The 72,089-nt window shown below is 36.8% G+C and overlaps 2 protein-coding genes across 9 annotated transcripts; one reads left to right on the top strand and one right to left on the bottom strand.

Annotated features, from left to right (window-relative positions):
• Positions 1 to 11,794: 11,794 nt before the first annotated feature.
• LOC141719653 (bidirectional sugar transporter SWEET6b-like) lies at positions 11,795 to 13,407 on the top strand. Its single transcript, XM_074522035.1, has 6 exons — positions 11,795 to 11,950; positions 12,290 to 12,326; positions 12,416 to 12,635; positions 12,739 to 12,900; positions 12,978 to 13,097; positions 13,171 to 13,407. Exons 1-6 carry the CDS (start codon positions 11,908 to 11,910, stop codon positions 13,303 to 13,305), a joined length of 717 nt encoding a protein of 238 aa, XP_074378136.1. The 5' UTR covers positions 11,795 to 11,907; the 3' UTR covers positions 13,306 to 13,407.
• A 10,533-nt stretch (positions 13,408 to 23,940) lies between these two features.
• On the bottom strand, positions 23,941 to 60,111 carry LOC141662276 (callose synthase 3-like). Of its 8 annotated transcripts, none has more exons than XM_074469211.1 (43): positions 60,032 to 60,111; positions 59,194 to 59,427; positions 58,346 to 58,446; positions 57,455 to 57,576; positions 57,227 to 57,320; positions 56,944 to 57,054; positions 56,729 to 56,845; positions 56,552 to 56,644; positions 56,387 to 56,478; positions 54,675 to 54,801; positions 52,519 to 52,656; positions 52,350 to 52,426; positions 52,150 to 52,243; positions 51,236 to 51,358; positions 50,993 to 51,110; positions 48,955 to 49,289; positions 48,732 to 48,784; positions 48,589 to 48,649; positions 47,774 to 47,855; positions 47,650 to 47,699; positions 47,464 to 47,550; positions 44,102 to 44,242; positions 43,923 to 44,017; positions 43,754 to 43,838; positions 43,516 to 43,676; positions 43,308 to 43,431; positions 43,126 to 43,226; positions 42,931 to 43,060; positions 42,300 to 42,451; positions 30,201 to 30,310; positions 29,840 to 29,965; positions 29,668 to 29,736; positions 29,390 to 29,579; positions 29,162 to 29,315; positions 28,549 to 28,668; positions 28,318 to 28,472; positions 28,117 to 28,200; positions 26,550 to 26,662; positions 26,221 to 26,450; positions 25,315 to 26,112; positions 25,176 to 25,226; positions 24,564 to 24,749; positions 23,941 to 24,406 (listed from the first exon to the last, which is right to left on the bottom strand). In XM_074469211.1, the coding sequence occupies exons 2-43, from the start codon at positions 59,387 to 59,389 to the stop codon at positions 24,161 to 24,163; spliced, it is 5,892 nt and encodes a 1,963-aa protein (XP_074325312.1). In that variant the 5' UTR covers positions 59,390 to 59,427; positions 60,032 to 60,111; the 3' UTR covers positions 23,941 to 24,160. The 8 variants fall into 8 exon arrangements, with proteins under 8 accessions (XP_074325312.1, XP_074325308.1, XP_074325307.1 ...); XM_074469207.1 differs by having other exon boundaries at positions 59,971 to 60,094; XM_074469206.1 differs by having other exon boundaries at positions 59,194 to 59,430; positions 59,971 to 60,081.
• Between the last annotated feature and the right edge of the window lie 11,978 nt (positions 60,112 to 72,089).

The following is a 72,089-nucleotide window of genomic DNA, read 5'->3' as shown; positions in this document are numbered from 1 at the left end:
TGTCTTTCTAGGTGCAATAGGAGGAGTTACATAATTACCATTCTTATTAACACCTACCTTGCCATTCCTTTTTTCCTGGGCTTTTTCTCCTTATTTTTCATGTGTAATTCCTTCAGCTTTTTGTTAAGTTGTTTCTGAGTCATTAAACCAATATTTACTGATCTTGTGTGAACTTGTTCACTCTTATCAGTATTTAAGTTTAATCTAGGTGCTGAGGTTGAACCTGCCTCATTAACTGACTTATTAGCATCAACACTTGAATTAAACTTAATGGGCTTCAATTGAACCTTGTTCAGTTTGACCTTATTATCAATATTTACTGGTTTAGTTTTCTCAGTTTCTTTTCTAATTTTCTTATCAGAATTAGATCTCTTAGCATATCCTAATCCTGATCCCGAACAGCCATTCTCTAAAATTTCCTGAGTTAGTCGAAAGTTATTAACCTCTCTTTTTTTAGCTAACTCCTTTTCTAGATAAGCATGCTTTTCAAACAATTTTTCTTTAACATAGATAACATTATCTCTTTCTTTTTGAATTTCTAGCATAAACAACTCAATTTCTAGGTGATCATTTCTTTTCTTTAATTCGGAGTTTTCATTCTTGATTCTATTATCCTCTAAGGTTTGATCCCTATACCTAACATGCAGAGACTTACGAAACAATCTTAATTCATGGATATCATCAGTATCAAAAGCAAGGGTGGTTTGAGGTATCTTTAGTTCAACATTGTCAGCCTCAATTTCAGCATTTACCATGAGAGCATAGTTGTCCCTATCATCTGAATCTGATGAATCATCCCAGTTTTTCTTCTTTGAGATCAAGACTTGTTTCTTCTCAGCTTTTGGTTTTCTGCATTCAGCTACAAAGTGTCCAATTCCATCACAGTTGTAGCATCTTTCCTTTGACTTGTCATATTTTTCTAACTTTGATTCCTTCCTATCAGTATTTCTTCTGTCATTCCTCTTATCAGAGTTTGAGGAACTAGAACCTTTTATGGAAAACCTTTTCCCTTTTTTAAAGTTCTTTTAGACCATCTTCTTGAAGCTTTTAACCAATATAGCAGCCATGTATTCTATGTCTTCATTGTTGTCATGATCACTATCAGTATTGATTCATTATCAGTAATTGAGCCATCATCAGAGTTTGATGATTCAGTATCTGAATTTGCAATCATAGCTTTTCCTTTGGAGTAACCTTTTCTCCTAGCTTTCTCCTTTGGCTTCTCTTCAACTTTAAGTGCAACTGGTCTAGACTTGGATCCTTTTCTCTTGCCTCTTTTCTCCATCTCTAGTTCATGAGTTTTCAGTATGCCATAGATCTCATCTAGAGGTGTTTCATCAAGTTCAAAATTATCATTTATTGATGTGACCTTATAGTCCCACTTTTCAGGGAGTGCAAGTAGAAAATTCAAGTTTGAGTCCTCTAAATCATATTCCTTATCGACAAGAGATAAGTCATTCAACAGTTTCTGAAATCTGTCCTAGATCTCAGTTAAGGACTCATTATCTCTTAAGTCAAAGTGCTCATATTATTGAGTAAGTATTGTCCTCTTGTTCTTCTTGATAGCATTAGTACCTTGACACTTTACTTCTAAAGCATCCCAAATTTCCTTTATTGTTTTATATCCAATTACCCTATTGGACATAACACTATCATGACTGCTATACAGGATATATCTGACTTTTGCATCCTTCATAATAGATGAAAGATCTTCAGGAGTATAGTCCTTCTTGTCTTATCAACCATCTTTTTTGTTTCTCCTGCTACAGCAACAGCTACATTCATTGGTTTATGAGGACCATCATAAATCCTGCTAAGATATTCAGGATATGTTGCTTCCAAGCACATGGCCATCCTAACTTTCCATATTGGATATTCATGTATCTTCAGGATTGGAACCTTGATGGATTCATACCTACTCATATTACTGCTAATCTGTGAAGTGGCTGGGGGTGGTGGTGGTGGGTTCTGTGGTGCTTCTTTGTCTTCTATTAAAGATTGATTTTCAGATCTTAAACTGTTTATTTGTCAACATCAAACTCGGATACCAATTGTTAAGTCTGTAATCAACTGTAGAGGGGGTGAATATATTTTATGCAAATAATTCGATAAAGCTTTAATAGAATCAACAGTTTTTATATTAACAGATAAAAACTGATTACAAAAGTACTCTCAAAGGATGAACAATTATCCTTGAGAGATGCTAGGTTATGCGAATGATATATCAATGTACACAATGCATAAAGCATAAACCTAATATGTGCTTATATAATGCACAGTTACACAATCAATAAGGAATCCTATTCTATTACAATAAGAAAATCTATAACATATCCATGTTTGATTGCTTCTGAGATAAAGTCATTCACCGCCTTAAATTTCTGATTTCCTTTTCCTCCTCGAATATCTACTGAAGTGACAAATCCTCATGATATCAACTCATGATCATCAAGTACTGATATAAGTACTGATGACGTCACTCTTCAGTAAATACTAATATTAAATCCTGATAAGAACTCTTGATAGTTTCTGTCCTGATATCATCATTTATATCTAACATATCCCTTTTCACTTGTATCCTTCTCATCACTGCTTTATGAATCTCTATCAACATTGTTAACACTGGTAGGTCCCTGTACTTTCTAATACTGCTATTGAACACCTCACAATAATTGTTAACAAATATATCACTACAAGGTGTTGTTCTAAAAGTAGACCTAGTCCATTGTTGTCTAGGTTTTTGATTGAATCACTCATAACACTTGCTAGATACCTTGTAAAATTATATACATAAATGCATAGCTCAGTGACATTGCATATGTATTAATTAGTATAAATAGTTGATAATTGACCATACCTCCTTCATCTTATCCATGTGCGGATTAAACTCTCAGGCAGTGGTTTCCCTTGCTGCCTTCCATAACAAATCTTTTTGTGCATCACTTTTGTGCTCTTTGACCATATTCGGGAAAAGATGCATGACACAGAATCTCTGTTCAGCATTTGGCACAACAGATTCCAAATCATTAATTAATCCATACATAAGACCATTACACGTTAGTGGTAATACAAATAATGGCAGAAATTAACTTTTTAAAATTGAAAGGGAAATACAACTACCTTCTGCCTATCTGAAATAAAAGTCTGTCATTCACAATTTGAATATCCTGGCAAAAGTACTGCAAGAACCAGTTCCAAGCATCTGTATTTTTAGCCTCCACAATTGCCCATGCAATTGGATACATTCCATCATTTGCATCCACTCCAACAGCTGCTAGAAGGTGACCCCTATAGGGCCCTTTGAGGTGACAACCATCCAACCCAATAATTCTTCTACAATGTTTACTAAATTCTTCTTTGAGTGGTCCCAGACAAACATAAAATCTCATAAACCTACCTATGTTTCTGGTTCGGGGTTCTCATTCAGAATCTTAATGGTGGTAAATGGTAGCACTCTTTTCACCTCATGAGCATACTTCCAAACCTGTGTGTACTGCTCCTCATGTGTTCCACTAATTTTCATCAAAGCCCTCCTTTTAGCTCTATAAACAGCATGCTTGCTCACATCACATTTCAAATCATTCACAATTTTCTTATAAAAAGCATTCACATGCCATGTTGGGTTCAACAAATCTTTCCTTAGACATCAATTCACACATTAACATTACCTCATTATCTGAATCTAATACAAAGCATCATATTTCTATATGTGTACTAGTTAATTTATACCATAACTGGGCATATCCACCGATGCATCCTATTTCTTTTAACATGTTCTTAGTGATTTCGATTAAACTTCTTTCATCTGAACTCACATAATCAATATAATCAACTTCACCCCGAACATAAGACCTAGGGTTTTCACTCATTTCACCCCTATGATGAAATTTTATAGTAAAATGCTCAATTTCTGCATATTGACAAACCACATAAAATACTTTACACATTAAATAAGTATGCAAAAACATGTAGTGGGGCATTAAAAAAGTAAAACAGTTCGATTAGGGCAAAATAAACTATAATCTACCACTAACTAATCTTAATATAGTATCAACAAGTACTTCGAAATTCAAAGTAAATTAAACATTTACCCAACTACATTATTTGCATGCAAAGATCAAAGATTTCAGACATACCACTATAATTAGGGCACTCACGAGTAGCGTATACGTGTTCATCTTCTTTCAATCGCTTATTCCAACTCATCTTCACATGATCGGGTCTTGGATTAGGGTTTTGATCGACTATTCTGAAAAGGGGGCAAAGCAACAATACGTTTTGGAGGCAAAATGATGTGTCTATATCTAGTTTTTTTACTTTTTCTTTTAATAATTAAATAAAGAACACTAAACGCTGTTAACGGCGTTAACGATCATTACGCGGAGTCATGCAAATGCTTTAAAAAGATATTTCTAGCCAAACAGTTGCCGAGTTTTTAAAGTCGGCAACATAAGTGCAAAAAAGTTATAGTACAAGCCAACAAAGTGCAAAAAAGTCTTTTTTAAATGTTTTAATGTTTATTTGATTTGTAATTTTTTTAATGTTTGATACGGTTTGTTCCGTTTTTTTTAGAGAGGAGTCCTCACACATCATTTATAAATTTTTTTAATTAATAAAATTATACGATGTAGCGTTATCTTTTAACCAAAAAATTAAAATAAAAGAAGCATTCGAATATGTAATTTGAGTTAATCAAATAGTAGAAATTAATTAAATATGTAATTTGAGAATTAATCGAATATACAGTGTTAAGAATTCAGATATATAATAATGTTGCTAGTTTTGAATTATTCAATCACATTTTGCTTCTTTCTATACTATTCAAATAATCAAATTATGCTTATGTACTATTCAAAGCATATTCATCCCACTCGACCTGCCAAATTCGGTCTGCACGACGCGCACAAGCACGCGAGCTCGCGAATCTCATTGCTGATTACGAGTCTTATTTTCTTTATTCGAGCCCGATCTGGCCCATTTCGTGAATCCTGCGTGCCGGTTCAGTGTTCACGTTTCACGAGCTAAACCCACGGTCAGCCCCGTCCAGCCCGCACGGACCGCCCAACTGGCCAGCACTAAACAGCCATCCATATTCCAAAAGTTATTCTCACTGTCCCACCAGATTCTTTATATACTTTTCAATCATACTTGACACACATTTTAAGGTTAAAATAAAATATAATTTTATAATTTTTTTTAATTTTTTTTGTATAAAAGTTTAAACATTGCATTTTCATTTAAAAGAAAAAAAATATTTAAAACTATTTAGGCAACCATGTTTTAAGGGAGTTTTAAAATACGTGGCGATCCCCGGGGTAGTAATATTTAAACTCATTATAGTTGATTAGATAGTAAAGAATACTAGAATTATATGATCTATAATCTAAATTAAATTATTATTATTATATTTAATAATATAAATATATACATGTAAATATAATTAAATATATTTATATAATTAATTTTATTCGGTTCGGTTCAGTTTATATTCGGTTAAAAAAAATTAAAATCAAACCACAATCATATTATTGGTTTGATTTTTATTCGGTTTAGTTATTAATTGATTCAGCTTTTAATATTACGATTTTTTTGATTTTAGTTTTTGATTCGAATTTCCTCATCACTAACTCTAGTAATTGCATCTAAAAATAATTTTGTAAAAAATCAGTTAAAATAAACTCATGTTTCGTAATCTCAACTTTTTATTGTTTGACCTGTGATTTATGATAAAAAAATATCATATTTTTTGATATTGTTAACTTAAATATCAAACTGGAGATATATGGCTAGTGAGATATCCTTCCGCAAGATTGGGTGTTCGTAACGTAATATCTCGGACTGGATATTTAACTTAATTTTACACTACAAGAAAACAAGTTTAAATACAACTGATTTAAATTCGACCGGGGTTAAATTCGATCGCACTCGGTCGAATCCTTTGGACACGGCTAAATTCGACCGGCTTCGGTCGAATTCAAATGGTCGTATTTAAACGGTCGTATTTACAACCAATTTTAACTGAAAACGGTCGAAATTAAAACGGTCGAAATTAAACCGGTCGAATTTAACCCTTAAATTCGACCAATTTCTTTTTCGGTCGAATTTAGCCATAGTAAAAAAGTGGAGGAAATTTTCCCATAAAGTAATTTATTTGGCACTCCTAAATTCAACCGATTTCGGTCAAATTTTAAATTTAAAAATGGCGGGAAATTTACCCCTACTTTTAAAATTTTCAAAAGAAAGTGAGGGAAATTTCCCGCCATTTTCGAAGTTATATTTCAATAGAATTCGGTTGTATTTAGGATTTTTCAGAATTTTATTTTTTAATAAAAACTTTATTCAATTGTTAGTGAATATTTTGAAATTATGAATATGGGATAAAATTAAAGTTTTCCAAATAAAAAAATTTATTTCTGAAAAAAATAATTTATGCGCTATAAGAATTTTCAAATTTCTTTATTTTTTAGAAAAATAAAATTGATGCTAGTTAGTTGTACTAGTCAAACTGATGTTTGACTTTTAAAATTGCAAACCAAATAAAATTATTTTGATCTAAAAATTTGGTTATATCATTAATATGTATATCTATTGATATTGGTACGGTTGGATCGATGAATACTTTTAAAAAAAATCGAAACACGAATTCGGGACCAAACACTAGGTAGTTGTACTAGTCAAACTGATATTTGACTGTTAAACTGACAAACCAAATAAAATTATTTTGATCTGAAACTTTGGTTATATCATTAATATGTATATCTATTGATATCCGTATGGTTGGATCGATGAATACTTTTTAAAAAAAATCGAAACACCAATTCAGGACCAAACACTAGGTAGTTGTACTAGTTAAACTGACGTTTGACTGTCAAAATGACAAACCAAATAAAATTATTTTGATCTGAAACTTTGGTTATATCATTAATATGTATATCTATTGATATCCGTATGGTTAGATCGATGAATAATTTTTTAAAAAAAATCGAAACACCAATTCAGGACCAAACACGAGGTAGTTGTACTACTCAAACTGATGTTTGACTGTTAAAATGACAAACCAAATAAAATTACTTTGAACTAAAACTTTGGTTATATCATTAATATGTATATCTATTGATATCCGTACAGTTAGATCGATGAATACTTTTAAAAAAAAATCGAAACACCAATTCAGGACCAAACACTAGGTAGTTTTGTTAGTCAAACTGATGTTTGACTTTAAAATGGTAAACCAAATAAAATTATTTTGATCTGAAACTTTGATTATATCACTAATATGTATATCTATTGATATCCGTATGGTTGGATCGATGAATACTTTTTGAAAAAAAATCGAAACACCAATTCAGGATCAAACACTAGGTAGTTGTGTTAGTCAAACTGATGTTTGACTTTCAAAATGGCAAACCAAATAAAATTATTTTGATCCGAAACTTTGGTTATATCATTAATATGTGTACCTATCGACATCCATAAGGTTGGATTGATGAAAAATATTTTTTAAAGATTTTTTAATCATCAAACCTTGAATATTTTCACCAATAAGATATAAAAATTTATACTAAATTTCACTACACACTAATATTGGTGGAATTTATAATAAAATCAGCCAAAATCATACTTAGTTGTACCAATATAAATATCTATTGACATCCGTACGGTTGGATCGATAAAAAATATTTTTTAAAAAATCGAAATACCAATTCAGGACTAAACACTAGTTAGTTGTACCAGTCAAACTGATGCTTGACTTTATTATCGATTGAAAGATATAATTTTATCGATAATTCTATGTATATTTTTAAAAAATAATATTTATGTTTTAATAAAAATTTGATTTTTAAGTTCTCATCAATAGGATACGAATTATACTTAGTTTTATATCAATTTGATTTATCTCGGATAAATGGTTTACATTATTTTTTTTAGCCCGATGCTCAATCATCGACCAAATAAAACTACTTATTTTTAGTTTATTTTTTTAAAAAAAATCTGGATCAATCAGATAATTTTGATTTAGAATGAATAATTAGAATAAATGATTTTGTTTTTGTTAGTCGAATCTTATCCCATGTCACATTATATCAACTAAATCTTAATAATTATATTTAGTTTGCTTAAATTTAATTTAGCCCGAAGTAACAAATTAGAAAAATATAGAATTCGATATGAATTAAAATTTAAATTGGTAGAAGAAGTTGAATTTAATATAAATTATAATGATATAGAGTTCGATATAAAATAGAATTAAAATTGGTAAAATAATAGAGGAAGTTCACTTCAATATCAATTAGAATTGATCGACCGAATAATTAGAATTAGAATAATTAAGTAAGGCTAATTAAGTAATTTCAGAAAGTACCGACCGACAACTACCAAACTTTTAATATTTCGTCTATTATAATATAGTAAAGATAGATTAGTCAAATAATTATACTATTTTAAATTTATAATGAGTTGTTAAAATAAAATATATAAATTTAGAATATTTTAAGAAAAGGATTAAATAATTATACTATTTATGTCGTAGAAATTATAAAGTATTTCAATTTTTGTAACATGAAATTTTGGAAATTAAAAAATTAACACTCCTAAATTCAACCTAATACAATTGAATGTAGTGCCATGTCATGGATCCCCGTCAATTAAATTTGACGGAGCAGATTCAAACACCAAAAACACTGAAACAACAATCCAATGGTTAGAATTTATATTTTAGAAAACATGTTGAATCAAAGCAAAAAGAAATTATAAAACTTTTAGACCAAACCCCCCCACCCCTTCCCTTCCCTTCCCTCCCCTTCCCCCTTCCCTCACTCACGCAGCCCCCTTCCTCCTCTGTGTAATTTATCAAGCTGCTGATTTAGTTTTCATCAATACATCAGTACAACATGTTTGTATAAAACCTTACTAACAAAACACACCTTAAACCCGCGATAAACAAGCCCTTTCTTATGCAACCGGGAGAAAACCCACCAAACGGACTCCACAAACTTCAAATCCATAGTCTTATAATCATTCATAAAATCAATCCAGCGTCCGGAAGCTTCAGAGTGAATACGCTTACGCTTTGCTCTAGTTGCTTTTCGGAACAACTTATGGAAGATGGAAGGAGGTGGAGGTGGTGGTGGACAAGATGACGCTGATATACTTTCATGGGAGGCGGAGACATAATGTTATTTTGCTTCATATATGTTGTCTAATGCATTTTCTTCTTCTTTGCGTGTTTATACAAAGAAGCAAATATCTATGATTGAGCTGTTATTCATGTTGTGGAGCCTTGGTAGACGACTGAGCTGGACCAAGTACACAAATATCTACCGGAATGACCTTGACATTACAAAAGTACCTATGATTGTCCTTGTGCGAACCCACTTCTGCCCGTACTTGGCAACACAATAAGCATCAGTTGTTGCTCTGCCATCTTTTGTTTTCATTGGTGATAGTCCCTGCGCATTAAAAGTCCCCACCTCAAGAATCCCGATAGTGGACTTCCACACCTGTTTTGCAGTCGGTCTAAGATCGCTACTATAATGCGTAGATCCATCCAGAACATGATAACCACCCTCCAAACAGATTCTCAGATGAATCTTACTGGCAAATTTGATCCCCTACTTCTTGTCCCTCTCGGTAATAAAAACAAAACAACACAAGATAATCTTGTGTTATTATCAGTTGTTTGTAACGTTGTTTTGGTCGAGTTTAGAGCTGTCGGAAAGTGGCCTAATACTTGAAGCTCGCCAGAAACTGGAAAATGAATCTGGAAATTTTCCAGTTTTCGGCGAGTTTTTTTTTAAAATCTGATTTTTGGTTTTTCAACTGAATACAGTCGAATTTTGAATCGTATTTTCAATCATATACGGTCGAATTTAACTTTTGGGGGGCTTTTAAATTTTCCAGAAAATTCAAATTTTTGTGCGGGATTTTTAAATTTCAATTGAAAATTTGAATTCGACCACCTTCGGTCGAATTTGGCCGGTCGAATTTAAGCGGTTGTATTTATCCGGTCATAATTAGTCGGTCAAATTTAGTTAAATACGACCGAAGTTCTAAATTCGACTCCCTTTATTACAACCGATTCAAAATCGGTCGAAATTAAGTAAATTCGACTGTGGACGGTCGAATTAAGCTAAATTCGACCGATTTTTTTCAGTCAAATTTAGCCTTTTTCTTGTAGTGTTATTTCATATCTACGTTGAAATACGCTTATGAAAGTGTTTATACGAAATACACTTTCTCATATATATTTAAATACTCCCTCCATTTTGTAATTAAAATTAGGTTAATTTGAACTCATATATGTTTAAAAATAAATTGGAAAGGAAAGAGTATATATTTTTTTCTGCTAATGCACTGAATATGGATTAATATTTATTTTGTATTAGGTGTTCAAAATATTCTTTTATTTTACATATAAAAACACTATTTTCTAAGATCGATAACTTAACCGCCACTCAACTTAGTGGGCTTTATTAAACTGGGATTTTAATACATTATATATAATTTATGAATTTTAATAAATTATATCTGATTTTGATTTTACGCGGATTCTAGATTAATATCGTAGAGTTGATAAAGAATTTTTAGGATTTAAATACAATCCTTCAAAATCTTAATGAGTTATGATGGGATTTCAAAAATCATAAAATACATTGAACATATCCCACAAAATCCCCATCATTTTATTAAGTCCAAAAAAATATGTTAGCATGTGAATATCATCGGATTTTAATGGATTTTAAATAATCTTATTTGAATACCATAAGATTTGTAAGCATAGTTTAAAATCTCGATTGAATACCAACATATTTTGTAGCATAATTTAAAATTTTAGTTGAATATCATAAAATTTTGATACATTTTTTAAAATCTCAATTGAATACACACCTAGATTTCATAAATGAAAAAAAATTCTTTAAAATGTCAGTTCAAGCACGTATGTGTGTTCGAAGATATCTATATTATAAACGGTTATCCTCTGTTTTAATTATTAAAAATAAAAAATATTATATACATGTTAAACTACTAAATTGCTAAATTACGAGATATAGTCTTCGTATATCGCACTCAATTACGACAACTGCTTTTTCCTCATTTTTTATTATAAATCTATAAATATTATATATTTATATAAATATATTAAAGTTATTATATAATTGAATAAACAAAATTTTAAAATTATTTGAATATTAAGGAATGTGTGCATGGTAGGGGATTTAAGTTAGTATCTTAATATGTTGCTTTTGATAAGTACTGATGTTTTATAATTAAAAGGTTATTTTCTCTTTGTCAGGTCGTATTATCGACGGGAGTTATATTCTTAGTTCGATTCAGAATTTGTATAATAAAATATCAGCTTTTCGTAAAAAAAAGATTCTTTTTGTAAACACGCAGGAACATTTCTGTCAATAAAAAACACATACGAACATATATTATAATTTTCTTCTTTACTCTAAACAAACTAATTCAATTTTCTTTTAATAATTATAAAATTAAAATTAAAAAAAAAACATAAAACTATTTTAAAGAAATAAGAATTTTATAAGAAAAAGGCAAGTAATTATTAACTAGTCTTCTATAATTTAGGTCCAGTAATAGGGAGTTGGGAGTGTTGAAACTTGAAAGGGAGGTGTGCAAAGAGATTTACTCTCCTAAAGTTTATCCAGAGTTTAACTGAAACAACAAAATTATCTGAGTTGTAGCACCAGTACGTTAAGGATAACTCACTCAATACTTTTAATGTTATCCAAAGTTGGTTTTATCCAAACTCGATCTTGTAACAAATCCTCCTATATATTCCCTTGATTCTTCTTATAAAATTTTCTACTGAGCTTTTTAGCTAATCAACCATCTTCTCATTTTACAGTATATACTTGTTCCTTCGTTTATAATCTCTCAGCTTTCAAAATGGTGGACGTTATGTTTATACGTACCATTGTTGGTGTAATCGGTCAGTGCTGCATTGCATTTCTAATCAATCCATGTTTACAAGAAATAGAGTCATTTCACATCGCAAAATCATTCGGATTTATTATAAACAGATTAAATTGTTTATATATGTTTTCTTTAGCTATGTATGTAATATTAAAATAAGTTTTGCATGGTGTAGTTGTGTTTGCAGCATGCATTTCATTTTGAATCCTTTCACTGCACAAGAAAATGGTGAATGGACATCATATCATATACACTTGTCTTAACCCGTTATTTATTGATGTTATTATTGTAGAGATTATATATGTTCCATATATCTACAATGGACTCACAATTTCCTTGCTTGTTTTTTGCACAGGGAACGTCATCTCATTTTTCCTGTTTATGTCTCCTGCGTAAGGCTAAATCTATCTATCTCTCCCTTTTACAAACAAAATTTTGTAGGTTTGCAAATACTAAGGGTGTAATAATTGTACGTGTGTAGGCCAACATTTTACAGAATTGTAAAGAAGAAATCAGTGGAAGAGTTCCAACCTTACCCATATTTGGGGACGACGATAAACTGTATGTTCTGGGTGTTATATGGTACCCCGTTGATTCATCCGGGAAGCACCCTGGTTCTCACTATTAATGGAGTCGGCCTTGTTATCGAGTTAACCTATCTCTCTATCTTCCTCATATATGCCAATGACAATAAACAAAGGGTAAGTAGCCCTACATACTCTTGTTAAGTTTCATATAACCTGATATATTCCGTTAACTAATTGAAGAATGAGTAGTGAATTAAGTTACATAATAATATTGCAGAAGCAAGTGGTAGGTATACTATTGTTGGAGGTGGTGGTGATTGCCTTGGTTAGTGGATTGGTGATTGGACTAGTACCTACTATTCAGAAGAGAACTCTTATTATTGGAGTTATTTGCATAGTGTTCAATATCGGCATGTACTTTTCTCCTCTCATGGTCTGGGTAAGTCAATCTAGCTAGGTTATATATAATAATCATTCTTATGATGTCATTAATACATGGTTTGTGTCCGTGGACAGAGAAAAGTGATAAAGACAAAGAGTGTGGAGTACATGCCTTTTTGGCTTTCAGTGGCCAATCTCCTCAACGGAGCTTGCTGGCTCATCTATGGTTTGCTCAGATTTGACATTAACCTTGTGGTAAGTAACACTTACTAAGCAACACATTCATTATATGTGTGTTTCACTTTGACATATCCTCTTGTCGTTGTAGGTTCCGAATGGTCTTGGATTTGGGTCTGGAGTGTTGCAGCTCATACTATATGCTTGTTACTGGGAAAAGACTCCTAAAGGAAGTCATAAGAAAGCACCACATTCTGAGGTGCAGCTCCAAGGAAACATTGTTTAATTATTTACCTTCAAGAGTAGCCTAGCCCAATCAAGTAGTTTTCTGTTTTTGTATGCTTCAAGTTTGTTGGTGTCAATAAATTTTATTAGCCTTTCCCTTTTACTTCCATGGATTATTTGAGATTGGTCATACAAATTCACACTGTAGATTGCAAACATCTTTTCATAACAAAACTAATTTTGAAATTGATAATTTAATGTCATTTTAGATTGCAAAATTAGCCGGATTATTTAAGATTGGTGACACAATTTTATAGAAAACAAATTTTGAAGTTATTATTAAAACTTGGCTTTAAAACTGAATTTCTCACACAATTGCACATAATAAATATTGTGTTGTTGACGACATTACATGCATTTTATTTATATTTATTTACAGTCAAGTCTGAATGACACGACACGTACAATAAAAATTATCTGAATTAATGAAACATGTCCACTTGAGGATTCAAACTTGACTCAAAGTTTTATGTACTGTGTTCAATGTTCATCTCTTTTCCTCATCTTCAATTATTTCTATCTCCTACTCATTTATTAAGCAAACCAGCTTAGGCAAATCAGATACCGGAAATTTACTTTGCGATGCACGGGTCTCGATTAATATTTATATATTTTGAACTTTATTTTGTAAAATTTTATTAAATTTTTATATAAATAATTAAATACTAAATAATAATTATATATTATAATTTCAAGTTCGGTTAAAATAATTTAAATAGTATATCATTGATGAGATCTTATTCATAAATAATATAAATAGTATATATTCTGAAAACTTTTATGTATCTTTATAAATAATATATATGTTTGTTGTTGACGGTATTTGAACCTGAGAACTTATATGTAACTATGAATGATAATATAAATGTTTGTTGTTGACGGGATTCGAACCTGAGAACTTGTGGAGTGTAATTTTTTTAGTATTTGGATTTAACGGCTCTGATTATTTGATGAAGAAGATCCGACGGTCGTGATGAAAAGGGATAACCAAAATGTGAGGTTAACCAAACTACAAATTATACCTCATTCCGGCTATTATAGTATAGTATATGATAACTCCGGTGAGCGGGGCGGCTCCGTCCGACGGCGTTCCTGGACCTTCTGTGCGTGGGTGAGGTGTAGCTGCTGGTTGGGCGCCTGCAAAACAACACCGGAAGGGGAGTTTGGCTCCCACGGCGCCTCCGGTGTAAGAATAAGAACAGGTTTTGGGGAAAATGAAGGTATGTATATTTATGTAATTTAGAGGCTGCTGTGTGTGTGTATGGATGTGTATATGTGATGGCTGCTGTGTGTTTTTGAATGTATGAGAGTGTGTGAGTGTGTAAGAGTGAATATTTTCCAACCCCTAAACCCTTCAGTCTTGGGGGTATATATAGCCCCAAGGTAGGGTTTAGGGGTAGTTACCTCTAAATCCGGGCCGTTGGATCTTGGGAGCGGAGGACGCCTGACTTGGGAGGATTGCTTACACGTGTCCAGGGGAGGACCACCTCCAGAGTGTCCTAACGGCCTTCTGACACGCGTCGTGCTTGTCTAGTATGTTGGTTGTTGATAGCTGTCATAGTCACGTGCCCACGTACCCTTCCTTGGCGGGTTGTGGGATGTGCATGTGTTTGCTGGGACCTCCCTCACGGCGGTTTTGGCCCCGATCCGGATCCGGGTATGCTGGTGGATCCGGATCCGGGCAATAGGATAGATCCGGGCCTGGGCTCTTATACTTGATTGGCCTGGGAGAGGGGGGGTCTTAGCAGGTCAGTTGAGCCTGTATTCCTTTAGTCCAGGTTGACGCCTATCCGGGTCTCTTATAACCTATCATTTGCCCCTCACTCCCTTATGCAGATTTTCTGGATGAGGGAGTAGAGTAGGGTTGCATATTTGGCTTAGGAAAAAACTTTCTGCTCTTGGTTGGCTCCCAATCCGGATCTGGTGTAATGGATACCAATCCGGATTAAGGTAGAATAGTTGATTCAGAAAAATTTCTGCTCCTGGTTGCCCCCCAATCCGGATCTGGTGTACCAGTCCGGATTAAGGTAGAATAGTTGCTTCAGAAAAACTTCTGCTCCTGGTTGCCCCCCAATCCGGATTTGGTGTAATGGATACCAATCCGGATTAAGGTAGAATAGTTGCTTCAGAAAAATTTCTGCTCCTGGTTGCCCTTCAATCCGGATCTGGTGCAATGGATACCAATCTGGATTAAGGTAGAGTAGTTGTTGATTCAAACCTGTATCCGGTTGTCAATGGTCCGGATCATGGCTTTTGGTCCGGATCATGGGCTGTGGAATTTGAAGAGATTTTAACTTGTAACGTCTTTCAGTTTTTTCCCTCCCATAAATTCGAATTTTTAGGCAGTTACGTTCCTTGAAAATAGGCCCTTAATGATGACGGGGTTTAATGCGCACACACACATATATATATATATATATATATATATATATTTGTAACTGCTGCTAGACCCAGTAAGACCCTGCCACGTGGCAGGGGTGGTTCTCCTCTTCGCCTTCTATAAAAGCCGGCTCCCTGTCCATTTCTTTTTCTTTTTTGTTATTCACACCAAAGAATTCCAACAATTTTTCTCTCTTCCTCTTCTTCTCAAGGTCTCTCGAAGCGCTTCATCGGTGGTTAGAGGTTTCCGTCGCTGCGTCGTCGTCTTCTGCCCTCTTTGATTGCAATTTGTAAGTTTATTCTTTTCTTCTTCGATTCACTGTGATTTATCTTCGAGTTATTCCCACTTTTTCCAATTTTGCATGCTTCAATTTCGTGTCTCTATCTTCGAATCCATGGTACCAGTTAGTGTTTTAGTCTTTTTTGTGTTTGATACGACTGTTTGTGTGTAGACCTGTGATTTTTTGCTTGTTTTTGTTTGATTTTGGTTGTGATTTTGGGTTTTTGTGCTCGGTTTTTCTGTGTTTTCTCTATTTGTTCTTCGTGTTCTTGATAGAATATAATTGTGTGTATATGTAAAAAGGGGTGGATTTTGTTGTTTGATTTTTTGGTTAGCTGTTTGTGGGTTAGGGTTTTGATTTTGATCCGGGTTGGGGGTATAGGATCCGGATCTAGGGGAGGTTTATTAGTAGAATTTTATGACGGGTTTTCTAAGCTGTTTTTGGTTGCTTCTGATCCGGGTATGGGTGTTTTTAAGCTTTTGGTTGCTATGGACCCGGATTAAGGTATTTGCCACCAAGATCCGGGTCCATGGGTACTTTGTTTTTTTATTTGTAGTTAACATGATCCGGATCGTTGATGTTTTTCCGGGTTGGACTTGCATTGGTGGTCCGGATCATTAGGTTATGGTAAAACTAACATAACGTACCTGATCCGGACCGCTTAGTAAGACAAATAAAATCTGTAGAGCCCAGGCTAACTGACCTTCATTTTAATAGGTATATGGTCCGGACCAAGGAGCGAGCTAGGAAAGTCTATAACTGTTATCCCAACTTTTCTGACGAGGAGAGTGATCCGGATTCATCTGGTAGAGAACAGATCCGGGGCGAGATGGTGAGGAAAGGGTCCGGGTCTGTGGGGACAATTACTAGCTTCCGGTTCAAGAGGCTTCCGGAGAACTCGGTCATCTTTACGCCAGAGGGCCGCTGGTCTGATATTAAGTATCATTTCGTGAGAAAGCCACCTGGGTTTGAAGATAGCATTTATTATACCCTGGTCAGATACGAGAGGCACGAGGATGGCCACCCGGGTGTTTATGACCAAGGTGCTCTGGAAGCAGCTTTTGCTTCGTTTGGGATCAGCCGGGATCATTACCAGCTGAAGGATTTTTACGCATAAGCTGACCCGGGTGATATGGACAAGGCGATCCGGGCTGCCTTTCAATTAACTCCTGATATCGCTTGGAGGTGGCCCGAGCCCCATGAGAGGATTTTCCATCGTCCCGCGGATGGTTTTGTTCCGGTCTGGCTGGAGCATCTAAGGTCCGGGTGGAGCCCTCGCTGCCATATTTTTCTTAAGCACCTTTGTAAGTATGTCTACAGGATATCCCCTATACAGATAACTCCAAACGGAATCAAGTCTATGACCTGGTTCATAGCTTGCTGTAACAAGGCTGGGCTCATGCCTACCTTCAAGTTGTTCCACCAGATTTTCTATCTTTCTAGGTCGAGCCAGAAGCTTTTTTATGAGCTGAGGTTCCGGGCAGCAGAGTGTGGCTTTGGTCCGGGTAGGTCGAAACCGGTTATGCATCAGACCTCGTTGAAACATTGGAACGGGGAGATATTGATGCTGAAGGGGTACGATCTGGAGTTTCTCCCTTACTTTACAACCGGGGAAGTTAAGATAAAGTTCAACCCGGAGATCTTAGAGGGAGAGGCTGTAGATCAGATTAGGAAATTTTGCGGTAGTCTCGGGTTCCAGCCGACCCGGTATACCTTTATGAACCATAAACTCCTGTTCCAACTCGGCTGTAAGTAGAGCTGTTCACGAACAGAGCTGTTCGCGAACAAGCTCGAGCTCGGCTCGTTAAAGGCTCATTCGGATCGGCTCGTTCGTGAAATCGAGCTCGAGCTCGAACACATGAATGTGTTCGTTAAGCAAAACGAGCTCGAGCCTAGTTTTAGTATGTTCGGCTCGAACTCGGCTCGAACTCGGCTCGTACTCGTTCGACTCGAGCTCGATCGTTAAAAACTCGAAAAATATGATGGTTTTTGAACCCTTAGATCAGATAGATGAACAGGTATACGAAGAAAGCAACTGAAAGAACAGAAATCCACACTCATTTCTGAAAAATCAAAGACAACCCTACCCATCATTCTCATCTTAATCAAATCCATGTATCCAAAAACCTCCATCACATCCGCATACTCCATCCCATCAACTCAAGCCAACTGATGCTAAAAAAGATTATCAAAATCTAGTGACATCAGAAGGTATCTCAATCAAGCAAAAATTGAAATCCAGGACTAGATCAAGTGTTAGGGACTCCGAGGATTCTAAAAATGAAGCTATTAGTACAGTAGTTTCAGCGGAGATGAAGACCCAACCCCATCTTATCTACAAAGTTGCCTAGTAATGAGGTAAGATAACATGAGGATTGAAAATTTAGAATTTAGGAATAAGAATAGTAGAGATGAGAGAGGCTAGAATCTGTTGATAAAAGAATGACGAAGTAATTTAAGTTTAGGTTAGAATTTTGGATATTTGGATTGGGCTTCCATCTAACATGGGCTTGCACATATAAACTGGGCTTGAATTAGTTAGTCTAGGCTAGCAAAATTGTTTTTCTCTTAATTTTTTAACGAGCTGTTCGGTTATAGCTCGGGCTCGGTTCGGCTCATTTTTGTTCGCGAACAAACTCGTGTTCGGCTCGTTAGTTAACGAGCTCGAGCTCGAACATGTTTTTTTGTTCGATAAGCAAGCTCGGCTCGGCTCAGCTCGGCTCAGCTCGGTTCGTCAGAAAAAATAAAAGCCCGGCTCGTTTACCTTAAAACTCGGCTCGGCTCGGTTCGTGAACAGCCCTAGCTGTAAGTTCTTCTTTAACCTGTTCTGTTAGTGATCCGGGTCCCCATCCCTGCTTGGGGATCCGGAATAGGTTCCTTTTCCTTTTAACTTGTAATTGTTGGGAAACTCTGTTTGGTCTTTGATCCGGGTCTCTCTGCTTTTCCTGATGATCCGAATCAACTTATATTTTGCTTTTTTAATTGTAGCTAATTTGCATAAATCATTTTCCCATGATCCGGGCTTACTGCAGTATTTTATTTCCGGATTTTGGTAGTCTTTGCATATATATCAATCTTGTGCTTATAGTTTTCTTTTCCAATTTTTCAGGTTTGCCACATTACAACCCTGCATCCAGAGCGATAATGTCTTCTTCGGCTTATGCAGCAGCTTTCAACTCATTGGGATTGGCATACAAGACAACCAAGGGGGCCCCTTGTACTGGATCCGGATCTGCGGATGTAGAGGGCGGGGCCGAATCTTATGCCCCCCGGAACGTTCCCAGCCCGGGTGATGTTGCTTTGAACGAGGACCCGGACGTCCAAGAGATCTCTGAGGATCCCCTTCGAAGAAAAGGAAGTCCGCCTCGGGAAAGCCTCCCCGCGGAAAAGCTGTTGTTGCTGACCAGGTCGTTTGTGATTCGGAAGGGAAGGGTCCGGACGGGGGTCTCATCAGGATAGGGACAAAGAGCTTGGTTGACCTGGTCGGGTTCATGTCTAGTATTCCTTCCCAAGATGACTATGAGGAGGTGGAAGGATACAGCATGGCTGCATCTCTGAAAAGGGTCACCGGGCAATGGGGACAGGTATCTAACATTTCCATGCCTTTGGTTCCGGATTGCGTCCCCCATTCCCCCTTTTTTTTTGTACTTAGTCGATTTCTTTCTTTTTTCAGCTCGAGAGTGCCATATCTATATGCTCGGACGTTGCCTACACGGAGGTCCGGGAGGCCAACAACCGAACCAATACCGAGAAGATAAGGGCTGATACCTTGCAGGGTGAGTTGGAGGAAGCCCGGGAGAGATTCCGCGTTGTTGAGTCCTGGTTAAGCCAGAAGTTGAAGGAATCTGAGGACCGGGCTGAGGGGCTTGCCAAAGAAGTGGGGAAACTCAAAGTTGAACTTGCTGCCAAGGAAAACTTGAACAAGGAGGCTATCATTGCCGAATTCAAGGCCAGCGATGTTTATGATTTCGAGGTTGCTCAGGTCGGGGTTCCCGAAGTGCGCAGGTCCTGGGTCGTTGCTGAGCGCCACATTAAGACCGACCTTTTGGCTTCCTGGGAGAGCTTCATCCAGGAGTTCCTTGCTGCAAAGGCCGCGGTGGAGCAGGGCCAGGGAGAACCGGAACCCTATGATGGCCCGAGTCCCAGCTTCCTCTAGATCCGGACCAGCTTTGCAAAGCTTCTCGGGCCCAGCCCTTGTAATTTCATTTTCTAGGATTTCCCATTCTCGTACTTTAATTTGAACTATTTGTAATATTTGGATTTGTTCCGGGTTGAAGGCAATCCGGATCCTGCTTTTAAATTCTACTCCCGTTGCCTTGTACTTTCCTTCCATTGTTGAAAATATTTGTTTTTCCATCTGCTTTTTATAGGCAGGCCCCCGATCCGGATGGGCTTTATAACCGGATTGTTCCGGGTATGAAGTCTTATCCGGATTTGAATTCTTGTAACATGATTTTTGCTCTTGGAATTGCTTTCAATCCGGGTATGATACCCACCCGGGTTGAAGTATTGTTTTTTGCTTTATGTACTTAGGAAATATAAGTGCATAATGGTTGTTTCTAACCCGGATTCGAATGCTTATCCGGGTTGATTTTTCTTTGAAATTTGCTTTCAATCCGGGTATAAAACCGTCCCGGTTTGATGTTTGCTTGTTTGCTTTTCAACCCGGATTCGAATTGTTATCCGGGTTGGTGTTTGCTTTTTTGCTTTATGTACTTGGAGGGTTACCTAAGTACATAATGGTTTTTTGCAACCCGGATTTGAATGCTTATCCGGGTTGTTTTTTGCTTTTAACTTTGCTTTCAATCCGGGTATGTCTAATCCGGATTGGTGATTGCTCCATTTACTTAGAAATTTTCTAAGCAAATAGTGGTTGCCTTTGTTTTTTGCTTCCAACCCGGGTATGAGAACGTACCCGGGTTGTTTTTTGCTTCCAAAACTGGTAATTTAAAAGTAATAACTTTCTAAGAAAGGAAAATTCTTTTCATTGATTTGCAAATTTTTTCATACAAAATTCAGGATCATGGATTGGTTGCTTGCCATAGGCTACAAGTTCTGGTTGCTTTTGGTTGCTTTTTCTACTGGTAAAACTTTCTGAGCCTGAGTTCATGCCATGTATTTGGTAATTCAGACTCATCCATGTTCATGAGCTTGTATGTTCCCGGCCTTAGAACTTCCTTGACTTTATACGGGCCTTCCCACTTTGGCATTAGCTTCCCAGTGTTGGTGGGGTCTGAAGCTTCCGTGTCTCGAAGGACCAGGTCTCCAACTTGAAAGTTTTTGACCCGGGACTTCTTGCTGAAGTGCTCTCTTGTTTTCTGCTTATACTTTTTCATTCTTGCCACTGCCTGGTCTCGGACTTCATCAATTAGCTCAATATTCGTTCTCAGCCCCTCCTCATTTGCTATCTCATCAAAGTTGATTGCTCGATGGGAGGGGGATCCTACTTCAATTGGTACCATGGCTTCAGTTCCATAAGCCAGCTTGAAGGGGGTTTCTCCTGTGCTTGTTCTTGGGCTTGTTCAGTATGCCCAGAGTACATTAGGCAATTCTTCTGGCCATTTGGTTTTGCTTTCCCTGAGTCTCTTCTCTATCCCCCTGAGAAGTATTCGATTGGTTACTTCAACTTGGTCATTCCCTTGAGGGTAGGCTACAGATGACTTCTTGTGCCGGATACCCCGTTCTTGAAGGTAGGATTCGAATTCTGAACCAACGAATTGTGGTCCGTTGTCTGAGACTAGTACTCTCGGGATCCCGAATCTCATCAGAATGTTATCCATGAACCTGATGCAATCTTGCTGGTTTATTGTTCTCATTGCTTTTGCTTCTACCCATTTTGTCATATAATCAATTGATACTAGTAAGTACCCGAGGTCTCCTCTGGCCCTGGGGAAGGGTCCCATGATATCAATGCCCCATACAGCAAATGGGATTGGTGACAAGACTGAGGAGGGTAGGACTGGGCTCATTCGGCTGACATTGCTGAATAACTGACATTCCTTGCACTTTTTCACAAATTCTATTGCATCCTGGTGAATAGTTGGCCAGTAGTATCCTTGTCTTATGATTTTGTGAGCTAGGGCCTTCGCGGACATATGATCCCCGCATATTCCTTCATGAATTTCCATAAGACAGTATTGTGCCTTTCCTGGGCCGATGCACTTCAGGATTGGGGAGGAGAAGGTCCGGCGATAGAGTATACCCTCTTCGATGAAGAATTTTGAGGCTTTTGCCTTTAACCTTTGAGCCTTCCCTTTATCCTCTGGGAGTTCTCCCTTTTCCAGGTAATTGATAAATGGAGTCATCCAATTTGGGCTGTTGTCTATTTCCATGACCTCTTCAGATTCTATGTTCGGTTTCTGCAATTCTTCGAAGTAGACGGAGCAATCCAGGTCTGATGAATTTTGAACAAGTTTAGATAGTGCATCAGCTTCTGAATTCTCCTCTCTACAGATTTGGATGACTTGGATTTTTGGTATGGAGGCGAGGTAGCTTTGGACCAGAGCCTGGTACTTGGCTAGAACTGGATCCTTGGCTATGTACTCGCCATTTGTTTGCTTTACCACGATCTGGGAGTCGCTGTAGATTTTAAGATCCTGGATCCTGAGTGTTCTTGCTAGCTTTAATCCTGCAATCAAGGCCTCGTACTCTGCTTGGTTGTTTGTTGCTGAGAAGCCGAAGGAGATTGCTGTTTGGATTGTGAATCCTTCTGGGCTCTTTAAGATGAGCCCGGCTCCTGCTCTTTCATTGGTTGAAGAACCATCAACTTTGAGAGCCCAGGCTCCTATGTCTTGATCAGTGTTTCTTTCAGGATCAACGCTCATGGGCACAGGCTCTTCTTCCGGGAAATTACATTCTATGATGAAATCAGCTAAAGCCTGGGCTTTGATTGCTGTTCTAGGAATGAAACTCAGATTGAACTGACTTAGCTCAACTGCCCAATTTACCAACCTCCCTGAGACATCGGGCTTGTGTATTATCTTCCTTAAGGGTTGGTTAGTTACAACCCGTATCTCCCTTCCCTGGAAGTAGTGTCTGAGCTTTCTGGATGCTGTGACCAAGGCAAAAGCAAACTTTTCTAGCCTCGGGTATCGGGTCTCCGCATCTTTTAGCACTTGGCTCACATAATAAACTGGTTGCTGTTTGCCATTCTCTTCCCTGATCAAGGCTGCCCCAACTGCCAGGGCCCCTGCTGACAGGTAAAGGGATAGGGGCTCCCCGGGTTGAGCTTTGCTGACACCGGAAGGCTGCCCCCTTCCGGTGTTGTTTTGCAGGCGTCCAACCAGCAGCTACACCTCACCCACGCACAGAAGGTCCAGGAACGCCGTCGGACGGAGCCGCCCGCTCACCGGAGTTATCAGTATAGATTACTGCCTTTAATGTGATCCCCGGAGATTCGAATTACATACTAATGACGATGGATGGTACTAGATTACTAGCTACTGATGGACAAACACAAACAAATTACTTGAATCTGCTTATTCATATAATTAAGCTGCACATATATATAAAAACGCTTCTTCAAATCATCGGCTTGCATTCATCAACTTTTTTTGTTCCCCAACTAATAGGGCATTCAAGAACTTATTAACAGCGGTACATCACTTCAAGGCTTGAACATTTAAGCTAATCACAACAAAACGGGTGAAGGACAAATTTAGCCTATTTTTACACAAAATTGACAAAAATAACCAATTTCTGAAAAGTTGGCCAACTTTGGCCGATGGGATACCCAACTGTCAGTGGAGTATCCACTTTATATAAGATACCCAACTGGCAGTGGAGTATCCCATATATGAAATACCCAACTACCAGTGGAATATCTAATACAAATTGGGATACTCAACTGACAGTGGAGTATTCAATCGGCCAAAATTGGCCACTTATTTCAGAATGGCTATTTTTGTTAAATTTTTTCAAAAATCAGCTATTTTTGTCATTTTTTCCAACAAAACAAATGCATCAGCAGCATGCCGTGGAACTAATACAAGTCAAAAGCCCGATACACATTTGTCATGATTTGAATTAAAGAGGCTGTACCTATAATGTAAATAGCCATTTGCAACTATACACTAGCACACTGCAAGAAATATTTACAAATTACTATCATTTATAATGTATATACCTCAGTGCAGAGTACCCGTTTCGTGTTTTAACAAAACCTAGACGTATATTCAGAGTTTGCTGGGGAAACAGTTACTCCTTGTTCCTAGAAGATTTATCCTCCGGTCCCCCAAGAATACGAGATATTTGCAGACCTCTGCTAAATGCCTGGTTGAAGAGCATTCGCGTTTGAAATTCTGAAACAAATGGAAACCAAGCCAGGAATGCAACAGGAGTGAATAGAAGCAAGCCCATGAATATTTCATAGCCGCGAGCAAGTGTCTGAACTGATGCCCATATTCCCATTTTTACAACAAGAGGTTTCAGAGCTTGAGCAATCTAAGTTACAAGAGATAGCCAAAGCAAGAAACGATAAGAAATGTGTTGAAAGGAACTGACTTCAAAAAAAGAAAGAGAAGATCTACGTGTCCATAAAATAGAAATTTAGAAAAGGTTCAAGGTAAATGAAGTCAAACTGTCATGTGGAAGCACTCACCAGGAGCAATCCCCATCCTGATGGCATCAATGCGAGAATGCACACTACGATGTCACGAAATTGCATGTTGACTATCACTACAAGAGTAATCAACACAGCAACAGATATGATGAAGATCACACCATTAATCATTCGAAACACAAGCTGGAAATTAGCACTAAATTTTCGTCTTCCAACAGACACAGCCTGCAAAAAGAATTGAATATGTATCACAGAAAAGTTATCAAACAAATGTAGCAGAAGTGTGATGAAGAACATCAGCATAAATGGGATAGGCTATATGTAAGAATTGTGTTTTTCGAACATATAGGTCTATAGGACGTTTGCGGATCAAAGTGATTATAAACAACACAGAGAAAACACCTCTACATGCTACAGATGATTAATTCTTGTCCTGTAATTTTAGGATCTTTCTACCCAAAATGTTGGCTTTGATTCAAACTTAGGTCAGCTATTAAATGTCCAACATGCATCAAAAGTGCCTTTGAGTATTTCAAACTGGTAGATGTAAGATCTATATTAGCAAATGACATCATTGGAGAACTTCTTCAGACATGAAAATTCACTGTTGTACAAATAGTAATAAAACAAGGAAACGGAAAATGCACTCACCTTTACCACACACAATATTACTAATATCACTATCCATGATAGTCCATAAACCTGTCGAGAAATGAAGTGAATTGTTGAGTAGCTACCCGATTATATAAACTGTTCCAAAAAATTGTTTAGATACCAACAGTAGTAGTACCAGAAAACTTTTTGAGTGTTTTGCAAAGGTCAGATGATATACAAGTCCATACTGATAGATAAAGAAGCGCAACGACAACAGAATCTCTACAATGATGCCACGCACCCCAGAATATTTAAGATGATTCTGTTCCTTCTCCCACCAAGATTCCCAACTTTTCTCATGTGACACACCGATACCTCCCCTGTTTAGCATCCACTTTTTCCAGTCACTCCAGTCTTCAACTATTTTTTGCCACTCAAACCCTGATGGATTGAAGAGAAAGGGAGCAAAGAGCCATGATCCCACCATAAACCATATAGATATAGTAATTAATAAATATGCAAGAACTCCTTCATAGGCTCGACCAAATATATGATAAACAAGAAGTAAAACCATAAGCTCAATTCCCTTGACAAAGTGACTACGAGAGTACAGCCTGTAGTTCTCAGCAAACTTAGCATGAAAAACAACGAAGCCACGACCTGTCCCTCTGTATTCTGCTCCCCCATGAAGCAAGGTTCTACCAAAATAATGGGTTTTTGTTCCAAGAGAAAATGTAAAGAATATTGGTGCCAACTGTAGTTGCATAAGAACGAAATCAGTAAATGCCTTGCTAAATCCATGTTCAAGACCTATTTCCATCACCATAGGTAGTGCCATCAAATACCCAATCTGTACAAAAGACTGAGAAGCAAGAGCTACTTGTAGGGGTTTATTGTCTCGAATTGCTGGTTCCTTACTCATTGCTTCCTCCAGTCCACTGAGAACAAGATAAAGCCGACCATAGAGGAATACATAGACTATAAGGACTGTAATCTGCCAATACAGATGAATGTGATTTAGAAAATGAGAAGAAACTTTGGAGACGTAAAAAAAGTGATTTGTGTTAACTAAAATGAAGTGACATGTGTTACTAATCTATACCAAATTGCTGAAATAAAACCCGATGGTAGTGAAATAGCAAGAAAGCATGCGGAAGAAGTCAAATCGGTGTCCAAGCCTGTAAATATCACGACTCATCGTCTGCTCCCCGTTTCCATTTGCTATTTTTGCTTCAAATTGGGAAATTTGGTTGAGGCCCACATCCCTCCCTTTACCAACTTGAATATACTCATGATGAGTAATGTTCCCACCACGCAGTGTGGAATTGAAACCTGAAAAGTGACGAATATGAATGAGGATCATGCAAGCTGATCTCTATATTTATTATGAGGTTATAGACACAAATTTTCTTAGTAGCATTATGACCATGCCTGCAAATATGTCCTCGCTTAGATTGATGATTGTGGAAGCTTTACTGATACCCCCTCTGGTCAGGTGAAACAGTCTATCAAACACATCAGGATGCCCGTAATGGAACCGAACTCTGAATGAGCACAGGAACAGTTACTGATCTATAGTGGATGAAAGTTTTATGAACAAAATGATAACAAGTAGTTGACTCATACTATCGCACAAAGCTCAAATAACTCTGAAAAGAAAAACATTACAACACTGTGTCGCAACAATTATGGATTATCAAACTCAATATAAAATAATTTACTCGTACACAGATTACTGACCAACAATTTTGTGTTCCCGCAGGCTTATGACCTACAATTACAAGCTTTTTAATATGTTCTCATTTTTCTTTTCTTTTATGGACAAATGATACCATAGGGGTGGTAAGAATCAAACTTGCTCGCACACAGAATATCCAGTCTGGTGTTCTAACAGGCTCATTACCTACGATTACAAACCTTTATAATATTCTCCTCTTTTTTCCCCTTTTTTGGACAAATGATACCATAGAGGTAACAATCGAACTCTAGACCATGGTTGTCATGGCGCCAAGTCGAGGCGAGTCGATGGATCTCCGGCTAGTCGACTAGTCGACTAGTCGTGGACTAGTCGTAGACTAGTCGACCAAAAAAAAAGTCGTGGACTAGTCGTAGACTAGTCGACCAAAAAAAAAGTAATTAAACATAATATAGCATATATATATTTATATATATTATAATTTAGACTTTTAAATTTTAAGTTTCCAACATCTACCAAAATATTGTATTTAGGTCCTTATATTTCATATCCAAGGATGATGATTTGTTACAACTTTGTTATTTATTATAATTTACAGTTTAAACTTAGTCTCACCGGTAAACAACTGATGGAAAACTTACAATTGTATACATACATGAATAAATATATGTATATACACACGCAAATTCGTGTATATATAAATACATACATAATATATGTATACAGTTATAACGTTATATCATATATACTTATACTATTGTACATATATGTATATATATATACATATGAAGAAAAAAGAAAAAGAAGCTTACTGTAAATTAGGGTTGAAGAAGATCTGAAAAGTGGAAAAGGTCTGAAGAGCATCTGTTTGGGCTGTGTTCTTATCATTTGATTAGAAATTAGGGCTGAATTTTCTGTTAAAATGGTTTTCAACCAGATTGCAACCAGATTTGGGTCTTTAGAATGAATTAGTAGATGACCTGGAACGACTTGTCGACCGGACTCGACTGGTCGGCCGAAATATCCAATTTTCTCCAGTCGACAAGTTCAGTCGACTTCTCATTCTCGACTGCTCGACTAGTCGTCAACTAGTCGTCGACTAGTCAAGCGCCGTGATAACCATGCTCTAGACCTCTTCTAGCACAAGGAGTAGATTTGTCACCTCTAGCCTACTGATTTTATGTACCATTGACCATTCTCCTTTACCACCAAAACTCCATACTAGACTTGAACAGATGACAACAATTTTAATGTAATTTGCATATTCTTAATATAAATTTAGACCATCTTATCCGAACATACTTTAAAGGGCTAGCCAAAAGTCTTTGTCCAATTGTTACAAAACTAGTCTCCTGATTCGACATGAACCATGCCAGCGACGAAACACTGCAAAATAAATCAATGCAACCACAAAAGTTTTGATTAAACACCGCAAAATTGTTCAAAATCCGAAGGAGCATAAAACCTAAATACACTAGACATATATAAGATCAATTAAAGCACCTTCCAGTAAATATATGCTCCCTAAATCCCAATATTGTTGGATTCTTGACACCACGCTTTTCCAATTCCTTGGTTCGGTCGTTCTGGAAGTTCTTCCTTGGGAGAAATTCTTCAAGTAAGTTCCTCATCTTAAAGGCTTCTTCCATATAGTTATCCTATATATTTGACACCAGTAAAATTAGTGAGCTAGTTCAAAGAAAAGACATTGCTTTGGTGGCAAGCCTAATATACCTGATTCATATCTATAGTTTGCAAACCCTCTCCCCGAGTAAAAATTATTGCATGGTTTTGATTTTCAGGCTTTCCTTCACCCAAAATAGCAGGCCCCGGAAGTTTTATCCGATATATAACCTGAAGAAAGGATTTTCAAACAAACAAGATTTACCAATTAGTTAAAATATAAACAATGGAGAAGTTAAGGCAGTTATAAGTTTCAATCTAAAAAAGTATTCAAAAACACTGAAGCAACACAAAAGATTTCGAATGTAATTATGTTAAATAGAAATAACTCACACCACTATTAGAAAATTGATGGACGCACAGAAAGGTCTCCGATTGGTAACTCAGCTTCTTGAAAAAAATATCTAAATAAAAATGATTTCTTTTACATCCGTGATTAAAATTTGATACTGCAATCTTAGTTGTACCGTGACAAACAAGAAGAAAGTTCACGAGTTCATTTTTAAAAATCCAGAGCATGATACACAATTCCTGATTCCGAATTGATAGTCAAAAAGTTTAAAATGAAGAACATCATGTGATGAAAAAACATTATGTGTTGAATAGTTATTTCAGTTACTGTGTAAGGTAAACACTTATACCCAAACTGATTTGACTATACTACCTGGTCTAAGTTTTGAGAAGGCTCTGCAGAATCAAGCGACTTTGGTACAGCCTTCACAAGCACTGAATAATAAACTTTGTCAACCATATTCTTCGTTTTTCCCTTGTTTGTCTCTTCAACCTCATCAATGTAAGCAACACGGAGTGAAGGATAGCTGCAAAAAAAATATTAATTCAGGATGCAGCCAGCTATTACAAGAATAATCACACTAGTACAAGAATAGATTACGTTGTCATGAGCCTCAGAATGTCTTGAGCACGTGCATCACGAGACCTTTTCTGAATGCCATACTGCTGGCATGATACAACATAGGTAAACTTCATATCTGCCACAGCTTGACATTGAGCCAATAATGACCTTTCATTTCTTAAATCTTCCTCAGTATTAGATTCCGCAGCCTTATAACCTTTCATTAACTCTGCAAGTACGTTAACGAGCTAGATAAATATAATGGTTTCATCGAAATATAAAAGACTATAAACTGTATGCAAGCCTTCAGTACTTACCATCATGTTTAGCCATATCTAGGAAAGCCTGAAGTTCTAAAGCTTGCCGGTAGTACATCATACCTCGAACTAAATAGCTCACAAAATCAAAATATAGAAATCAAAAACTCATATTAACTATAGTATAACTTCAATGTAAATAAATTCACCAACAGTAAAATAACTCCTCTACCAGTTTTTGTCAGTGTTTGGCCTCTATATGATGCCCATAGGCGAAGTTGATCTTGCATCTCTATACTTTCTTTAAGTTCTTCTTCACTTTTTCGTCCAACACGTTCAAGAAAGTTGGTCCACTCATCTGTATAACATATGCGCATTCCATATAGGTAAGAAAGGACTGAAACCATTTATTCACCAAGTAAATTTTATGAATCAGGTGCAACAACCATTTATGTGGAATAGATTCAGATTTACCATGTCGTTCAGATATAAAACATATGTTTTTGTCATCTTAATGTACATCTTACAAAGATCTGCACGATTACAATCAATTTAAGATGCACAGTACTTGACAGAGACAATTAAGCACTGACCTGGATATATCTTTTGCAAGTAGAAGAGGATGGAAACACCATCTTCATTTGGTTTCTCTAGACTTTTGATGGAGAAAAGAACATCCTCGGTATAATAAGGAGTCAGGGCACTACGATATAGAACAAATGTGTTATCTGTCATTAGCAACCAACCAAACATACCCATTACATCCCACTTGGTCAATAAAGGGTAATCTTTGCTGCTTATGTTTACAGAATATTCCTACTTTTGTCTATGTATTTCAAGTCACGTTTGCAGGAGTTTTATGAATTAGTTTTGACCAGAAATCTTCATAATGTCTTGTCACTAAAAGAGAAAGACGAAATTTATCTACTTCAGTATTTAAAAGATTAACGACCATAGCATTTTACAACTAAACATCCTACAGTTTCCTTGTACAGCCACAACCACAGGTTGAGCTTCGATAATCATATTATGATTAGAATCCAATAAGCTGCCAATTCTTAGCCATGTAGCTGCCAATAATTACCCATATTAAATGGATCTCTAAGCATGCAATTCAGACATGAAACAACCCATGTACGGCTTGACGTTGTGACGAGCATAGAAACTGTTCATAATATTCATTTGGGTGCATTCACCAACATTGCTTCCATAAAATTAACCCATAACTGATTAGTACGGCATTTTAATTCCCGCAAATGCCTGCACATTATCCTTTGCTAGCCACCCACAACAGACTTCACTTGCTTAACATGACACAGCTGACCTTGAGTTTATGAGATATTCTCAATGCTACCCTTTTGGTTTTGTATTTTTTTATATGGTGTAATTTCTTCTTTTTGACTTGTGAATGGTACCCTTGTGTTATGGATTAAAAACTAAGGTATATAACTGCTGTATTTATTACTAAGGAACGTGAGCTTCGAGACTCGATTTGACTGCTCTTGTGTTTCGTGACTCAATCTGCCTTTAACAAGATGCCTACGTACCTTGCTGATTGGCAAGGATCAAGTCAAAAAACGTAGTTCTTAGTGATACTTGCCCTCAGGGCTATGGCGGCGAGGGCTCACCAAGGACGTAGTGACTTTCATATCCTCCAAGGACTAAGTCTAAAACGTAGTTCTGATTTATGGGGTGAGGCCCCTTATATAGATGTTGGGAGTCCTTGAATTGGACTTGGGTTAGGAGACTTGGTGGACAAGTCTCAGAATTAGAATGGAATTTAGAGTCCTAAGAGGTAAGAAGTTGATTCCTTATCCCACCAGGTTTCTTGGAGGCCAATCTACAAGGATTTATTTCTCCACTAGGACTCATCTTATCAGCTGACTTATCCCTTATTAATTAATTACGAATTTAATTGATATTCAGGGTTTTGGGCCTTCTCAAATGGGCCAAGTTGTTGGCCCAATTCTGATATGATTAATGCAATATTAATTACATACCCAGATCTTATTTTCTTCCCTATCATTTGCCCCCCAACTTTCGGGAAACAGTGACTAGGTTTCGCAGAAGTTAAGTTCATTCGTTCCCTTACAGGGTATCGTTTTTGCGTAAAGTGTGGAGCGACCTACACATTTACAACAATTTACTTTTATCCCTATTATTTAGGAATTACCTTAATTTACAGGAATTTTCCCTGAACTCTGGGATTTTTCCTTAATTTTCTGGAATTTTCCCTTAATTCTGGGATTTTTCCTTAATGTTCTGAAATTTTCCCTTAATTTCTGGGATTTTTCCTTAATTTCCAGGAATTTTTCCCTTAATTCTGGGATTTTACCTTAATTTTCAGGAATTTTTCCCTTAATTCTGGTTTTTTTCCTTAATTTTCTGGAATTTTCCCTTAATTTTGGGATTTTCCTTAATTTTCTGGAATTTTCCCTTAATTCTGGGATTTTTCCTTAATTTCTGGATTTTTTCACAGATATATATTTTTTTAATTTTCCGCCCTTTTTCGACCAGGATCCTAGTCGAAAATTCGACCTGGATCCTATTCAAATTTTGGGCCAGCCTCTCATGCCTGGTCGAAGGATTTCGACTAGGATCCACTACCTGGATTTCGACCAGGATCCTAGTCGAACCTTCTAGTCGAACCTTCGATCTGGATCTTGGTCGAAAATATGTCCTTGTTTTGATTCTTGGTCGTAAGGTTTCGACTAGGATTCACGACCTGAATTTCGACCAGGATCCTAGTCGAACCTTCGACTTGGATTGTGACCGAAATTTTTGTCCTTGTTCTCGAAAAATATCGTGCTTGATTCGGGAATTCGACCTCAATCCTGGTCTTATTTACCTGGATTTCGACCTCAATCCTGGTCTTTTTTACCCGTAATTTTCGGGTGTCTGTTCGAAAGAATTCGAATAGAATTCACGACCTCAAATTCGACCTCAATCCTGGTCTTATTTACTCAAATTCGACCTCAATCCTGGTCTTATTTACCTGGATTTCGACATCAATCCTGGTCTTTTTTACCCGTAATTTTCGGGTGTCTGTTCGAAAGAATTCGAATAGAATTCACGACCTCAAATTCGACCTCAATCCTGGTCTTTATTGGGCTTTTTCCTAATTCAATTTTGGATTGGGCCTTGTTTGGGCCTTCTCTTTTTCCAAATCCTAATTGGATTTGGGGCTTTAATTTGTTCCTATGCCTCTTTGTGGCTTTTTATATTTGTGCCCTTTTGTTGATTTTCTTTAGAAAATCCTGGATTTGGGCATTGATATTGGGCTTCTTGGGCCCCTACATTTCCAAATCCTATTTGGATTTGGGCTTTGATTCTTTGAATTTGGACCTTGACTTGGGCCTTTATATTTCCAAATCCATTAAGAATCAAAGAAATCGTTAAGAATCTTCGAGGACATTCCGGAAGGTTCTGGAATGTGGGATTTTTCTTATCATGGTGATTAACATAATCGTCCCTTAAGACTACCGATTTGTGTTTAGCCTCAGCCAGACTTTTCTGATCATTTTCTAGTGAACGTTCTATTCTTCATGAAACTTGTTTTCATGGATGTCCTAGTCTTCACGAAATTTGTTCTCATGGACTCTTTATCCTTTCCGGAACTTGTTCTCATGGACATTTTACTCTTTACGAAACTTATTTCCCTCCGTGAAGGTTCTAGTCGGCCTAATCCTTCCTTTTGGAGGACTATGCGTCACTGACTCTTGGTCGGCCAGAATCTCACCTCCGTGAGCGTCTTACTCTTCATGAAACTTATTTCCCTCCGTAAGGGTTCTAGTTTTCATGAAACTTATTTCCGTGGAAGTTCTTATCTTCACTAGGAGCATCCTTTGGCTCTAGTTCATGGTTTTCCTAGAACCTTCTCTTAGGGGTCATCCCTATTAGTTCTGGACGTCTGTAGACGTTCCTTCGAGGACATCCTAGTCGGCCTAACCCTCCATTTGGAGGAGTCAGCTTCAAGGTCTCTTGGTCGGCCATAGAGACCAAGCCCTTGAAGCCCTGGTCGTCCGTAACCTCAATGTCTAGAGCTTCTTGGCCCTTCGGGATCCTATTTCGTAGAAGTTCTTGAACTTCAATATTCTCAATATCAATTCGTGGATTAGACTTCTCTCTTTTTTATTCGAGGGAGTGCCTTGCCGGATGCGGACCTCATCCAAGGACCCTTTAGATGGTCAAAGATCTTCATGGATGGCTACTCGGCCTCCTCTGGTCGGTCAAGGGGAAACATTTTTGCTTTCTTGGACAACATATCTCGATGGACATCGAACATAAACTATCACGTTCGTGTTCTTGATGGGTCCTCATAATTCAAAGGAACTTTGTTAAAGCTGGCCTAACCCCTCTTATTTTTCCATTGGTCAAGTTTGTTCCAATTAGGTGAACAGCTTCATGAGCGGGGATGTGCGGGGCTCATGCCTTGTATTTGGTACACCTATTTTTTAGAACTTTCAATACTTCACAAATTAAAGGAGGAGACTGGTTGGCTTAAGGCATCCCTTGGAGGCCGGTCTTCTGGAGCCCTTTCCGAGGGATCTCCAGTTGGTCAAAGACTTTCTCTTGAGGCTGATCTGCCTTCTTTGGTAGGCTGGAGTTTGTAATGTAGACTTCAATTGACCATATACATTTCGTGAAGTTAGCTTTCTAATATCTTTTTCTTATTAGGTCAACGCCTACTTCGCAGCTTCTTTCACTAGGAGTGCAAAATGAAGGAGTGAGCACATGGCCTTGGATGCATTGATGAAGAAACTTGAGAGAAAGTTTCAGGACTGGGATTCTAGAGCTCTCTTAGCGTTTATCGACGATCGGAAGACTTATTCAAGATGATGGACACCCATGATGAACTGCGCTCCGTTAATATGTCCATTGGCTCTGTTCATAGCTCTTACCCGGATATGGTAAATTTGCAGGGCTTTCCTAGCCTTTGGGTTGTTTCTGAGGTTGCCATTATTGGCCAATCATCTGATTTTGGACTATAGATTGTCCTTCAGTGTTTAGGCCTTGCATGGCTTTGTTTGCTGTGTGTGGCTTTTATCTATTTGCGGTCCTTTATGGACTTGAACAACTTCAGTGTGTAACCTAATTGTTCATCATGACTTGATTTCTGATCCTTCATGATCTCCTGCATTTGTAGTTTGATTTCATATTCGTCTTTTATTTTTGGTACTTTGGTCCTTCGGGAATTTTATTCATTGGATGCTTGTACACTGGTCGACCTTATTCCTCCATTTACTACTAAGTACCAGGAACATGTCTTTCATGTCCTAAACATATTAAACCTTCAGCTTCGAAACGCGCCAGGAAGGGGCACTTTGTCACTGCTCAGGGTTTTCCGACTTGTAGGATCCTCGTCCTCATGTTTTCTTGACCTTATACGGCCTTTCCCAGTTTGGGATTAACTTTTCTTTCTCTTCAACTCCCGAAGCCTCAATCTTTCTTAAGATCAAGCCTCCTTGGTAAAAGAACCTTTCTTTAACCCTTTTATTAAAATAGAGGGAGGCACTTCGTTGATGGTCTGTATTGCGGGCGCTGGCCTCATCTCTGACCTCGTCAATGGGATCGAGAGCAAACCTCGTGCCTTCTTCATTGGTTTCCGATTCATAATCTTCGATCCTAGGGGATCCATGTGTGATTTCAAGGGGAACCACTATCTCGGCTCTGTATGCCGGCATGAATCGGATTATTTCTCGAGTATTTCTCATCCACCCAAGTATTTCTCGAGTGTTCAACCCTCTTTTTAAGTGCATCCAGGATTATTCAATTTGCCACTTCCGCTTGCCCATTGGCTTGCGGGTGAGCCACAGAGGTGAATCGTAATTCAATTTCATTCTCCTCACGATACTTTTTGAATTCCTCATTGTTGAACTGTGTTCCATTATAGGTGACTAGGATGCGGGGAATTCCATACCGGCACATAATATTTTCCCACAGGGATTGTGCAACCTGCTTAGTTGTGATTTTGGCCAAAGGCTTGGCTTCAATCCACTTAGTAAAATAATCAATGGCTACAATCAGGAACTTCCTTTGTGCCGTGGCCATGGGGAAAGGCCCAAGAATATCAATTCCCCACATAGCAAAGGGGATGGGTGAGTTGATGGAGGTCAGCATCTTGGGGGGTTGTCTAGCGACAGGTGCATGCTTCTGACAGCGGTCACACTTCTTCACATACTCTTTGGCATCAACCATCATTTCTGGCCAATAGAAGCCTAAACGGGTTATCTTGTGAGCTAGTGCTCTGCCCCCCAAGTGTTGCCCACATATACCTTCATGTACTTCTTTAAGAGCCAAGCGTGCCTCATCGGGCCTGAGACACCTTAAGTAAGGAACCACAAAAGATCTTTTATACAAAATTCCATCTATCAAAGATTACCTTAGTGCTCGAACAACCAACTTCCGTGCTTCAGTAGCGTCGTTTGGCAACCAACCGGGTTGAAATTGAGCCTTAATGGGATCTATCCATGACGTCCCCAGGCCTATAGGAGCTACAAGCTTAACATCAATAATGCTCCGTGTCTTCAGAACGCGGAAGTATACACTTCCTGAACTTTCCTCTATCTCAAATGAAGCAAATTTCGATAAAGCATCTGCCTTAGCATTTTCCTCCCTTGGAATGTGCTCATCATGGAATTCATCGAATTGGGTCATCACAGCCCTTACTAGGCGGACATACTTAGCCATCGTATCATCCCTTGCCTCAAACTCTCCCTTTACTTGGGATATGACCAGCTTCGAGTCTCCACAGACCTTTAAATTCTTGACTCTAAGTGTCCCTGCTAGGCCGAGGCCAGCTATCAGAACTTCATATTCTGCCTCATTGTTTGTGGTTGGGAAGTCTAACTCCATGGCATACTCAATCAAGAACCCATCAGGGCTTTGTAAAACCAAACCTGCTCCACTTGAATTTGTTTTTGATGCTCTCTCAAAATAGAGGACCCAATATTCCTTCTCCTTATCATCCTTTTCTTTGTCCCCCTTATCAACTTCCTTGTCTTGAGGTATGGTATCTTCCTGCCCCCCGACTTCTTGGTTGGGTATGGTACATTCCACCACGAAGTCAGTCAATGTCTGGGCTTTTATTGCCGTTCGTGGCTTATACTTAATGTCGAATTCTCCCAGCTCTATTTCCCACTTGATCAACCTTCCACTAGCTTTGGGACTATGAATGATACTTCTCAGGGGTTGGTTTGTTAGCACCTTAATCCTATGAGCCTGGAAGTAAGGACGCAACTTTCTTGAGGCCATTACCAAGGCTAAAGCAAACTTCTCAATAGGTGAATAATTCAACTCAGCTCCACGCAGAATTTTGCTGACATAGTATACGGGTTTCTGGATTTTCAGTTCCTCCTTAACCAACACAGCGCTCAAGGCACTTTCTGAAACGGCCAAGTACAAGCATGAAACCTTATTCAAAGCTGGTTTGGCCAACAACGGGGCCTGGGCCATATATTTCTTCAATTCCGCAAATGCCTTCTGGCTTTCCTTACTCCATACAAAATCCTTAACCTTCTTTAGGGATCTAAAGAAAGGCAGACACTTGTCCCCAGATTTGGAGATAAATCATCCCAACGCAGCAACCCTTCCAGTGAGCTTTTGAACATCTTTGATAGTTTTTTGTGGTTCCATATCTAGAATTGCCCTTATTTTGTCGGGATTGGCCTCGATTCCTCTCTTGGAGACCATCAATCCCAAAAATTTTCCAGACCCTACTCCGAAAGCACATTTCGCAGGATTTAACATCATCTTGTGGTATCTCAGGACCTCAAAAGCTTCCCTCAAATGAGTTATATGGTCAGTCTTCACTAGACTCTTGACTAACATGTCATCAACATAAACTTCCATAGTCTTCCCAATAAGATCCTTGAAAATCTTATTTACCAACCTTTGATAGGTGGCTCGTGCATTCTTGAGACCAAATGCCACAACAAGATAATAAAAAACACCAAAGTCAGTGATGAATGATACCTTTGGGATGTCGTCCTTGTGCATCTTGATCTGATTGTATCCACTGAATCCATCCATGAAGCTTAGCATCTCATGTCTAGCAGTGGCATCTATCAAAGTATCTATCCTTGGCAACGGGAAACAATCTTTAGGGCATGCGTCATTCAGATCAGTGAAGTCCACACACATCCTCCATTTTCCATTGGCCTTCTTCACCATTACAGGATTTGCTAACCATTCTGGAAATTGTATCTCCTCAATGAAACCAGCCTCTAAGAACTTCTCTACTTCTTGTTTTATAGCTTCTTACCTCTCTGGAACAAAACTTCTTTTCTTTTGTTTCATTGTCTTCCGATTTGGATCCACGTTCAGTTTGTGAGTGATTGGTTTCGGGTCTATGCCTGACATATCAGCTGCCGACCATGCAAACACATTGCTATTTTCTTGAAAAACCTCACCAACTTCCCTCTAAGGGGCTCCTCTAGTGTTGCTCCAACGAAAGTCACTTTCTTAGGATCCTCGGGGTCTAAAGGAATCGGAACCAAGTCTTCTGCTGGCTTCCCCCTTTTCTCATCATTCTCTCGGTTATCCAAATCTTCAATAGGTAGAATCTGCCCCCCCCCGACTCCATCTGCCCTCGGTGAGGCCTCATAACAACTTCTAGCTATTTTTTGATCTCCTCTCTCTTCTCCAATCTCATTCCGGGTGGGAAACTTCATAACTGAATGGTAGGAAGAAGGGACTGCCTTAAAGGCATGTATCCCTGTTCTCCCCATGATAGCATTATAAGTTGAACTAGCCTTTACCACCACAAAGTCCAACATCTGTGTTGCTTGCCTTGGTTCTTGGCCTATGGTTGTTCGCAACTTGATTATCCCTTCCACGGGGCATTCTACTCCCGCGAATCCATATATCGGCATATCGGTCGGGGTTAGTTGAGAATCATTATAACCTATCCTTAAAAAGGTGTCATGGAGCAAGATATTCATCGAAGCACCATTATCCACGAGGACTCTCTTGACCGGGCTATTTCCTATTATCGGTGTTATGACCAGCGGGTCGTCATGAGGAAATTTCACACCCTCTAGGTCAAAATCATCAAAAGCCATTGTTACTCCTATCCTGGTCCTCTTCGGGGCTTCTCCCATAATATGCATAACCTCTCTCATATATGCTTTCCTGGAGTTCCTGGATAACCCAGCAGCAGTTGGTCCTCCAAAAATCGTGTTTATCACAGGCCCTCGAGGTCGCGGCCCCTCCAAAAATCGCATTTATCACCGGTCCTCTAGGCTGGGGATTCCGTCCCTGATCGTCTTGGTCCCTCCAATGATCTTCAAAGTTCTTTCTTCCATTGTTATTCCTATCCCCTCCTTCTCCAGTGTTTTTGTTCAATCTTCCTTTTTGAATGAGGAATTCAATTTCATCTTTCAGTTGTCTACACTCATCGGTGTCATGACCAACATCTTTGTGAAATCTGCAATATTTGCTCTTATCTACTTGGCAGGATCTTCCTTGAAGGGTTTACGCCAATGAATGTCTTGGTCTTTATCGATTTCCATCAAGATCTGGCTTCTAGGAGCATTCAGCTTAGCGTATTCAGCGAACTTTTGCCCAGGTCCTCCCTTCTTAGGGGTTGAATCAGGGTTTTGCTCAATTTTAGGATACTTGTCCTTAGCGATATATTCCAGATCAGTTTTCCGCTTCTTGCCTCCAGCGGGCTCGTTGCTTACTACGGTCGTCCTCATGCTCTCCTCCACTTTAATGTACTTCCCGACCCTATCTTGGAGCTGCAACATACTTTCAGGGGGGCGCTTGGCCAAGGACATCTTGAAGAACTCGTCACTAGTTCCCTGTTGTAGTGCTATCATAGTACCTTATCATCAAGGTCCGGGACTTTTAAAGCCTCCTTTGTGAAACGATTCAGGTAGTCTCTCAAGGATTCCTTTGTTCCCTGCACAATGCTCATAAGAGATGCTGAACTTTTCTCATGCACTCTCCCGCTGATGAGCTGCTAAATAAAAGTCTGGCTTAATTCTCTGAACGACCCAATAGAGTTTGGGGGCAAACGACTATACCACCTTTGAGCCATACCCGACAGGGTTTGAGGAAAGGCCCGACACTTAATAGCATCATTCACGGGCTGCAACAGCAGTGCATTAGAGAATGTCCTAACATGATTAGCGGGATCTCCCGTGCCATCATAAGCTTTGATAGTTGGCATCTTGAACTTCCTTGAGATATGGGCATTCATTATTTCTTCAGTGAAGGGCGGAGTAGGATCATCAGGATCTCCAAAGGGAAGAAGATTGCTTGGATCAGCCCTTGGGACAACAGCCCTTCTCTGTATTGGACCATCCAGGTCTATGATAGGAGGAGGATTTCTCCCCCTAGGAGGTAGTGGGGGTCTGGTGGTCTGGTGCGCCTCCAAGTCGCGCCTCAGCCTTCGAATCTCAGCCTCGTGAGCTCTGATCCTTTCCTGCACTTCTTGGGGATTCATCCCTTGGGTGCTTCTAGGATGTTGGCTACCTTCAGCCATCGGCTCTTTGCCATCACGTCTCCTTCTTGAGGCTACTTCGTCATCCGAAGATTCGGAGTCTCTCTCGGTATAAGGACCAGAAAATTCCTGATCCTCAGGGATAGGAGCCAAACCTCGTATGTAGGGGGGCGATCGCCCTCGTGCTTCACTCCGTCCAGCATGTCCACTTCCTCCCACCTCGGGGTAAAGGGGCATCCCATAAGGGGGTTAGTAGTCACAACAGTTGAATACTCGTACCCAATGGGTCGAGAATTCACAAGTGCATGTAATTGTTAAACTTGGAGATTCGTACCTTGAATAGCCGAGGGAATCGTCCCTTGTGGCTGAGGTTCAGTTACCCCTATCTGGGCTTCTCCTTGGGTGACTGCATAAGTTGAATGAGGAACCTCCTCCACGGTTCACGAAATCACTTGGGTTGTCCTCGATGGTGTTCCTTCCTCGAGAGCTCTAATTGTTCTCCGTGTTCTCGCCATGGTTGTTGTGCTTTCCCACAGACGGCGCCAAATGTTATGGATTAAAAACTAAGGTATATAACTGCTGTATTTATTACTAAGGAACGTGAGCTTCGAGGCTCGATTTGACTGCTCTTGTGTTTCGTGACTCAATCTGCCTTTAACAAGATGCCTACGTACCTTGCTGATTGGCAAGGATCAAGTCAAAAAACGTAGTTCTTAGTGATACTTGCCCTCAGGGCTATGGCGGCGAGGGTTCACCAAGGACGTAGTGACTTTCATATCCTCCAAGGACTAAGTCTAAAACGTAGTTCTGATTTGTGGGGTGAGGCCCCTTATATAGATGTTGGGAGTCCTTGAATTGGACTTGGGTTAGGAGACTTGGTGGGCAAGTCTCAGAATTAGAATGGACTTTGGAGTCCTAAGAGATAAGAAGTTGATTCCTTATCCCACCAGGTTTCTTCGAGGCCAATCTACAAAGATTTATTTCTCCACTAGGACTCATCTTATCAGCTGACTTATCCTTTATTAATTAATTACGAATTTAATTGATATTCAGGGTTTTGGGCCTTCTCAAATGGGCCAAGTTGTTGGCCCAATTCTGATACGATTAATGCAATATTAATTACATACCCAGACCTTATTTTCTTCCCTATCACCTTGTATTCTAAGTTTCCTGTATGCCATTCCATTCCGTTACCCCAAACGTTAAAATATAAGTGACCTGATTACACATTTAAATTTCAAATATTCTCCAACTTTTATATAGCATTCATAAAAGGGGCAAACGCTTGACATGCCTTAGACAGTACACATGATTGTCATTCAGGTACGCTGTTATACATGTTTCAGCAGGTTCTATTTCAATGGCAGAAATGACGCTTCGAGCAGTAAGAGTACGTTCCCGAGTTATATCGACCTCCCAAAGGATAACATATCAATTTTTGGCATTTGAGAAGTTAGTCTATGTTTAAAAGTGTCAACTTTTCAGAAGGGCATGTACTTCTCATTGGTTTATTCAATGTATGTCTTAGGGAAGTTCCAAAGGTTTTTTGGATACTGTCTTCGATTGGTGCCTTTTAGGATAAAATTAATGTTTCCGTCATACATAACAATTAAATTCAACGGAACTCTATCTTCGAGTTTAATTATTTATAAATGTGACGCCCCTTTCCGTTTAAATTTATGTTGCCACAAGTTTTCTTTTTTTTTTTTGAAAACTTTAAATTCCCACTCAATTAGTAAATTTGACGACCTATTCCGACACATTATACTCCCGCCAATCCTGCCAATCCTGCCAATCCTGCTAAATTTGAAATTTGGATTTTCCCGCTAAAACACTTATTTTAATGGAGAAAGAGAGAGACTCTCTCCCTCTCTCCCTCCCTCCCTCCCTCCCTCCCTAGATCTCTCTCTCTCTCTCTCTCTCCATCCCTCCCTCCCTCCCGTCAAATTCCTAATCAAATGATACATTTTACGAGAAAATCTCTGATCACTGGTGCGGAATAGTACCTTTAAATATCTGCATCAAGCTTACCTTAAGAAGTTTTATTATCTTCCAAATCTTGATGCAAATATTTAACGGTACTGTTCCACAATAGTGACCAGAGATTTTTAAAACAAAATTTTAAAAGTATCAGGCTATCAGCTAGTATTTTGATATTTAAACCACAAATATCTAGAAATAGCACATCACTGGATGAGAATAAGGATGGCATTCATGCGTAATACACTTCAGTGATAAAAAATACCAGAATGAAACCATATTGCGAACTTTAGGTGCAGTAGGCATGTCCATAAACAACGAATTTGAGAAGAAAGACATGCGCCTTCTAGCTTCTAAATTAGATGGAACATCCATGGCTGATTCCTTCACAGTAAGTAATAGGTGGAGCCTCCTAATCTGCGTATGACATGCATGGTATATGTCAACGGAAACACTTTTTCAAAATAGTAGATATCTTCTGATATGGGTTTTTTTAATATAGTAATAGTACCCTAAAACAAATGAACGGACAAGAATTCAAAAACGAATCATAAGGGTCCTACTGCAGCAACTGGTATAGACATTGTAAGTTTACTATACTGCGCACGATGGATAAATATAGATAAGTTATTAATGTGACCAAAGATGGTTGTTTTTCAAACTTTATACAAAGTTAAAAAGAATACATTGCAACAACTATAATATACATGTAGGCAGAAAACCAAAAGAATATGCTTGCCCCCGTGTCAGGGGATTTTGGTTTTACTTGAAATGGGTGGCTATATGCCATCTTATTTTAACAAACCATCAAATAAAGTTTAATCTAGGAACAGATAAGAAATCAGATATGGGATATAAAAAACATCAAATAAAGTTAAATCGAGGAAGACCCTTACTTTCTCCATCCAAGCTTCTGTTTCTTTGGTAACCGGAAAATTGAGCTCACCGAAAAACTGATGTCGTTTGCTGAGAGGTTTCATTCCCACGTCACCAGGATATGATCCACCATGGCTTGATTCTACCAAACTAGAATTACAAAAAGATTAGGCAACAACAATTTAACTAAGCACGGTAACTGATTCCACATATACCTAGAAATTAATTCCTCCGCTATGATGTCGCTGGTCACGACCTCGAGCATGTTCAGTAACACAATGACGATTTTATCCTTATCATCTTTATTGTTTTCTTTCTATAGAACACAAGAATTTAGTTAACATTATACATATTTGTAATCATAGAAATTGCAAAGTAGAATTTAATAGGTATTTACCAAAAACTCAAGAAGTCCAATGAGTTGATCACAGAGGCTAGGGAGAGCACTGATGTTCAACTTACTCATCACATCATCATTTTCTATATGATGATCAACCTTGGAAAAAATCTCCTCTAGTACTCTAGGATATATTCAGGTCAACAATGATATAAATAAAACAATGCACGTGATACTTTCTGATATATATTAGATAGTAGTAACTTACATTTGTTCGTGCTCCCCCAAAACTAAAAAGTTGATTATATTTTTACATGATGCATAGCACTCGATGACAGCATAGCGCATGTAATTGTCTGTGGTCAACCTTTTTATTAAATCATAGTGTCTTCCACGACTATATTTTGCCATGTCCAAAGCTATGGGAAGCTGCAGAGTGCACGTAAGATAGGTGAATTCAGTTACCAAAAGCTAGTCTATGGAAATTAAGTTGAAAGATAATAAACCTTGCTAGCAAGTAGAAAAGGAGGCCACTGGATGCGGTCTAAATCACGGTTAGACCAATAAGGCATGAGGAGAAGGCTCTTTTCGCTGCACAGCAGACAAGCACAGTTACTAAGAAATACCATCTAGTATATGTTTACTTAAAATACATCATCAAGATTCAAGATATACCTATTACTTATCAAATCCTCGTCCCTGAAAGTAGTAATTATCTGGTTCCACAATTGAGCAAATCGAGATGCCTCCTTGTCTTTATTAGATGGGATCTAAAACAAAACAATCATATTACCACAAATGTAATCTACCTAAAGGAAACGGCAATTTTATGGTACCTTACATACTAACAGTACCTGAAACTCTGGAAATTTGTGAGATAATGTGGACTTCAGTCCTTTTTTGGGTCTTTCCTTGTTCTCCACGGGAATCAAGCAGTTGTTAAATGCTCCAGGTAGAGACTGAAACCGAGATCTTAACATCACTAAACTTCGAATCTGAAACCAAAACAAGAGTAGCTATTTACATATCCTTGGCTAAAAATAAGCAACATAAAAGGCGCATACTTTGGTCCAAAGTAATGCAGAAGCGCCTAAATGATTAAAGGCTACACCCTGTGAACTTATTCTTCTACATACACTACACAGAAGATATAAGATGTAAATAGCCATAACTTTGTGCATATAGGTACATTTAAGGTTGTTCTTATTTTAATATCTTGAACCCATTGTTAAATGTTGACCTGGCTTCTGCCACACTCCATAACTTTCTCTAGCTTTCTGTTTTTTAATACACACATTTACTGTACTGACAGACGAGGATCTAAGTTATTATTTTCTTACATCCACCGATACTTGCATTCCTGAACATGCAACCACTACCACGATAGAGAACAGAACAGTCTGGACGATGATTAGTTCTAAATTCTTACCAACTTTTTATAAATCCATATGCAAGTGTTATGCACTAACCCAATAGATGATAAAACACTCACAATACTACTATACTGAATTAAAGAAACTAACAACTCGATGAAATATTACTCGTAAGTTTGATATCTAAGCTTTCGAGAGGCCCAGTGCCCTCCACAACAAAAGAGAAATAAAACAATAGCAATGATATTCGATGCTCCTAATCTCTGCCCTCGATCCCCTTTTGTTCCTCTCCCTTTTTCCCTTCTCCATTTACTATTTTGTCCTTGGGCTTCTCCTTGTGGACTTCCAGCCATGCAATGTCTCGTTTACCCCTGGACTTATTCTTGCGTACATTATCAACTTATTTTGCTGCTGTGGGTTCGCTACAGCAAGGAGACCCCACTTATCAAAAAGAAAGCTCAAAATTTCAGCTTCCAGAAAATATAATTAATTTAATGTTGTCAATTTACATAATCTAGCATATTAAGCTGCTTAAGGAGAGAAGATTAATAATTCTTAGTTTTAGTTTATGAAAAACAATGAGCGAAACATGATTGAGACTTGAGAGTGAAAAGCCCTACAGCATGCAACTTATACTTAATCCTAAAAAGTAAAATCTAAGGTGCCAAGAAAACTTCATAACAATGCGGTTAGATTTAGTTTGAGCGGGCATTGTCACAAGTGCCTTCAATTTAGACTTATGGAGGGCCGTGCTTGTCCGTGTATATAAATTTGTCAACGGATAAAGACTCCTTTGTTGTAATAGTCAAACTTTGATCATAAATTTATCTGATAAACTAAAAGTCTTGATTTATATGTCAATATAATGTAATCGATAAACAGAACAGATGTCTGCTGAAAATTCAAATTTGCAAGTATTGGAAGAACCAAACCTGCAGCTGGCGACACAACTACAACTTTGTACATTTGAGACCCATCAAATGATAGCTCTATGCTAATATATTAAAATAGTTGTGTTTTGTTGGAATGTACACATCTAGAACTTATCATATGCATATTACCAGTAGGTCAATAAACCAATATATGAAGTCAATTCAGTATAGAAGCCTGATTTTTCAAAAATGCATAAAATAAGACTTTCTCCAGTAGGACATCTTAGAGTAAAGACTTCTTGGGACAACAAACACCATTCAGGAATAATTATGCCATCATGTATCGATCAGAATTCAGAACAAATTTTAAAAGTTTAGGGTAAATGGAACTAGTGTAAAGATATTCTGCAAAAAGAAACATGATAAGCTTTATTAATAGAGCACATTAATTATTTGAAACTTCAAGTGTGCAGAGTGTGGTGTATATGTCCAAGTTAAAGAAGGCCTAAATCTCAAGACATCCGGACAGGAGCCACCAGCTACAAAAGCAACCCCCCAGAAGGATTAGTGGAGAACACAGCTGATCCTACCAGGATATCAACCAAAATTTTCCAACAGTGGCTGTCCCCTTAAAAAAATAAAACCCTAAAACAAAACGATTCAACTAAATGGAACAACCCTACACATGGAAAAAGCCTACTATTGTTCCAAGCTACACCAACAATCATTCACCACCCTTTCATTACCTATATAAGATAGACTTCTGTTTATGCCCAAGAGGCCAAGACATGTACCAGATTTTTTGTTTCCTTCTATAACATTAGGTTCTCAACTAATCCTATAATGATATTCGAGAAAATAAAGAATCTTGATGTAACGTGGAAGCAAGCATCGACCGCAAATTAGTTGGGCTAATGGGTTAGCAAAAGAAGAGTTCTACGATTAGATTTTCTTTTCTTTTTTTGATATTGTAGATCATGTTGAATTCCTTTTTTAACATCATAAAATGAGATGCTACAGACCACTGAGCTAACTAACAGACGAAATGTTTGAGAAGAAACTCGTTAAACATTGAGTCCTAATTCCTGGAAGAAGGAAACTAATTCCTGGAAGAAGGAAACTATATATTTGAATTCTGCATTTGTGCAACACTAATATATAGTATCCTAATAATTATTATATTTTTAATATAAACACAAACAGTGTCTAATAAGTAATAAACATTAGATGTGACGAAGATATGCAAATATGCTTTTATTTCAAAGATTTATATACCAATGAAAATTAAAACATTGAGATAAGGTATATTGATTTCTCAGAAATGATGTCAAAACAGTACGATGAAGTAAGCCTCTTCATGGCAACAAATATACCAAATAATGCTTTTATTTCAAAGATTTATATACTAATGAAAATTATTACATTGATATAAGGTATATTGATTTCTCAGAAATGATGTCAAAACAGTACGATGAAGTAAGCCTCTTCATGGCAACAAATATACCAAATATCAATAATAATATTAAATTAAACTAATGGCGGTGGGAGGACTCAAACCCCAGTCCCTTCCTAAACCGAGCTCTGATACCATGTTAAGTACCCAGCTTATCTCAAACCTTAAGGTGGTAGAGGAAGGCCCCAAAAGGATATTATACCACTTAACAAGAAGTATATGTTTGATTTGGGCAGGAGATTGAGAAAAAGTGGAATGTTGGGAGAAAAAGTAAGAAAAGTGGAGAAAGTGGTGAGGTCAATCAATATTTAACGTATAAAGTTAGTGTAGTGGAAGAAAGGGTGTAGTTAATTTTTATATTATAAAACTTTTACTATTTTTGATAAGTTTTGAAAAATATAGAATTGAATGGGACATCCTAAAAAGGAAAGCATAGAGAAATGAATGGGACAGAGGGAGTACTAGACTAGCATAAGCCAACTCAGATAAATGAAACGAAAAATTTATCTTATACTAACCTCTCCAAGACGGCGAAATGCACCATACATGCCACCGAGAATTGTGGAGAAAATTGCATACCATATCTGAGTGTCCATAAAATAGACCTGAATAAAGTGATAATTGTTGTTATACAGGCTAATATCAAGAGAGTCTTAAAAAGTATAGTAGTGCAGAGTCACTAGAAGGCAAGAAAAATATCTCACAAGAATAATAGGAGCCCAAAGTGATATAACAACACCAATATTGTTTTTAGCTGCAAAGAGAAAGTAATAATAGATAAATCATTTCCCTTGTTATAGTTATAATAAATCAGTCATAAATGATTACCTTGAGGAAAAAATTCATGCCACTGGTAATTTCTAATGTGGACTTTCATAATTGCCTTTGTGGGGCCAACTAGAGGCTTTATCTGCAAGATGAAAGCACTAAAAGATTAAATCAATACAGTTTTAACACATGGCCAAGTGCGCTTCTACAGGCAGTGGAAAACTTGCATCCCTAAAAAAAATTTAAAATTATAAAATCAGTATCACAGGGGCAGTATCTGGAGTACTGAAAAGTTGTGGAGTACAACTATAAACATAACTGGAAGGTAGTAAATGGTTACTACACCAAAATTCAACTGAATAAAGATTAAGACTAAATGTTAAACTAGCATTGGGAGCTCTAATCTATTAGTTATTGTAATAGCTTCACTTGGAATATAGAGAAGCTTAATAATGAAAAATCTTGCACAATGAACGAGGCACTGAATACTGAATTTAAACCTAAAACCTCAACTAAGATGTGAACCCGAGAATTCGAGAAACTAAAGCTCTAATGCTTAGTACAACTATTATTTACTTAATTTCAAAACAATACTGTGCAAAGCAGTGGTAATGGTTGCACTGGTCAACTTGATGTTCGCTGAAGGTAATTTCTTTATTTATCTTTAATTTAATCATACCCTAGGATCAGGATTCCTTTCCGTGTAAATATGGAGAGGTATCTTGTTATGTTTTTGTAAGAAAGGAAAAAGTAATCTCGGCCATATCACGGTCCATTCTAGACAGCAAAAAAAGTAAGTTGCCACATCTATTAGTACATTATAGTAACATACTAATAGATTTAACAAACGATAAGTAAACAGATAGCATGATCACCTCGACGTAGTAACTAAATGTCAACTTTGAGAAAATAAGAAGAACCCAAAACGTAGTATACCTGAAAGGAAGTAATAATTAGAAGGAAGAACAACTGAACATCAGAGACAGAGACTTAATTGAATTTATTACAGCATTCCTACTTGATTAGAGAAAGTGTGCTCTCTTGCATTCCCCTCCCAACATACAGCCGAGTCTACAACAAAATCGGTATATTAGAAACAGTGGAATCTAGTAAAATGTCATGATGATTCTTAATCAAAAAACAAGAGCCTTTAGATAGATTTTCATACGCAATATAATGTTTGATACAGGAGCTACAAAATGTTGTAATAAAAAATATATTGAGGAGATTGTCATATATACCTGAGACCACCACATAATTAGGCTGACAATAATATTATTTGACTTCTCTAGACGCAAGCGGATAAAAGGAAACACGAATAACAATGTGGAGAGCATGTTTGGAGATAGGTATATAAGAACTGCCATTATGAATAAAGAAGGTGAACTCTGCCCATTCCCAAACCAGCTTCTTATGGTTTGTGCCAGTCCAGTGGTATTGCTCCAAGAGTAGGCGTAAGTCACAGGTAATACTATCATCCACATTGCAGCAAACATGGCCTTAAGAATGTACCTTATCTTCACATGCGCTGACATGCTATGTAATGCTTTCCAGCTCATAATAATATCAAGAACAGCTAAGAAAAGAAAAGTAATTGTTTGGTCACTTTAATAGCAAATATTGTTGCAATATACAGAGGCGGACATTTCTTAAAGAGTAGTAAATTTCTTCTGACAATATATTAATCCCAACGAAGTAAGTGATTGGACTGGTCAAGTGTGAATAGCATTTACTATACTGAAGCCTCTACTACTCACTGATACCAACAGGGGTGGGGAGAGCAGTGTGGGAAGGATGGGCAGCATCCCACCCTTGACATTAGAAATGAGTATGGTATTTCATTTATTTTCTAAATGGTAGTGTGGTTCAATAGCAGCTACATACCCTTTGTCTGCTTTGGGTATTGGAAATCTTGCCCAAGCTTCCTCTTTGTTTTAATTTTCAGTTTGCTTCTAATAATATATACCTAAACTGCTAAACATATATCCCTATGTTCATTGGTCGTTTTCTCCGCATTTTTCATTCTACAAGTTTTATTATTAGAACAGTATAATTATGAGTGACAATGTTTGTACCCCTAAGTTGAGTTGTGTATGTGTTGCATGTCTGATAAAATCTATAATAAATAAAGCTGGTATCCGCGATAAAATAGCAATGTTCAATTTGTTGTGTGTTGAGTTGGTATGCTTGATTAACAGATATAAAGTAGTTAGCATTAGTGTATATATATATAGGGAGACTCAAATGAGAACCGATCTTAAAGATATATATATATATTTATGTTTGACTGAAAGAGATGGAAGTTATTCGGACCAATAACAAAATTAAAAAAACCGAAGTCATGAAAACAAAGCATATAGATTTTCTTGCATATAAGCTGTTTTTAAAACCAAGAACTAGGTACGTATAATTTTTAGTGAATAGAAAAAACACTAGAGCTTACACCAAGTTTCTAAATATAAATGTCTACAATGGTCAAAGGAATTTTAATTACTTGTAGTTATACCAACTTACCAAACTACTTTACACCAAGTTCCCTGATAGATGCATACAAGGATCATTTTTTTATATCTTTAATGCTTATATTACAAGCAACTTAAAAAATATATTGACACTTGGCTCAGTTGCATTAGATGACTATAAAGCTTTAAGATGTCATATGGTACTGCATTTGCTAGTAGCGAAGGTTATTGCAAATTGAGTTTCCAGGAAAACACAGAGATTAAGAACCATATGATTCATAAATACCGATATCCATACGGATGCAAAATGCTAGAACTTTTTATCCTGATACAAAATTATTAAAACCCGAATTGCAACTTGAGGATAACTAATCTTGGTGCCAATTATCATGCCCGTAAACAGTAACAATTTATTATATCATGAATCAAAGATATTGTGTGATATGAATATCATAAATCTTGGGGCCAATTATCATGCCCGTAAACAGTACAATTTATTATATCATAAAATCAAAGATATTGTGTGATATGAATATTCATTTTTAACTACTTTGAGCATCATTGTGATACTCGAGAATTAAAAGTGACTTGGTCCGAATGCCCTACAGATACAATCTACATATAAGAAAAGCTAAATTATTAAGAAGAGTCGCAGTCCTACTTCAGAAGAAATAAAGCTGCCACCACGATAGGAGATTTGACAGATAAACTCAAAAAACAGAATTACTGGAAGAACACTAGATACTTTGTCAAGGAGCAAAATGAATGAAAAAATAGAAAATTTATGACAAATGAAAGAATTAAAGGACATCTTCACCTTGAACAAATTTCAATATTGCTGCTGTAATGAACAGGCTCAGCACTTTCTTAAACCCATCATCCACAAATATTGAAGTTGGTTGTCCCGAATCGCTCCAAGCCATTATAATCATTGCCTGTATGAAATTTGATTTCTCAGATGATATATATAAGACATTTGCAACTAAATTCCGTCGAAATTATCGGTCGAAACCTGCAAAGATTTTGAAACGGCCAGATATAAGATATGTACTCAACAAACCTGCAGAGACAATATAAAGAAGCTCCACATTCTGTCGAAACTTCTAAAGATATGCCAAAACGAACGTATCTCAACGAAATTAATTTTTGCCTTCCATCGATCCTTATAAATTTGTCTTTCTGCCTGAAAGCCACCAATGTATCTATAAGAAGGAAACCGCAACCAAACCATAATCCTTTCTAACGATAATATATATATAAAGATATGAAAATATTGTGCATGTTTATAGAAAACAAAAGAAAGCTCCTTGAGTATAGAATGTAGAACCATTAACACACTTTCCTGCTGATGTATAATTTGTCTATCGTATATTCTCTAATCAGTAGAGATTGTGAAATGCATCTGTAAAGTTTTCTCTGTCTTCCACCGCACTGAAATTCATAAATACAAGATCCTACCATCTAATCCTATGCTCTGTCAATTAGAATAATTTATAGCATGGTTTGTTTCACAACTAGAATGTATTGAGCAAACATACAGCATCTGCCACATTAGTATATTTTTTTCATCCTCCTAGTTATATATAATTTCTTGAATGTCAACAATAACACTCGGTTGACGTAAAAAAAATCAAAAGGGGTTAGATACAGAAACCAGCAATTTGAGGCCCGCATATGACCCTTCCCTGTCCTAGTTTGATTAGACTCTTTCAAGTTGTACATAGTAACGAAAATCTTAACTCTTAAGCAAGACAATTTTGATTTCTGTTACACATACATTACACTGATATAAGTTTGTTTTTTAAAATTCCAGGCTACATTTTGGAGTTCCTAAAGGTTGGGATTTGTTGGTTAATTTGAATGTGAGGTCCATACAAACGCGTAATGTCATACAAGAAATCCAAAAACTATCATTAATGTCATAAAAGAAATCCAAAAACTATCATTCTTAAATGAAAATTATGAAATACATACAAATTTTTTCTGGGCGCTGAGCTGATCCATAGGCTGACAAAAGAAATCAGCATCAGCACGCATCGGCCAGCTTAGTTTAAAGCAGTCAACAGACCTACAGATTCATGAAATTTTCTTAAAAAAATGTAAACATATGAACTTGCAAATTATCAAAAAAAATACATGAACTTGTGGGTGGGTATGTGTGTTACGGGATATACCAGAAGTATTCATTTAAATCATCATAATTCCTCCACCGGGAATGTTTGGATTTCTCTTCTCGGCTCCCTCTAGCTTCCTGTAAAAAAGCACAAATAATATTTACATTAACCAAAAACAGCAGGCAACAACAGAATATTAATTTGCTCAGTAACTTGGCAGAGAACCAACCTTTGCTATTGTATTGTAGATTGGAGTTACTACTTTCCTTAGGAAGGCTTCATGATCCCCACCGTAGGCAGGTTTGACATGCTCACCAGTCATTTGACTGACATTCCCGGCCAACATACCATACAGTTCGAAAGCCATCTATTCCATACAGTTTCAAGAAAAACTGATTATATTACAAAAAATGGGTGCCTGAAGCTCAAAAAACAGATATATGGTGCACATAAATTCAACAAACATTATGGTGCACATTTATTCAACTTATGGTGATAAAGATAATATTACATTTATAAAAAAATTGTTAAAAATACAAGTACACTAAAATTTGTGAAAATAAAAAAGAATAAAATATGAACTGTCCCATGTATACATATGTATAGATACTTGCAAGTACGAATATTTATTACTTAACTCGATTTTTTTATATAAGTCAATTACTGAGATTTAAATACTCAAGAACACATGTCTCGGGTTCAATTCCCAACCTGATATTACCGGGAGAAGAGGAGTATCGGCTCGGCTAAAATATCATTATTTTGTAAAATTGTTAGTTTTTCAAATTGGCAGAAGATAGTACCAGCCAGTCAGAGAAAAATATAATTTCATACAGCTTATTAATTGAAGGACTAATATATAATGCTTCTGTATCAACCACTCATGACTCCTAACTAAAACAATGCTCTAGCAATACTTGGTAAATCCCACTTGAAAAATATGGTATGGGGGGAGCCCCCCTTCCCTCTCTCTTTCTCTTCACAGGAGTAGACATGCTAGGCTGTGCATTAAATAACCCTGGCTCTGTATAGCAAAGAAGATTTGGAAGATGTTCAAAATTATAAATACTATTTAGTAACTACTTCAAGTACTCTCTCCCCCCCCCCCAGTGAATTCTTGAATTTATATGTGAAAATATCCAATATCCGGTCCAAGCTTAATTGAAAAAAGTTGTAAGGTACTAAGGTCAAAAAACATAGCCATGAAATGAAAAATCCACTTTCTAAACGACATTCTAAAACACTGACCTTAACCACTACAACTTTTCAGGATCTATCCGAGGAAGTCATCAAGTAGCTTTAACTTGCAGACTTCAGAGCACGAGGAGAACTGTATTACAATTTTTGAACATTTGGAGTCAATTAACAAACCAGAGTAAATTTTAACTGTATCAATTCCTGAGCATGTGTTGGTTAAAGAGATATGGAGGATTTATTTTGGTAATCTTTTAAAGACGCTTTGTCTGAAAGCATTAACGATGTGCTTACTACTTTCCTATGATACCATTAAGTTATATTGCAAGCATTTCTATTCCATACAACCATTTCTATTCCATACGACCAAACTTCCAACATTTAAGTATGGCAGTAGAGAGAAGTGTCTGTTAAGAACAAATAATTCCTTAATGCATTCCTATTGAGCATGTCCAATGTTCAGGTCGAAGGTCAACAACATCACCTTTCGAATTCCAAAACTAGTTTCAGGTTTCGACAATATTGGATAGATTGACTACTAATGAAGGGAGAAAAAAGTAAAGTATTACAATGATCGAGATCAAACAGATGCACTCTGGGAAAGAACTAGTTTAAGTTTCCATAAAGTTGGGTCTCTAGTCTGTCACTCTACTTATTTGCTATATCTTTATAGAAAACAAATCTTATCGATTTAGTAATCATATAGAGAGACCTTAACTTGGTCTCTATGTTCTGTCCAAAGTGCAAATATTCTATTTTGATCAATATAATACCACATATAATATATTTCTGCTTACTGCAACGATCCTCATTCAAATTAATGAACAAAATACGACTCGTTTACTCGTCAAGAAAATAATTGACTTTTTTTCTTGTCCTTCTGTAACAATACAGAATTTCATCCAATGAATAAAACCTGAAATCTCGTGATTCAGGACAAGGAACAATCATTCATTATACGGTAAACTTTTATTTTGTTAGCATGTATGACACACTGTCCCAATGGTATCATAATATACGCACCACGGAACCAGACCTATTATAAAGCATGACTACTTATAAAATTCTACTTTTTCCGATAGCGAGCTAGAGGGTTTGTCAGGTACCAGAGGTGTCATAAAAACTCCGACAGAAATTGATGCTAGTATCTAAGCACAAACTACATGAAAGGAGCCATGTATCAGTGCATACATGATGATAGATATAGCAAAGGCATTCTGGCATAAATCTTAAGTTTGCAGCCTCCCCCCATATGAGAAGGTAAAGACCGATGTATAACAGCTTTCTTTGCTGCACATCTTGTTGAATGTTAGGCAACCTGCAAGCAAAGAGAAATAACAAAAGAATTCAAGGTTTTTTACCAAACCGTGAGAATTTTTTTCCTGATAAGTTGGTCATATTAGTATATTTCGCTGTATCAAAACTGTGGTTAAAAAACAAATTCACTATTTATGGGGAAGTATGCAATTTAAACCGTAAAGTGTCTTTAGTATGTGTCGAGTTTTATCTCTTTTCCTCTCTACCTTGAGGACATGATGCAGGATCTTAGTAAAATGTTATAGTAGATGGCAAAATATTGATGAACAGAATTCTGAATTACAAATAGGAAAGAATGAAAAGGATAACTAGGCCTCACACCTAGGATCCAGGCATCACACCCAGAAAATTTAAGCCTCACACTCAAGCATAGAATAGTATTTTAATATTAATCTCATCTCCCCAATTACAATGCTAGAATATTCATATATAGGTATCTGGAGTAGCCTCCAAGAAAAACCACTAACTTATAGGAACTAAAACAAGGAAAATATTTGGTTTGCATGATTTTTGGGATATGTATGATATTTCCCGATTATTATAAGGTAATCTAATCTTTTTCCACAATCTTTAACAGATTAGGAAAAGATATTTATTTTTCTGAATTCCCCTTATTCCTTCATGAATAAACGTTTCCGAATCTGTCAGAATTTGCATCAGTACACCTGTGTACCAACTAAACAATTTTTATTATTTTTCCCACAACAGATAAGTAAATTTAGTGTTTTTTGTAAATGCAACATATGTTCTTCAAAAGATCTTATATCTATTACTCTATAATCTGAACAATCCTTTATTGCATTTATCCCTTCAAGAAATCAATTTTGTCCAATGACTTCAAATCTATGAAATTAAAGACGTTCATGTGCAACAGAAATTAGCAATTACTTTCTATAAAAAATGATTGTAGAATCCAACTCTTCTTTCAAATATCAGGAATTTTGAAAACTTTTCTTGTCTTGGGGTGTTAGTATATAGCTTTAATAAGTTGAATACTCCCAAGGAAGTTTTTAACTTTTCTTCCATAGCAATTGTGGAATAATATATGATCCAGTTGAGACCTCCCTCCAACCCCCTAGGATTTTAGATGTGTTGGTTACTTAAAATGGTATCGCAGCTCGATTTAGAGAGAGGTTACGGGCTCGAAACCTCCCACCCCTAGTCTTTGAAAACAGTTGTGTGTTATATGTTTGGTGGTTTATGTTGTCTGTTTGTCGACTCTTACGAGTGAGGGTGAGTGCTGGCGGGGGTGGGGGGGGGGGGAGTGTGTTTGGTGGTTTATGTTGTCTGAGTGAGGGGGGGGGGGTGTTTGGTGGTTTATGTTGTCTGGGTAAGGGGTGTCAGCCGGGGAATTTTTGTGTCGTCTAACATAGAGATTTAGTCTCATTTTCCTTCACAGATCGTTTGATAGGAGATATTTTAGCAAACCTTTATTTTCTGTTTACATTAGTCCGTAAAACAAACATGTTCGCTGACTATTGAGTGGAAATAAGTGTAGGGGAAAGCTGAAACCTGTGTTTAAGAGTCTTTCAAGTGATAGAATCTAATGGATGAGGAAAGCTCCGAACCTTAGAGTGTATACTTACCATAGACTACTTTTGCGACCCAAATACTTGCACCACCCTTTGTAGTTTTTAAAAAGCTTTTTCATCACTTCTGTAAGTGCCCGATCATCCAACTGAAATAAAAAATTTATAATAAAATTTCCAGGAATAGATAGCATGCCCATGCTTTTGTATTTAAATACATACCATAGACTGCTGCTCTGGTTTTGGTAATTGCCGAATGTGTACATTTGCCAACAATAAAATCAAGTGCTCCCTTTGATTTGACACGTTATCTTTCTGTAAAAAAAATTTGACATGATATTAGCATCACGCATTTATATGACTGTAAACAGATCACAAGGTCACAGGAAAATAGCCAACCTGAAAGCCAAACATAGCCTGAAGCCAGTCTAGAACATCTTCATCTTCTTTTTTCTTCTTGTCCGTGGACCAAGGCAGACCCCTGGTGTTGCGAAGGGCTTTTACAGCAGCTTGAATCTGAAATGAAACACAAAAGGTAGTACAATAGCATAAGTTCTTGCATCTAGGAAGCTAAAAGCACACATAAAGACACAAACACGCCCAAAAAAGAGGACCTCTGAATATCTCATAATCGCTTGATTTGTACTTTCTGAATCGAGAGGAAGTATGTTGTATGGTACGTATATCTCTGCCTTTTCTGCAACCTTACTGTGAGCTTCAATGATCTACACACAATGTTGTAAATTCAAAAATAACAAATACATAACATGTTATAGGCCGAATTACAACCACAGATCATTATTCTCAAAATTGAATATTTCTCAATTTCATTTTAAAATAACTCATATAAAGTTCACATATCTGAAATTTCCACTACTAATACTTCTAGTAACACACCTCATCAGCCATGTCAACAGATTCTGTCAAGTTAACAGCCTTCAAAACATCAAATAGAACAGCAGCAGTTTGATACGCTTTTGTGAGCCGAGTACTGAATTGAAACAATAAAAAACAAGAAGAAAGAGGCTTCTTTAAATAAAATAAAGAAGCAAGAATAATAGTGCAGCCACACCCTTTATTCAATCAAAAAAATTGTAAGGATAAAAATGCAGTATGCATAGTTACCGATCTGCTTTATCAGCAGCATTTTGCAAAGCCTTTATGTACTTAGCATAGTAGTGTTGATAAAAACTCTGCATTTCACGAGCATCACTTTTTTTCCTTCCTACTAATGTTGCTTTATCTTCCTGACAGCAAAGGAGGTATCTTGATAACACCGTTATGATATAAATGTTGAAAAGGAAAGTAAACATACAATATCAGCAGCTTGATCAAACAAATGTCAAAGTAACAAGCAACAATAGAAATTTTAGCTACCAATATCAGATCTACAAATGTCGTCCTGATATTGATATGATCAAGATAATAATAACACTGCAAGACAAATTAGGTTAAGTGGATTATGGAACGGAATCCATCAGTAGGAATCCAACTTTGGCACAATAATCTATCAGAAACCATATTGAAGTGAAAATATCGGATTCGGACTTAAGACCTCCAGGTAATGACCTCCAGGTAATGGCAAGCCTAAGACCATGCTCAATAACCTTTTGTTCCAAACGCTTAATGTTTTTGGGAAGCTACAATTATGTAAAGTATAAGTATTTATTTAATATATATACACGCGTCTAAGACCAACTAGTAAAACAACCAGTTGCCTTCAAGCACCCTCAACCTGTGTAGATCCAGCTAGAGAATTTACAAACAGCACTGCCAAGTGTCATGTAGATAATAATTTAGATAAAAATTTTGGCTACCCTATGAAGTCTCAACGTGGAATTGATTCATCACAATAGTTCTATTTAGCATGTACTCCATTTATACAATTAAACCATATCAAGCCTATATTCTACGCATATATTCTACGCATACCAGTGACTCAACAGATGAAAATAGTAAACTAGACAACAAAAAGGCACACATGATAATATCATAGCAAGCAGTAAAACTGCATACCCTTTCTAGACGTTGCAGAAGCGCAGTCTTAAATTGGCGAACTCCACGTCCACTTGATGTTGGATCTAGTTTGTGAGCTTTCTCAAAGGCATAGAATCGGCCTGCCACCAGCTCCAATGAGACACATACATCAAAAGGGACTCAACGTACCTACTATTAATGAATTTTGGATAATATGTGGTTTTTGTGATTTTATTATAGTGAACAACTTTTGCATCAACGATAGACTACTGACAAATCGTTGAAGATCTCTTTACAAACATAAATTTTTATGACTCAGGTCCTCAACTCATTATCAAAATGCCTAAGTGGGGTAAAAACATATTAAGTTGAACAACTAGATTTCCAACAGTGCAGCTAACTTCTTTAATTTATGCCCCTACCCTCCCTGGACATGAATGAAATCATCCCAATACCTAATTCCAGTCCACATGTCATTAGGCCATGGTAACCCTTTCACCTTTCCTCATTCGGAATTTCTGTGCTAGGTTACAACTCCTGAACCACTGATTTACATCATTAACCGTCTTAACTTGAGAAGATTCAGTTCATTGAATATCAAACTCTAGAATGATGCTAATACTTGATCAAAAATTAAAAAAATTTAAGACGGAGAAGTTGCCTTGCAATGATATGTGTAACTATCCCCGGAATTCTATTGTTGCCAAGTAAAAATTGTACATCTAGAGGGACCCACAAATATAACAATATCACCAAACCTCAAAATATGACAGTTACTGCTGCATAGTAAAGTTCAATAATTTCAACCTAGCATAATATATTAAGTAAAACATGTGAGCTGCAAGCAAAATGAGTAAAGCACTACTGAAAATGGAAGTAAAACATACAGAGATAAGCAACCCTGGGATTATGTGGTTCAACTTCATTAGCAACACGAAGAATTGCCGCAATGTCAACCAAAGAAGATGGCACAACTTCACTATCCATCATTGTTTCCCCTAAATTACCAACAGTCTGAGTCCTTAGCAGCAACCGTCTAGGCGGCGGCTGCTGCTGATCAGACCCCCTTCTATTGTAATCCATGTTTCTTTTACATACAACTTAAAATTCCCATTAGCTACCTGCTGAAACCCATCAAGAATCAAAATTGACCCAAGTCAATGCACAAGAATCTCAACTTTTTGATTACCAAAATCTCAACCTCTTCAACATAAAGAATGATAATAGTTTTGAGTAAATAAATGTGATTGAGCTTGCTAATACAAAAACAGACAAGACAAGATTTCCCTCTTATTTTATGAATTTAAACACTTGAAAAACACAAAACACAAGTAGAATGTTTTATCTCTTTTTCATGAGTAGAATATTCTAACAACTTTTAAATAGTTTGGGGAAAATGAGAAATGAAATATAGTAAATAGTAATTCTAATATTGTCTCTGTTACAATCAAGAAAATACCCAGTTCTGTAGAGAAAGAGGGAGTGAACTTACTTAAGAGTGAGAAATGAGAGATTATATAAGATTAATTCTATTGTTGTCTTGTCTTGTTCTGGTCAAGAACAAGTAAAAGAAAAATACCCAGCTCAAAACTTACACAATAAAACTTGAGACTTAAGAGAGAAATGTATATCGAGAGAGAGAGAGAGAGAGGAGAGAGAGTTACTTAAAAGAGTTAAGATGCTAGGACACTGAACCAAAGTGAGAGTTCAGAGAGCTTCGCCTACCTTACAAAACTTACACAACAATAGAATATAATAGTGTTAAAATGTTGACATGCAATAGGGCAGAGCGTTGGTCACACACGACACGCGATTGTAATATATGTTGTGAATTTGTGAGAGCGTGTGGGGGGGTTGATTTAACAAACTTAAGAAAATAATGCACACTGGGAAAGTGGTCCCAAGATGTACTGTCCAAGGAAATTAACTTTCTAAATTTTGATGATTTTTAGTATAATGGGTCTCTTGTCAGGTAAGAAATTTTGGAGAAAGAATTTCCCTGTTCGGTATTAAAAGCAGACGCAAGGGTGAACGTTTGTTTCGTGATTTTTGCTTAAAACCTTATTAATTGTTGTCAAGAAAATTTATACCAAGTGTTCAGGCTTTATTTTAAATTTAACACTTCAAGATATTTTTATAATGATAATTAATTAACCGTAATAAGAGACAAATATTTATCAACTCACTTGATTTTTATTTAAAATCAAATAGATTGTGCTACAAATCCAAGTTCTTAAATATCAAAAATTTAATTACTTTTTCAAGACATTCTCCTTTGAAATGAGAGTACTGTGGAACTACTATAATCAAGATGACTTTCTAGCAATCTCAGAAAAATTGAAGAAGTAGAAATTATGACTTTCAGCAATTATGTATTCAGCCTCAGCTGTGAAAGTTGACACAGATTGTTATTTCTTGTTATACCAGGATACAAGTCTTTGTCCAAGAAACTGACAGCTTCCACTAGTACTCTTCTTGTCAATCCTGCATCCAGCAAAATCTGCATCTGTGTAACCAACAGCTTCAAAACCAGTTCCCTTAGGATAACATAATCCCAAGTTTGGAGTCCCTTTCAAGTATCTGAAAATCCTCTTCACAGCCATCAAATGTGATTTTTTTGGATTGGCCTGAAATCTTGCACACAGATATGTTGCAAACATGATGTATGGTCTACTTGCATTTAAGTAAAGCAATGATCCAATCATTCCTCTATAGCTTCTAATGTCTACACTTTTGCCCTTTTTATCTTCATCCAACTTTATAGCTGTAGACATAGGTGTAGATGCAGGTGAATAATCAACAATACCAAACTTTTTCAATAAATCTTTGACATACTTAGTTTGGCTGATGAAGATTTCATCACTTCTTTGATTGACTTGAAGTCCAAGAAAATAGCTGAGTTCCCCCATCATACTCATTTCATATTCACTCTGCTTAAGCTTAGAGAACCTTTGACAATGCTTTTCATTAGTAGAACCAAAAATGATATCATCCACATAAATTTAAACTAAGATCATATCACCACCATGAAGCTTGTAGAAGAGTGTTTTGTCTATTGTTACTCTAGTGAATCCATGTTTAAGTAGAAAATCTGACAGTGTATCATACCAGGCTCTAGGTGCTTATTTTAGTCCATAGAGAGCTTTGAGCAACTTGTATATAAAGTTTGGAAATTCTGGATCTTCAAAGCCAGGTGGTTGTTGCACATAAACCTCTTCTTCCAACTCACCATTAAGAAAGGCACTTTTGACATCCATTTGATATATTTTGAAATATGAATGTGCAGCAAATGCAAAAAAAAATTATAATTGCTTCAAGTCTTGCAACTGGAGGAAAAGTTTCATCATAGTCAATTCCTTCCTGTTGTGAGTAGCTTTTTGCAACAAACCTTGCCTTGTTCCTGGTGACAATTCCATTTTCATCCATTTGGTTCCTGTACACCCATTTTATTCCAATTATACTTCTGTTCTTTGACGCAGGAATCAATTTCCGCACATTATTTCTCTCAAACTGATTTATCCCTCCTTGCATAACAGATATTCAATCAGGATGAAATAGAGGTTCTTCAATTTTCTTTGGCTCAATTTGTGAAATAAAACATGCATGTAGACATTCATTTGTAGTTGCATTTCTAGTCCTTACTCCAGCATTTGGATCACCAATTATCGCTTCTCTAGTGTGACTTCTATCCCACTTTCTGGTGTGAGTTTGTTGACTAGAATTTTCTGTGTTTTCTTTATCATTGGCATGACTTGCAGAAGCTTCTTCTCTTGCCCCCCCCCCTTGAGTTTGTGCTATCAAATTCAGGTTCATAAGATGAGCTTCAATTCTCATGATTCACTTGTTCAGTTGACTCTTCATTTATTTTGTCATTTGCATTGACTTCAGCTTAATTATCAAAATCACAATTAATGTTGAGGTTTTCAAACTTTAGGGCTGCAGCTTCATTTTCATCAAGGCATTCTAAGTCTGGGCACTTGTCATCATCAAAAGTAACATATGTGCTTTTCATAATTATCTTTTGTTCAGTCAGATAGACTTTGTATGCAGTTCTCTCCAATGAATATCCCATAAAAATTGCCTCAAATACTTTAGAGTCAAATTTTCTCACATATTCAGAGTTGTCCTTTAACATATAGAACTTACTTCCAAATATATGAATATGCTTCACAATAGGCTTTCTCTTAGATAAGATTGAGTAGGGTGATTTGCCAAGATTTTTGTTAATGAGATATATGTTTTGAGTATAGCATGTAGTGTTCACAACTTCTTCCCAAAAACTAGTTGGCAACTTTGCATCTTGCAGTATTGTCCTAGCAGCTTCTACCAATGTTCTATTTTTCCTCTCAACCACTCCATTTTATTGAGGTGTCCTACCTGCTGAGAATTCTTGAACAATGCCTTTGTCTTTGCAGAATTCAGTTAAGGTTGCATTCCTGAATTCTCTACCATTATCACTCCTTAATCTTTTCACACAATTTTGACCTTCAGCCTGTTTCTCAATCTTCTTGATGTGTTCAATTATGATGTGTGGGATTTCATCTTTAGAGTGCTTAAATTCTACCCATCTGTATCTTGAGTAGTAATCCACCATCACAAGTGCATATCTTTTTCTTGAAATTGACTGGATATTAACTGGTCCAAATAAGTCCATGTGAATAAGTTGCAAGGGTGCACATATAGAATTCACAGTTTTACTTTTGTGACTAGATATTTTCATTTTTCCTTTTTGACAAGCTTCACAGATTTCATCTTGGGAAAATTCCATATTAGGCATATCTCTCACAAGCTCCTTTTTAACTAGAGTGCTGATTGCTTTAAAATTTAAGTGAGACAACTTTTTATGCCATAATTTGCTTTGCTCTACAGATGCCTTAGTGTAGAAGCAACAAATTCCATCCTCATTTGTTGAATCCAAGTATGCAATAAATAAGCTTCCTTTCCTTGCTCCTTTCAGAGCAAATTCACCAGTTTTCTTGCTGATAAAAGTGCATTCTTCTTTGCTAAATACAACCTTGAAACCTGTGTCTGCAAATTGACTGACAGTGAGAAGATTCACTTCAAGACCAGCTACCAGTGCTCCATCTTCAATGACAATATTTCCAGAAATCAATTTTCCATATCCCATTATGAAACCTTTGTTGTTGTCTCCAAAAGTCACTAATGGGTCAGCCTTCTCCTCAAACTATGATAGCAGGGCTATATCACCTGTCATATATCTTGAGCATCCACTATCTATAATCCATATGACTTTCTTTCATTTGCCCTGCACACAATGAGTTTTAGGTGTGTCTAGCAACCAAAGCAGTGTTAGGTACTATTCTCTTGTTAACAGATTTGATAGAGGTAGAGTTTGATGATTCAGAAAGAATAGAGTTTATTGAGTGATGTGCATTTTCTGTTGTACAAGACATGCATGTATTTTAACAAGACTATGTCAAATTGACAATCCTAAGTAAGTTGTATTGTAATCTTAGTTTGCATTTTGTATTGTAACATTTAAAGTCTGTAAAAATGTCAAAGAGCAGACTTGAGTCTTTTTGTTTAAACAATATCAAGCCTAAGAATTCTATTTGGAAGAAGATCAAGAAGATCATGCCTTCTATAAGAATTATGAAGAAGTTTGGAGTTGAATAAATTTATTTTGATAAAAATATTATAAGTCAAGATCTCTATAAGTCATAGATTTAGTGTTATAGAGAAGTCATTTGAGAGAACTCCAAATGACTTATTGAGAAGTCAGGAAAGCTACTAGAGAACTCAAAGAGATATCTACAAGCCAATTGAAGACATGAAGATTGGAGATATCTACAAGTCATTTCTTCACTAGAGATCTCAGAGATATTGACAAGTAAAATATCACTAGAGATCTCTGAGATATCGACAAGTCAAAATATCACTAGAGATCTCAGAGATATCGACAAGTCAAAGTGAAGACATGAAGCTGAGAGATCTCGACAAGCCAAATTCTCTTATAGAGAACTCAGAGACCTCTACAAGTCAAATCTACTATGGAGAATTAGAGATCTCGATAAGTCAATATACTTATCAAGATGTCAAGATCTCTACATGCTTAACTTGAGATCTCGAGGTAAATTCTCAAAGTACAAATTGCAGACCAGTTCAATATCCAAGATTTACAATCAACAAACAATCCAACCAGCTGGATTGACAGGTCTATAAAAAGCAGCTTGAAGGATGTGCAAGATCAATGGTGAAGATTAACTGACAAAGGAAGATCAAAGTTAACACAGGGTGCAAAGATATGCTAAGCCAGAAATGGACGTTATACTTTTCCCAAAATGGAAATGATTAGTGACAGCTTACTAAAGTGAATAGCATGTCTTATATACACTATATAAACCTGTAGTTAACTAAAATATAAAGTTAACACTGGTCCTTTGTTAGTTGTAAAAATTTAGATAGAAAATCTTGTATTTCTCTCAAGAAGAAGCTAAGCTCTTTATTAACAAAGAGCCTAGAAATTTTATAGCAAAACATTCTTAATTTCAATATAAAATTAAGTGAGTTTTGAAAGATCTGTGTTCACTGTTATTGATTGTTTAAATTTCAGTACTAACACATATTAGTAAAAGATTACATTTACTTTGTTCAAACCATAATACTTCAAGAAAAGCACAAAAATACATAAAAACACATTCCCCCCATGTGTGTTGGGTGTTATTCATTTCCTAACAAGTGGTATCAGAGCAAAATCTGAAAGTAAACAGATTCAAGACATTGGAAGAATGAATACACAGAAAATCAGTAGCATCAAAATCCCTACTTTTGACAAAGCTAACTATACTCTATGGAAGAAGAAAATGATGTTGTTTATCAGAATGGCCAATCCACTGTATATTCAGATTCTAAAAAATGGGCCCTTCATTCCTATGGTTACAGTTGATGAATCTACAGATGGAAACATGGTTATCCGAGCTCATTATGCTCCCAAGGACCCTGCAGAATACACTGAGACTCAGAAAGAAAAAGTTTCCCTAGATAGTGGCTGGTCGTTAATCTTAATAGAATCACTTGACAATGTAATGTATAACAACATTGTCAACTGTGACACTGCAAAACAAATCTGGGAAAAGATAGAGATACTGTGTGAGGGAATTAAGGAAGTTAGGTCAAATCAAAGAAGAATACTGATTTCACAGTATGAGGGTTTTATGGCTAAGCCAAAGGAAAATATTGTTGATGTGTTTGAAAGGTTCAACAAGCTAATTAATGACTTGCAGCTTCATGATAAATATTATGAAGCTGAAAAAGTGAACTTGAAATTTTTGCTTACTCTCCTGACCATTTGGAACAGAAAATATCAGTAATCAGTGAAGGGAAAGACTTGAGCAGAATAACTCTGGAAGTCCTGTATGGAATCTTGAAAACATATGAACTAGAAATGATTCAAAGGAAATCATTAAGATCTGGTCAAGGGCATGTTGTAGATGGTTCAAGTGTCTTAATTGTCAATGAAAGCCAGACCTCTAATGATGAGCCAAGATCCCATACTCCAGCTACCTCAACAAGTGAGCAAATAATCAATGATTCACAGGAACAAGTTATACTGGAACTGGAAGAAGATGAGTTCTACACCCTGGATGAACTTGATGAGTTAGATCAATCAATGGCCTATCTAGAAAGAAAGTTCTCTAACATTAGAGTGAAGAGGCCAAGGTTCTTCAAGGGTAAAGGACAGTCATTCAACAAAGACAACAGATGGAAAGGAAAAGGGAAGTACATATCTGATAGCAAAAATGACTACAAAACTGGATCTGTGGACAGATCAAAGATAAGATGCTTTAACTGTGATGAGTTAGGCCATTTTGCTACAGAATGCAGGAAACCCAAGAAAGCAAAGAAAGACAAAGTTTATCTTGAATTGGAAGCAAAGTATGAAGCTCTTCTAAAAACAGCAAAGTAAAGTCTATATTGCAGAGGTAAAAGTTGAGATGACTCTGACAATGATGAAGATGAGGAAGTTGGAAACTATGCACTAATAGCCTTGGAGCAAGGAGAGTCCTCTTCATCAAAAACACAGGTACCAACTCTTACCACCATTGATTTAAATGTGAATCAATATAAGGAAACTGTTGAAAAGATGAGCACAAAAATGTTTCACATTCATACAAGTATGGTGGCTGCTAATGAAGAAGTGAGCAGACTGACAAAGATAATAAGAAGCTTGAGAATGGGAAACAGAAAACTGAATTATTGATAGTGGAGCTTGAAGCTGTAAAACAAGAAAATGTTTACCTGAAGAACAAGCTCAAGTGTGCAAATAAGATTGAAGTTGTGTTAAGAGAAAAACTAGAGAAAAATGAAGTGAAGTTGAAGTCCTTCAAGAATGCATCTGAGTTGGTTGGACAATACCATGAGAAAAACAAGCCATGTGCAAATATTACTATTGGTCTTAATTATGATGCCTTGAACAATAAAAAGAAAAACATAGGTGACAAAGGAAAAACAACAGAAAATGAAATATTCCAGCAATGCTGAAAAAGGTTGGTTCACCCATGTTCAAGGCATGTGAAGTATACTTCAGTGAAGAAGAGTTGATTATCAAGCAAAAAATTACAGATGAGGACAATGAGAAGAAAATTACAAATGCAACTTAATCTTCCAAAGCTGAAGAAAATCTCATGGATAACCAAATCACCAAGATACCTGTCAAAGAAATCAAAACTGAAGATGCAAGAAAGAAGAAGAAAAATAGAAATGGGAAAATTGGGATAAACAAAAGAAACAATTTTGCTTATGTTGTAGATGCTCCAAGAAAGAAATGTGAGAAATATGACTCTGTGAATCACCTAACTCACCTTTGTAAAAAGGATGTAAGCAAGCTAGTTGAATGAACCTGTAAATACAATGAAGCAAATACAAATGATCCCTACTCATTTTGTGATAAGTTTGATTGTATTTCCTGTAATTTGAAAGTGATGAAGAGCTGCCACAAGTTGAGAGTGGACCTCAAAAAAATAATAATTGGGTCTACAACAAATAGGGAAAATGCACAACAGTCACTGAACTCTATTTTATCTGAAACAACTCATTCTACTTCTGCTAGATCAGTTAACAAGAAGAAAGTACCCAACAGTGTTTGGGTTGCTAAACACACTTAAAACTCATTGTGTGCAGGGCAAAATGAATAAGGTCATATGGATCATTGACAGTGGATGTTCCAGATATATGACAGGTGATAAAGCCCTGCTATCACAATTTGAGGAGAACGCTGGCCCTTTGGTGACCTTTGGAGACAACATCAAGGGATTTACAATGGGATATGGAAAGATTGTTTCTGGAAATATTGTCATTGATGATGTAGCACTGGTAGCTGGTCTTGAAGTGAATCTTCTCAGTATTAGCCAATTTGCAGATAAAGGCTTTGAAGTTTTATTCAACAAAGAAGAATGCACTTTTATCAACAAGAAAACTAGTGAAGTTGCTCTGAAAGGAGCAAGGAAAGGAAGCTTATTTGTTGCAGACCTGGACTCAACAAATAAGGGTGGAATTTGTTGCTGCTACACCAAGGCATCCACAGAGCAAAACAAACTATGGCACAAGAGACTCTCACATCTGAACTACAAGGTAATCAACATTCTAGTCAAGAAAGAGTTGGTGAGAGACATGCCAAAGCTGGAGTTTGCTCAAATTGAAGTTTATGAAGTCTGTCAGAAAGGAAAAATGAAAAGATCAAGTCACAAGTCAAAAATTGTGAATTCCATAAGTGCACCTCTGCAACTTATTCACATGGACTTGTTTGGGCAGTAAATGTCTTATCAACTTCAAGAAATAAATATGCACTTGTGATGGTGGATGATTTCTCAAGATACACCTGGGTAGAGTTTATGCATTCTAAGGATGAAACTCCACATATCATAATTAAGCATATAAAAAAGATAGAAAAACAGGCTGAAGATCATAATTGTGTGAAAAAATTGAGAAGTGATAATGGTATGAATTCTCCAAAGGCAAAGGCATTGTTCAAGAATTTTCTACAGCTAGAATACCTCAACAAAATGGTATAGTTGAGAGAAAGAATAGAACATTAGTAGAAGCTGCAAGGACAATATTGCAAGATGCCAACTTGCCAACTAGTTTTTGGGAAGAAACTGTTAACACTGCATGCTACACTCAAAACAAATATCTCATCAACAAAATGCATGGAAAATCACCCTACTCAATCATGTCCAAAAAGAAAGCCTATAGTAAAGCATCTTCATGTGTTTGGAAGCAAGTGTTACATTCTAAAAGACAACTCTGAATATATGGGAAAATTTGACTCAAAGGTTTTTGAAGCAATTTTTCTGGGATATTCATTGGAGAGAAATGCATACAAGGTTTATGTGGTTGATCAAAAGAAAATAATGAAAAGCACAGATGTGACTTTTGATGATGACAAATATCCAGGCTTGGAATGGCTTGATAAAAATGAAGCTGAAGCCCTTATATTTGAAAATCTTAACATCAATAGTGATTCTGATGAAGAAGGTGAAGACAATGCACAACAAATAATAAATGAAGAATCTACAGCACAAGAGAATCATGAAAATGGAAGCTCATCTCAAACACCTGATTTTGACAGCACAAACTCAAGGGAGAAAGAGAAGAAGAATCTACAAATCATACCAATAATGGAGAAAATGATGAAGGCACCAGTCAACAAACTCACACCAGAAAATGGGATAGAAGTCACAACCCAAATGCAATAATTGGTGATCCAAATGCTGGTGTAAGGACTAGAAGTGCAACTGTTAATGAGTGCCTACATGTATGCTTTCTGTCTCAAGTTGAGCCCAAGAAAACTAAAGAAGCTCTAATGGACCCTGATTGGATATCTGCTATGCAAGAGGAGCTTAATCAGTTTGAAAGAAACAAAGTTTGAGAGTTAGTTCCTGCACCAAAGAATAGAAGTGTAATTGGAACACAGTGGGTGTTCAGAAGCAGGATGGATGAAAATGGTGTGGTTACCAGAAACAAAGCAAGGTTGGTTACAAAAGGCTACTCACAGGAAGAAAGAATTGATCATGATGAAACTTTTGCTCCAGTTGCAAGAATTGAAGCAATAAGAATTTTTCTAGCATTTGTTGCACACTCAAATTTCAAAGTGTATCAAATGGATGTTAAGAGTGCCTTCCTAAATGGTGAGTTAGAAGAAGAAGTGTATGTGCAACAGCCACCTAACTTTGAAGATTCAGAATTTCCAAATTTTGGTTACAAGTTACTCAAGGCTTCATATGGATTAAAGCAGGCACCTAGAGCCTGGTATGATACATTGTCAGAATTCTTGCTTAAACATGGTTTTACTACAGGTACCAAAAACAAGACTCCCTTCTACAAAAACCATGATGATGACATGATTCTAGTCCTGATCTATCTATTTGTGTGTTAACAGATAGGCTCTGATATCACTTGTTAGGTCACACACACTGTAGAGGGGGGTGAATACAGTGTATAGCACAATCAAATCAAACTCTAATAACTCAAGTAACAGAAAATAAACTTTATTCAAAACAATAAACTCTGTTATAGTATGGAACTGTCCTCTCTCAATGATGAACAAATATCACGAGAGCTTCTAGGGTTACAATAAATAATCTTCTCGATAATGATAACACTTATAGTGTAAACCCTATGTCTGTGTTTATATACTACACAGTTACAAGATAATCGCTAATTGATATGGAATATAATTCTGCTTCCTAAAATATATCAATCAGATATCTTTTCTTCCAAGTATTCTATTCTTCATAGAATTCCTTCTTCATGCATATCTCTTCTTACGTTTGTCTTGATCTTCTTTTCCTTTAATCAGCTGCCTTCCTTATCTGAATATTTCCTTTAAGTCCTGATATTATCTTCTGATAAATATCTCCTGAACCTTAAGTACTGATGACTTAAGTTCTGACTTCAGTATAAGTGCTGATTTCAGTTAAGTACTGATTTATCCTATTTAAGTAAGATCTGAAAACTAAACATAAATCATTTAGACATGACATTATCAAATATATCTAACAATCTCCCCCAACTTGCAAATTAGCATAATATACAAGTTAACAGATATTTGATGATGTCAAAAACATTAAGTACAAATGCATGGGAATTTGACTAGATAACTACAACTTACAGTCCTTAAAGCTTTACCAACTTTAACTTCTGATAACAACTTCAGTCTTTATTCATATCAGAATTTGAGCAGTTGTAGATCTTGACTTGACTTCACTTTCTGATCTCTCTGATGTCAGGAGTTGTTCTGAGATAGTTCTTTAACAAACATCTCTCAGCATATCTGAGTTCATCAATCATCCTCCTTTTAGCATCTTTAAGTTCTGCAGAATCTTCACCAGTTTGAAAGATTGCAGCCCTGAGATCATTAATTTTAGCTTTCCTTATGTCCTGATCCAGTCTGATCAAATACGCCTTGTCAGACTCAAGATTGAATTCCACAACCTTGTAACCCAGAAAGGTAGTTATAATCTTAGCAGAGTTAGGCTTCATCTTAACAATATCACCCTTGTGATCTCTGTACTTTGGAAGATATATGCTGTCAGACTTAACAGAATAAAGCCTTTTCTGTTTTTGAATTTGACTCTTCAAATAGTTTGCAGCACTTTCTGTTATTTTGTCATTCACTTGAAGTAAGAATAATACATGTTCCAATTCTTCAAAATACTTCAGTGGAATGGCATTTTCCCTTATATGATAAACCCTACCATCTTTCATGAAGTACAACAAGATGTGTTCTCTCAAGTAGGTATGGTAAACTATCTGTACAAATTTTAGTTGATTCAATCTTTCAGGAGTTGCTCCAATACCTGGTTCACTTAAGGAAATTGGATGATTGGTTGTGTTTTGTATTCTTCTTTCATCAGCACTACCCAATCCAGATTTATCTCTTGCTTCCTTTCCAGTAACCACTCTTGCTTTAAAACCACTTACAGCAGTCTTCAATGGTTGAGTCTGTTTGGCTTTGGTGAATCCTGGTAGGAGTATCTTTGAAGGTTTAACATGAGCAATGTCAGAGGTTTCCTTTGATTTATCTTCTGATATCAAGTTAACTTGAGCTATTTCAGAGGTTACTTGCTTCTTTGAGATATCAGAACTAACTATATCTTGACTCTGAACAACTTGAGCCATGTCAGAGGTTGTCTTAGAAATTTTTCTTGAAGTCAGAGCAAGATCAGCATCTTCAACAGTAATTTCTTCATCAACAGGAGGCACATAAACCTTGATAGGTTCACCAACTTTCTCTTTGCCCTTGGACCTTGGATCTATCTGCAATTGTGATTTAGCCTTGGTTACTTCAGGATTTGTTCTTTCTTTTATCACAATGCCTTTGGCCTTTGGAAGTTTCTTTTTACCAAAAGAAGCTTCAGATTTAGATTTGACTTTTTCTGACTTAAGTCTAGCTTATTCTTCCATCAGACTCTCAAATTCCATTCCTGGATTTTCTTTCAGAAATAGCTGTCTTGATATTTCTTCATCAAGATCCAAAAGTTCATCAGAACTTATCCTTTTACCAGTAGCAGAAGTAATTCTTTTTCCAGCATCAGAACTTGTCCTGTGACTTGTAATTTCAGCTCTTCTTGATGAGAAACTTCTACCTTGACCATGACCTCCACCCATTCCAGAGTTTCCCTGGTCATCTTTTCCATCATCCTTCCCCTTCAGTGTCTTAACAGTTTTGCATTTGGACTTAATTACTTTCTCCCCATTTTTGGCATCAGCAGGTAAGAGAAGAGAGACAAGCAATTCTATTGAGGCTTGGATTTCATCGAGT

The sequence above is a fragment of the Apium graveolens genome, chromosome 1 (genome assembly GCF_009905375.1).
Source record: "Apium graveolens cultivar Ventura chromosome 1, ASM990537v1, whole genome shotgun sequence".
Taxonomy (NCBI): domain Eukaryota; kingdom Viridiplantae; phylum Streptophyta; class Magnoliopsida; order Apiales; family Apiaceae; genus Apium; species Apium graveolens.
Note: the sequence above shows the minus strand (reverse complement) of the source record. Positions and strands in the feature narration are given on the sequence as shown.

Bases quoted from the DNA above. Each gene is read 5' to 3' on its own strand.
- LOC141662276 (XM_074469211.1), bottom strand. From the start codon at position 59,389: ATGGATTACAATAGAAGGGGGTCTGATCAGCAGCAGCCGCCGCCTAGA. The intron at 48,650-48,731 runs GTAGGAATGCTG...ACTTCCTTTCAG, and splicing joins AGCACACTTTCTCTAATCAA to GTATACTACGTTTTGGGTTC. The intron at 42,452-42,930 runs GTAAGGGTCTTC...TGTCATACGCAG, and splicing joins CAGAAGCTTGGATGGAGAAA to ATTAGGAGGCTCCACCTATT.
- LOC141719653 (XM_074522035.1), top strand. From the start codon at position 11,908: ATGGTGGACGTTATGTTTATACGTACCATTGTTGGTGTAATCG. The intron at 12,901-12,977 runs GTAAGTCAATCT...GTCCGTGGACAG, and splicing joins TTTCTCCTCTCATGGTCTGG to AGAAAAGTGATAAAGACAAA. The intron at 13,098-13,170 runs GTAAGTAACACT...TTGTCGTTGTAG, and splicing joins GATTTGACATTAACCTTGTG to GTTCCGAATGGTCTTGGATT.